Here is a 72,089-nt window from a genome sequence, read left to right as displayed (position 1 = left end):
ATTTTAAAATCTATGTTAATTAATTTTTTAAGTTATAATCATGGCATAAAATACACAACCCGTTTAATTTATGACATAAAATATATTGTAAAAAATATAATATAGTATAAATGTGTTAAACGGGTCAACCTGCCAACCCGACCAGGTTGACCCGAACCCGACCCGTTAACCTAAACGGGTTCGCGGGTTCAACCTGAAACTGACCCGAACCCGTTTAGACTAAACCTAAACCCGCGAATTTCCTGTTAGGTTCGTGTCGGGTTTTCGGGTCGTGTCAGAAATTCACACCCCTAATTTATATACTATTAATTTTTAACATTATAGTGCAATAGAAGTGGTACTCTAAGCATATATTCATATTCCTGGACAATGGTTTTTTTTTACAAAACATACTATAATTTTTAACATTATGGTGCATTAGAAGTGGTACTCTAAGCATATATTCTTGGACAATGTTTTTTTTTACAAAATAAATAGCTTGTGTGGGTTATTGTTTTGGGCCAACTCTCTTTAATTGTACCGGTATCGGAACGGTACCAGTAACGATACCGGTATTTACAGGTAAAACACCGGTAAATACCGGTACTGATACCGAACTCGTATATTCGGTACAGGTACCCACTTTTCCCGTTTTCCGTACTTGTACTTTGGGTACCGTTACCGGTATGATACCGAACGGGTACCGTGCTCATCCCTAATCAACATCCAGTATTTGTATTTCCTTCCACAAGACATTTGGAAACACAATGTGATCGTTTGGATATCTAACTTGATACAAAGATGTAGTAGTTAATTCTTAGGTTTGTGGTTTTAAAACGCAACGAGCGGGTCGATAGAGAAGTATAAAATAGATTCAATGCGCCATAATTTTAAGGCCCTAGCAGTATAAAATAGATTCATTGTGTCGTAATTTGTAATGGACTAATGTCCTAGCCGCAACGCGATGGATCTTACATCTAGTTCAAATTTATTTTACACTTTATATATATTTAGAGTAAAATGCACGGATAATCCCTGTGGTTTAGTGAAATTTCACCTTTAGTCCCCAACTTTTTAAAATTACACTCTTAGTCCCTGTGGTTTGACAAGTTGTTACTCGGATAGTCCCCAAAGCGGATGGAGGTTAGTTTTTCTGGTTAAGTGAGTGTGAAATGACAAGGACTATCCGAGTAACAACTTGTCAAACCACAGGAACTATCCAAGTAACCATATTGGTGTAACGTATCAGGAGTCATATTTATTTATCGTTCAAAAATGTCTATTCATAATGTAACATGGTACCTTATTTAAAATCAATTTTTCGTAGGTTATTTAAAACCAGTTAATATTCTAATTATCTATGTATCTGGAAAAAAAAGGTTGCATCCTTTTTATTTTCTAGAAGACAACAACATATAAACAAAAAGAAAGTACAACTAACTGACTTAGAGGTTGTTTGACAACTTCTGAATGGTTAAGTGTTGAATTAGTAAAAGGTTTGAATTATTAAGTGTTGAACCAGTAAGAGGTCTGAACCATTAAGAGCCAATATAATGCTTAACCGTTTAGAGGCAAATGTCTGATCAATTCAGATTAGAGGTCTTAATCATTCAGACTTTGTATAATTCTTAACCATTCAGAGGCAAATGTCTGAACCATTTAGCCATTTGCTCGCGAAACAAACAGTCTAAACCATTAAGTGCTGAACCAGTAAGCAAGGGCGGACCTAAGCCCAGCTCAAGGTGGGCGGGCGCACCCCCGGGAAAAAAAAATTAGTGCTAAGTTCCGTCGAAAATCCCGTCCGCACCCCTTGGAATTTTTCGTCCGCACCCCATGGAATTTTCCGTTCGCACCTCTTGGAATTTTTCGTCAGCACCCCTTAGATAAAAAGTGTTATCAATTTATATTTTAAAAATATTCTTTAGTAAACTCTTATTTTATAAAAAATACTACCTAAATTATATTACTTTTAATACCTAAATAACTAAACCCAAATACTCAATACATTTAACTAGCCCACTACTAAGTCTTAGCCCAATAAACAAACCCAACAAATCAACAATATTTCAAACTAAAATAAAATAAACAAGCCCAAAACCCTTACATATTCTATCCTGCTCTCTTTATCGTCCTTGCACACCAGCGATCAGAACACCAACAGCGACAACAGTGAACAGTCAACAACCACATACCACCGTAATCAGCCACCATACCACCGCCGATCAAACATGGGTAAGTTTCTTTGTTATTTTTGATGATTTTTTGTTGATATTATCCACCTCCAGCAGCCTATTATAGCCGCATACTAACCATAGTAGACATGTGCTTCATTTTGTTTTCATTATGTTATGGTGATGATATTTTGCCCGTTTGGTTTTTTTTAGTGAAGAACGTTTGGCTTTTTTTTATGGTGTATATGTTGTTTAGATGATTTTTAGGGTGATTTACATTATGATATTTAGGGCTTGAATAGTTGATACATTATGTAATATGTTATGGAGCCATGAACTTATAAATCAATTTGTTTGTGATAGCCGATAGGAACAATGAGCAGGGACGTTATGGCGTGATTTCTCAAGAGGAAAGCTGATGCATCTTCCGGATTCATTGATGTGGATACTTGCGTAATCGGATTGGCGATGAGAATTTAAGTGAAGGTTGTATATGTTATATAGAGAAAGAGTTGCTTAAGAAAGTAGGTTTAGATGATGTTTTGGACAGATTTCAAAAAATGAAAACCCGTAGAACGACGTTTTAATTATGTTGGTAACAAGGTTTGACGTGTTTTTAATGATTATATAAATTAAGTTCTTTTGTTTTACATGACCCGACTCGACCCGAACTGACCTGATACGAACCGATTTTTTATTTATATACCTTGGGGCCTAAAATTTTTAAAAATGTTCCGCACCCCATGGAAAAATTCATGGGTCTGCCACTGCCAGTAAGAGGTCTGAACCATTTAGAGTCTCATTAAAAGGTAAACAAATAGCCCTTAGAGTATTTATAATTCTCATAATTTTAATTTTACAATGATTAGAGGCCGACTTTTCGTATGAATCTTTTCCTTTCGCTCTTGAACGAAAACATTTCTCTTTGAAGTTTATAACTCTAAGGGGATGGGGGTGGTCACTAGTGATAGAATTCTATCACTCACAAGCACCAATCAAGTTCTGCCATGTCATCAACCATTTTTTCATCACTCACAACCTTTTTTAGTGGGGGTGGTCATCACTCACCACCACACCCAACAATTTCCTCCAAACAACAACTACCCTCACAAACCAAAAGAATAACGCCGTAATAAAAATAACGAAAATCCGATTCCGTGCTACTATAACGCGTTATAGCAAGAGGCGGGGTGGAAACTTTGGTTTTTCCACGTGTTATAAATGCCATCACGGGAACCGCGCCGTGTGGCCTAATAATAATAACTTTATTATTTTCTCTTTGAATGTTTATAACTCTCTAATAATAATAACTTTATTATTATTTAACACAATATTTCAAGAATCTTATACTAGAGAGTTGGATTCATTTTCGGGTTAGAATATATTCTTTGAATGCTTATGCAGGGGGTCTGGTAAAAGTTCATAGCAAGCATACATTTTGACTCTATACCGTCAAAGACTCAAAGGATATGTCACCTTCTTTCATTTTTGCACAAAATAAGAAGTTTGATGTGCCCTTTTCTTTTCTTTTCTTCGTCTTTTTATTGGCTTTTTGACTCACTTTTAATTTTGAGATGCTTTGGGAATCGAGAAGGATTTGTTTACCCCAAGCTTCACGACATGACAATCCATCGATAACATACGTCTAAGGGTGAACGGGGTGCTCACCGATTTCCCATCGGTGACCCCTCTTGCCGATGAGTGAATGCACCGCCAACATTTCGGTGACCAAGAGAGAGGCAACAAACCGGTGGCGGCTCACCGAAGAGAGGGGGAGGAGAGAGGGAGAGGGGACCAATCAATGCTTTTCTTTTTTTTTTATTTAATAAAAACCAAGTCACCTAAGAGGGGAGTGCCGCCATCAATTTAGGGTGTTAGGGGAGTTTAAGAGGGGAGTTGACGTGGCACACGAGGATTGGTTGGGCGTAAGAGAGGGGACTCACCTCTTAGGTGAGCACCCCTTACACCCTAATACTCCTTGCTAAAGCCGGACTGCTTTTCATCGATGATTCCCATTTCCAACGAGAGATTCCAACGAGAGAGAGAGAGTGAAGCTTTTATTGTTTTTATGTTTTTCGTCATAAAAAGTGTATGTCTGGAATCCATGGTGTCCGGACTCCGGATTTCCAAATATACTCGAATGAGGGTGTGTGTGTGTGTTTTTTTTTTTTTTTTTTTTTTTTTTGAAAGGAGAACTTTATTAACACCACACCCTAGCTCGAAAACCGAGCCAGGAACAACAAACAAAACAGATGGAGAGCTACATCAAATCAAAATTACACCAATCCAGCCACGAGATGTGGTTGTTTCTAGATCTATACTTGAACCATAAAAAACCAAGGGACTTTAACTCACAAAAAATGTTCTCCACTTTGACCTCAACACCCGAGAAAATCCCCTTATTCCGAGCCGCCCACAAGCACCATAAAGCCGAGTACACAACACCTTGAACAATCATCTTCTCAGCGATCTTAACATGGTTCGACTTGTGCACTTCCAACAAATCTTTAAAAGAGAACGCAAAAATAGGAGGGATTCGACACCATCGGCTAACCTTATGCCAAAGGATGACCGCCACATAACACGATGTGAAGAGGTGATCCACCGACTCGGCTTCCGACTTGCAAAGAGGACACAGCCCATCTCCCACCACAATCCCCCTTTTACTCAAAGCATCCGCCGTAGGGATCCTGTTCATTTCTGCTCTCCAAACAAACAAGTTACACTTGCTTGACACCCACTTGTTCCAGCTAAGGACATAGTTCACCCTATCCACTGAGGCTTCCGCCAAGACGTTCTTGACCGGTTTAATTTGCAGTTTTAGAATATTTTTTTAATTTACAATATACTTTTTAAATATATTCTATTACTTTAAATAATTGATTTAAAAATAGTTTATTATATAAATAATTTGATGATAAATAAAATGTGAAAAATAGGTGATGGTTTGGAAATGAAAGAATGTTTGAAAAAGAATGAAGCATTTGAGAGAAAATTGATGTTTTTGGATGATGAGTGGGATTCTGATTTGAAAGTTGACATTGCATGCATGTGTGTTTTGAAACCTCTAGTATTGTGTATCCTCCAATGTAAATTAATACATGGGTCGTTGTCATTACATAAACTACTTTCTTTGAAATTTTGTTTGCTAACTTTTTAATGTTTATCAATGTTTTCGAGTATTTTTTGTGATGCTACTAAAATATGCACACTTGGATCAGCTGTTTGGATCATTGGTGTGAATTTATCATATTGGTATAATGGTATTTGTATATGTTTAGTTACAAAGAAAGTACCGAAGTGTGCAAGTAAGAGGTCATTGGATAGAGTAAGCTTGCATTCATGCAACCCAACCAAGACTTGTAGAAATTTAAGAAAGAGGGCCCTTTTTAATCTATAAGGCTGAAACAAAATTGTAGTCTAATTAGATAGTATTACTTTACCATGGATCGACTATATGTCCTCTGTACAAATCTTTCAAAAAAAAAAAAAAACTAATTCAAAAGAAAAAAGAAACGGAAATGCTCTTCAATAACAACTAATCAACAAAAAACAAGCGTAGAAATGTTGAAGAAAAAAGAAGAGTAAATTGCCAAAATCTTCCCTCGGGTTTGGGAATTTATGTCATTTTCATTTAAAACAATTTTTGTGTATCATATAGCCATTCACTTTTGAGATTTTTTTGTCATTTTCATTCAAATGTTTGATAGAAAATTAGATATTTAGATGAAAATGACAAAAAATCCCAAAAGTGAAGAACTATATGGTACAAAAAAGTTGTTATGATGAAAATGACAAACATACCCAAAACTCAGGGACGATTTTGGCAATTTACTTAAAAAAGAAGATACAATCATCAATAAAGAATGCAATTTATCAAAAGAAAATGATTTAACTTTGGCTTATTTTTTTTTTTTATAAATGGGCTTTTATAAAACAAAACTTTGTATTAAAATAGACTTAAAAAGGGTGTGTGTGTGTTTTTTTTTTTTAAGGAATCTTCTCTAAGGAAAACTTTCCCATGTAAGACCAAGTCAAACAAATGGGTTAAACAATTTGGGAAGTGATTAACCTATTTGGGAAGAAACAAAGATCCTTTCTTTGTTGCAAGGAAATGTACTTAACAAAATGAGTTTTGGTCTCTCGTTATTTTCAAGTCAAATTACATCCATTAGTAACCGCTTGTGTTTAGGCATGAGAATGGAGGGTATGATTCAAACACTTTAGGGTGTTTAAGTTTTCTCTATCTAATAATCTCATGTCATGTCAACTCTCCTCCTTCACTCCCCAATTTTTACTCAAACACTAAGGGTGGAGGGTATGGTTAATCATTCTAGGGTGATTGAGTGAAATCCTACCCAATAATATTATGTCATGTCAACTCCTCATTCCACTCCCCATTTTGCACTCAATCAGAGGGTATGGTTAATCACTCTAGGGTGATTGAGTTATAAATTTTTTGATTGGTTAATCTCTCCTCTCTCCTCTCCTCTCTCTCTCTCCTCCATCACTCCTTCTCCACTTCGGTGAATACTCCACGATTTCTCACCTTCTCTGCTACTCAAACACCCTAACTCAATCAAGGGGGTATGGTCACCGATCGGTGACACCCGCTCAATCACCCACTCACCGAACATTATACCCCCCACCCTAAGAATGATTTAAACACCCACTCAATTAAAAAAAATGATTGGTTCTCTATCTTCTCTCTCCTCTCTCTTTCTCCTCCATTTCTTCTTCTTCACCTTCGATGAATACTCACCGCCCACACCCCTTCTCTCCTACTCCCCACTCACCGATTATCCACCCGGAATCATCCCCCATGCAGCAACCACACTCACCGATTCACCTTAGGTGAATCATACCGTCCCCCCTGAGAAAAAAAAATAGAATCGGAGAAAAAATGTCCTTGATTTGTTGCAAAGGAGTGGAGGCGGTGGCGGATCCAGAAATTTTTTCTAATGGATTTCTTTTGATAGATTATTACTATTTTTTTCCAAATCACTATTTTTTTTTCCAAATTGACTGGGTTCCTTCTAAATCTGCAAGAGTGGAGGACAGATTTCTATAGAGAAAAAGGGTACAAAACCTCCGCAAATAGTGTGTGGTTCAACAGTGGATCATCCGTAAAGGGACCAACGAACTTTTATAAACTCTCCTATCTATTTAAAGGACTATCCTTTAAGCACTTTGACTCGCCTCTTGCAAACCTTACTACAAAACTTACAATCACATAATACGTTCTTACAATTTTGAGCAAATATACAATCAATTTCATATCTTAAGATCATTAAGAAAGAAGATTGCTAGAGATCATTTAATGCTTTAAAAGCAGAAACAAATTCATATAGTTGACCTCGCAACACGTTTGGAAACTCTTTTGGACCATAAAATTGACAAAAGAAAAAAGTGAAAAGCCCAATGAGAAGAAGAAAGATTAATGGGTTGACTTATTGAAAAGTGTGAAGCCCAATATCATGTCATCAACATGTAAACTACTTATTTTCTGTATCATGTCATGTATTTGTATTACCCAACAAATCAACAATCCAACATAAAAGCGTTTGATAACAAAGAAACCCATCAATGTATGATTTTTTCTGGAATCAGAAGAAATTATCAGTTGGCTCATGTACGCCCTTTTATGACTCTATTGGGCTTCAACAAGTTAAATATTAAAATGTAAGAAAATAGAGAAAATAATTCAATATAACTTTAGCAACTTTGGGGCTGTTTGTTAGCTCTTAATAGAGCTCTTAATAGTTCAGACCTTTTACTGATTCAGCACTTAATGGTTCAGACTGTTTGTTTCGCGAGTAGATGTCTGATTGGTTTAGACATTTGCTTCTGAATGATTAAGCATTATACAGAGTCTGAATGGTTAAGACTTTTAATCTGAATTTGTCATACATTTGCTTCTGAATGGTTACGTATTATACTGGCTCTTAATGATTCAGACCTTTTACTGGTTCAACACTTGATTCAGACCTCTTACTGGTTCAATACTTAATGATTCAGACACGTTACTAGTTCAACACTTAACCATTCAAAAGTTGACAAACAGCACCTTTGTGTTGAGTCATTAAGAGGTAATCGCTGAATTGATCGGCATGTTTCTAAAAAATTACCTATTAAGAGGTTGCATGTATGAATCATTTACATGTGACCTTTAGGTGAACCACACTACTCTAGTCGATTGAGAAGACTTAAACTCCATCAAATTTTCATTTAAAATAAATACTTGATACATTTATTATTTTTTCTAAGATCATGAAATGTTCTATGATTTTCATAGTTAAAAATATATATGTTGAACTTCTTTATATATATAAACTTGTAACATGTGTAAAGAAACAATGATAATTTCACAAATGCAACATCATCTTTCCTCATGGATGGTGTGTATGTAGAGTAGAGGAAGGCACCCCCTTCCTCTCTCATTCACATTTGTTGTAATGTGGCACCACATCGGCCACGAATAGCCAAAAACAACCTGTTGTGGATGCTCTCTAATAACCAAACGACAAACGCCCCTTTACCCGAGCTTAAATCCGTCACACTAGACACAAAAAAAGAAAGTGCATAGCATTCATATGACATTATCGACTGACCATGCCGATCTAGAACAAGTTAAACACTAAGATAAGTCAGTTTTATCCGGTGGCCGCTAACATAGAAGTGGTTTTCCGGCCAGTTCTCAAAAGATTACAATAAATTAATCATCAAAACAGCCACAATTCCAATAACTTACTTAATAAACTAATCTACCAACATATCAGTTCTTAACCAATGCTCAATACCATTTTACCCCACTTCCTTCACATCTTCAAAACTTATGCAAGTGTGAAATGGCACTGAAGAAAACCTACAACAATGTCAAGAATCCAATTTAAACAACAAATTCAATGAAGTTTACCTCAATTTTGGATCAGAAAAAAACAGTGTTTGAACTAGAGGTGAACAAAAAAACAGGTTGGGAACCGTAAGCAGTTTTTAACCCGAGCAGAAACCGATATAATACCAATTTGGATGAACCGACCCGAACGATGGGTTGTAACTGGTTTAAACTCAAACCGACATTCCCCCCCTCAAAAACTGACAAGTTTCAAACGGAACCGGTTTTGACCATCTTTGACCCAACCCAAACCGGTTTGGGCCCAAAGCCCGATCTGTGCACCTCTAGTTAGAACCAGTCCATCTTACTTGGATCGGAGCTGATGAGCATGGCGGTTCCGCCAAATCCACAAGTCCCACCGTTCTTCTTGTTCTTCTGCCAGTAACTATTGAAAGCGTAGGAAGCATGAGCCACAACGGAGTCCGGAAAGTAACAACTTCCGTTTGGACTAATCGGACCACAATCCGCACCACCTTCTCCACACGCGTAATCCATTGCCTCCTGCAACTTTTCCAGCGGTACACTCGGTTTCGCCACGCACCACATTTGTTCACGCGCAAGCGGCGGGCCCGCCATTGCCCCGTCACCTCCCACTAAAGGTGGAGCCGCCATCGCTCCACCACCTAAAAAAATACAATAAGAATAATTACAAACGAAACCTAATGAAATCATATCTCATAATTTAAGAGCATATAATAAACTCAAAACCTATATATATTACAGTAAATTACTTTTTGAGTTTCTGTGTTTTAATAATTTTAATCACTTGAGTACAAAATCAAAATGCCTTGAGTCCCTAACCGCGCATTTTATAAAGTTTTGAATCCAAGTTTGTTCTTTTTTTTAACGTTTTGAGTCCAATTTTGTTTAATAAAATGGGACTCAAAAGATTATAAAAAAGCGTCTAGGAAATTAAGGCGTTAAACATTTTGATTTTGGACTCAAATAATTAAAACCAATGAACTCAAAAATATTTTACTCTATATATTATGACTACCAACTAATATTCTATAATAAACTCTAACTAATATATTCGAATATTCTATAATAATAATAACTAATATATTATTTCTGTATATTTAACAACCTCCGGGACTAGGATACGGGTTGCACGGAGGCAGATGAAGCCCATACGGCGGATGTGCACCGTTCACCGGACTCCTAACCGGCGGCTGCGTCCCGGGAGCAAACGGTAGAGAAAACATCGGCGGCGGCGTAACTCCGATGAGCGGCGGGAGCGGGGCGGCAGCCGCATCGGACGGAACTGAGTAATCACCCTCAGGTAACATTCTTCTTGCTGTTTTTGACCCGAAAACACCCAAATCCACACTAGATTGCCTGTAGGAGCTCAAAACCCGACCAAACTGATCAACAACACCCTCAGTTTTCACAATGTAGGTCGAATCAATAGCCAGCAAGAATTCAAGCACACGTTTAACATGCGATTGTTGTAACTGTAACTGTAAACATTTTGGGGTAAAACTAACAGAAACCCTGATTTTTTTCTCCAAACCCCACCTAACAAGAGAATGATGAACATTCTGCATAGCGAACAACACTAGTTCAACAATATGTTGTTGGTTTTCATCACAGAGGTTGTCATTAGAGACAACAATGGAGGTTATGTTAACAAATGATGGGTAGTAAGACAAAACATGAGTTCTGAGCCAGTTTTCCGCTGCTAAAACGGTGGATGCGACGTCGTTTAGGTTCTCCTGGTTCACAAACACTCCTAGTGTGTGTGAATCTTGGTTGGGTGTTGAGATTTGAAGTAGTTCTTGACCTGAAACTGGAAAAAAAAACAGGGGTTTTAATAAGAGTTTTATATGTAAAAGAAACAGGGGATTATAATAATAATAATTATTATTATTATTATCATTGTTATACTGTTGAGCTTACCACAAAGGAAGAGGAAGAAGAGGGGAGTTAAGAGGATGGGCATTTTGAACATGGTGAATGAATGAATGAAAGAGAGTGAATGAATATTGAGATTCAAGAATAAAGGTTTTGTGTGTGTTTTGTGTGTTGTGTGTGTGTGTGTCAGAGTGGTGGTACTGTCCAGAAAAGTTTTGGGGAAGTGGGAATTTCATGGGGTTATTTCACTATTTCTCTCCTGAAATGTGAAAAAAATTCAAACGGTAACTTGTGGTTTATGTATACTTGTGACATTTGTGTTTTATAACAAGTTAAGTTTGTGGGGATACTTGTGACATTTGTGTTTTATAAGACGACCCTGTAGTTGTTATGTATTTGGGCGTTTTTAGGTAAAACAACGGCCAATCACGCGGGAGCCACCGCCCCCTGCAGCGTTTTTGAACCAGAAAATCGAAAAGCGCGTTGTATAAACAACGCCGAAGCCTCATTTTGAAGATATTGTTGGCCCAATTACAAGTAACCATCTTTTTTCATTGCCCAATCACTTTTTTCATGGTTTTTTATTTATATAATTCTTTATACCCCTTTTAACATTATGACCACATTTTCATTACACCCATTTGTAAAAAACGCCCCTTTGCTGACTAGGATAATACGTGATGAAAAACACCCGTAGATAAACATTATTTACCCTTATCACTACGCATGATCAAACAAGTTAAGTTTGTGGGGAAGATGGTAAAATTTAATCATAGGTAAAAGGTGGTTCAAGCTTTTCTTTGTGACTTTGTTGTGTCTTTGGGAAAAAAGGAAAAATAACAAGTTGTTCAACAATGAACCGGTTCGAAACCCCCCCCCCCCCCTCATTTTTTGTTAATAACACTTCAGCCCACTTGCCTTAAGTTTCAAATTCTTACCAAACAAGCCCTTGCTTATTATAAATAATTAACTTAGTTATATAATAATTAACTTGGTTTGATAACATAATAGACTTAATTTAATGCTTCCTTTACACATAACATCTTTCAAAAATGACAATTAGGCCATTCCACTTTCATAAAATAATTAACTCAATTGTATATCATAACTAATTTAGTTAATTGTTCTCTTTTGTAAATTTTAACGGAACTAACGGAAAACTAACCTATATTAATTTTAAAATATTTTTTTATTTAACCTTGCAACTAGTTATTTTAATTTTATACATAATCAAAAATTAAAACAAACAAGAATAACAAAACTCCGCATTTCATTTAAATTACTTCGGGTCCGGCTTATATTACAAGTTGGGTTTCGGGGATCCATTTTGACGGATGTTAAAGAGTGTTGGTACCCTGACAAACCGAACAGATAACGATCAAATTTCCGCCACAAAGTGCGGGGCAATCTCACTAGTTAATATCAATTGTTCTCTTTTGTAAATTTTAACGGAACTAACGGAAAACTAACCTATATTAATTTTAAAATATTTTTTTATTTAACCTTGCAACTAGTTATTTTAATTTTATACATAATCAAAAATTAAAACAAACAAGAATAACAAAACTCCGCATTTCATTTAAATTACTTCGGGTCCGGCTTATATTACAAGTTGGGTTTCGGGGATCCATTTTGACGGATGTTAAAGAGTGTTGGTACCCTGACAAACCGAACAGATAACGATCAAATTTCCGCCACAAAGTGCGGGGCAATCTCACTAGTTAATATCGTTTGTGTGCGTTATGTACAAGATGTTAACAAAAAAAGAGAGATTTATGTACTAAAATAGTATTTATACCAAGTTTTGGGCTGGTTCATAAAAAGTAGAAACCTGAAAGGTTATTAACTACTTTTAAAGTTTAAATTTCTTTATTTAAAGTAAGTTGCGGGTCAAAAAAACAACACCCTGTCCGGAACCGGATCTGCCCCACCTCACTCCAGTAACTTTGTGAATCAGCAACCACAACCGCCTGTTGCCTGTGTCGTTTTTATTTGACTAAAATTCGACTCGAATTTAATTGGAAAAAAGATCCAAATTTGGTTTTCGAAGCTGCAAATCGGGTTAGCATCCGAACATAAATTTTTTTCTAGTGTAAAATATTGGATTTTTATTATCCCCTCCTCCGATTTGATTTTTCGTTCAAGCTCCGCCACTGCATACAACGTCCTGTAGCTTGGAAGGTAAAAATGTAAATATGTCTGTTGATGGCGATTTTGTAAAGATATTTGTGATCTGATCTATTGTGGATATAAATTGTAAATGCAACCTTCTCTGAGCAACTGATATGAGCAAACATGCACATGTTTTTATGTCAAATTATCACTCATTTGTAATATGTTTTGTTAATGAAATGTTCAAAATAACCTTAGAATGGTTTATATTATATTAAATTTTCAGGACAAAATAACCCAAGAATAACAAGGAAACAAAACTGAGCGAAAAACAGAGAAAAACATAAGAAATTATCCAGACACACCTCATGCCTCGGTAGACACGCCCCGTGCCTCAGATCCTGACACTACCAAACACCTCCAGAAGCCCACTACGCGAAGATCAGGCTAAGGAAGCCAGGCACGCCCTGCGTGCCTCGGCTGTAGAAGACAAAGAGAAAGCTTCTGAGAGATTTGGAAGATCCCGTGGGGCTTAGAAAGTTGACCACGACCCGTGCCTCAAATACTTGCTATAGCAAGTCACGAAACCGGGCAAAGAGCGTACCTTGCCCCTAGCCAACCTATAAATAGATGCCTTCTTTACCTTTTTCACTTGCTTAGTCGCTCTCATCTTCTCCATTACACACTTTTCTTCTACACACAATCTTTAATCATTATAATCATTAGGAGAAACTCAAGAAACATTAGTGTAATCAAATTTTTAATGATTTTAATAATCTTTTTAAGTTTGATCTTATCTTCTTCCATTTTCATTCATCAACAAATCTTACATAACCATACAATCGCATACATCAGAATGTATCAATCCTAGCATATCCTTATCCCTTTCACCGACATCAAAATGTACCAATTGATAACGTGTGAGACCGAGGCTTCACCTCTCACCAAAACTATAGATCCAATGCAGAATAATCACTAAAAAGGGGGAGTTTAGATAGATCGATTTGAATGTCACTAATTTAGAGTGACTTAATAATGTTGATATTAAATATGAGATTTACTTTGATATTTATTTTTGAAATATATTCAAAGTAAACTTAAGATTATTAATATTATTATGGGTGGAGATACAATAGGAAGTTTATTTCGCTAGGAAGGATAGGAAGCAATCATAACCGTCCAATTCCACAATCTACGGTCTAGATCAAAATCAAATTAAAAACTGTCATTTAAACACGCTCCCCTGGGTTTCAGGGATATTGTCGTCATATTCCAAAATAACCGCCGTTGAATATACACAGAAACGCTTCGAAAAAAAGTGCATTATGTTTTACACTTCCATTGAACGATCAAACACATACAGAAATTTGAGAAAATCATACTCCATTGAAGTTTATGGTGTCGTCGAGAGATAATTTGAAGGTTTACATTCGAGTTACTCAAAAGAAATCCGTCTCTAAAAACCCTAAATCATCAAAGAAGCCAAAAACATCATCAGCTGAAGAGAACATAGATGAACAAGAAAATATTAGCCGAAAATCAACAATGAAACAACAAAGAACTAGAAAACGCAAAGATATTTCAGACAATGGTATATTTATCTATTTTTGCTCTTTAGCTGAATTCAAGTTACGTTTTATGAAGTACAATAGACCTAATATATCATATCCGTTCCGAAAAATAGTTAATGAGTTATATCTTCCCCTATCTTAACATTTTTGTTACTAGAGACTACATTGCGTTTTATGTTAAAACTATGATCTAAGATGCTAATGCTTCTTATGGGATTTATATATTGTGAATTAATGCGTTTTACCTTAATAAATTTGCAGAAACAAAGAGATTATTATTATGATAATTGTAATCGAATTTTAGAACATTGCGTTTTATCTTTGAATTTGCTGAGATACATGTGTTGTTAACTATTGCGTTTTATATTAATATATCATAAAAAAATGAGATTATGTAATGTTAATTTGGTGTGTTAAATCATATGATGTAAAGTATTGCGTTTTATCTTAAATCTGTGAATTACTGCTTTTTATCTTTATAGTGTTAACTAATGCGTTTTTGTGACACTTCGGGTTTTCCCGAGCAACCTTCTTGTATTAGCACAGTGTGTGCAGATATTATTAAATGGAAATTTGTGAATTATATTGGTGTGCTATGTGATCCTTTGTATTAAACTATGTGCAGGTAATACATATATATATATATATATACGATTATAATAGTGAACCGAGACCAACGAACCCGACTCGAGACCACCCGGTCTCGAGTAAACAGTAAACAGTCGGGCCGGTTGGGCCATACACCCGAGAAGCCCATTCGGAAACCCTTTAGGGTGCGCCAACTCGGGATAGGTATAAAACCCATGAGGATGACCAACCTTGCCACTTTTCACCATTTGCAACATCCCCTCACAACTCTCCCACACACACACACACACTCTCTCTCTCCCTCTCTCACTTAGAACCATAAACCCTAGCAACACCACTCTCTCCTCTTTGTCTCGGATCAAGTGTAGCAGAAATTAAACTCTTGTCTTAGCTCGAAGATCCTCTTCTCGGCTCATTCCTTACTACTCTCACACCAAACACCATTCGGTTAGTGTATTACTTTTGGTAATTGATATTGTGTGTTAAATGATGCCTATTTGCAAGTAGTATTGGATACTTAACAATGTGATCTTGAAATGATAAAATATAGACCAACTGATATGCATGATTATAGGCCGATTAAGACATCTTAATGATTTGTGCACATATATGTTCTTGAAAGAAAAGAATGAGATATTACATGCTATGGCTTATAAAATGCATAATTTATGTGTTGTAGAGTTTTAGGCTTATTGTTATGATTTTTAAGATCATATTGGTGATGAATTGAATGAGTATGAAGATGAATGAGAAAACCTAAAAGATGAACTGTTTGAAGGTGTGTTGAATATTTAAAATTTGTGATGGTTGATCTGTTGTGATTAGGAATTAGAAAAAGAGACATGTTTATGAAATCCTATTGGTTAGTACACAATTTCATGAAATTGCAATGCTATTGGATAGTACAATTTGGACAGGTTCTAGAAGAACTTCATGTGCACGTATCCGTGGTTGCGAGTCGAGACCTTCAGTTGCGACTCGAGACTAAAACGTGACAACTCGAGACAGGCTTCAAGGACTCGAGACCGGCAAGGTCTCGACTTGAGACTTCATGATCTCGACTTGAGACTGGACTCGAGACCCCTGAGGTTGCGACTTATGCCAGCATCACTCGAGACCAAAACGTGATAACTCGAGATCTCCTGGTTGCGACTCGAGACCGCGTGTTCTCGAGTCGAGACCACCTTGTCTCGACTGGGCTGCCTACCTTGGTTATTGGGCCACAATGTGCTTTGTTTGGGTTGCCTGTTGACTAGACTATGTGTTAACTGTTACTGTTTGACTGTGCAATTATTAGAATCGGTCCAATAACTCAATAGATAACTGTGTGCATTTCTCTGTGTTAGATACATGTAGGATCTACGTGATTACTTGTACCCCAAACCTGACCTATACTGGTAACCATGTTAGGACGTGGTGACCAGCAAGCTTGACCAAGTGAGCTAATCTGCCGAGCAACCCAAGGTGAGTTCACAACTTAAAGCATGCATTCCCGGTGGATTGGGAAACGGAACTAAAAACAACATTGTCCCCCTGTGAGGGATACAAACTTACTTTCCTTCCCTTGTTACTGGGAACCTTTGGTTAATTACGGTTTATACGGAATGCAACAAGCAACACTAAACGAAACTCTATCACTTAAGTCCCTACTACATTATACCGATTAGTCGCCGGGGTCTGGTGAACGGGTTATTAGTTGATAGCGCTATTTAGGTCTAACCAGCCTCACACCGACCCTTGTTACTGGGAACGGGCGTGAACTAATAGACTCTGACAACCGTCAATGATGATAGAACGTTGACAAACGGGGCACTGCGGAAACGTGGGGTTAATTTAGTATTCGGTATTGGAAAAACAGTTTAGTTGCTTACTTTGGGGTAGCTCCCCATGGCACGTATAAACGGATAAATTAACTGGTGAAACAAGTTTTTGGTAATTAAAAACTGGACTACTCGTGAACTCGCCAACATTTTTGTTGACACTCTACTGCATGCTTTGCAGGTAACCAGTGACTCAGGAGCTTGCTACATGGGGATGTGTAGTGGTCGTCTAACCCATGTGTTGGGTTCTAAATAACTTGAACCACGAACTTCGTTTTTAACTGTTTTGTCTATGCTTCCGCTACTTATGTTATTATTTAAACTTAAAACCTTTGAACTTAATTTTGATACTTACTAACCCTGTGGTTGGTGAATATCACTCTTGCTATTAATTAAATTGCTCAGTATAATTGGTGGCTGGATCCTGGTCAGTCATGCCCTCAAGCGGGTGGTACTCCGCATGTGGATTTTCGGGGTGTGACAGTTTTATTATAAATTTGTTAATTGACATTGTTGACTAATGCGTTTTATATTAATATATCATAAAAAACAAAATGAGATTATGTAATGTTAATTTGGTGTGTTAAATAATATGATGTAAAGTATTGCGTTTTATCTTAAACCTGTGAAAAACTGCTTTTTATCTTTATAGTGTTAGCTAATGCGTTTTATCATAAATTTGTTAATTGACATTGTTTCATTATTCTATTTAAAGTTAAAAAACAAGAGGAAAAACAAAAAAGGAAAAGAAAGAAAGTGGTGATAGAATCATCAGAAGATACAATTTCTGATTCAAAGTATGAAAAATCTAGTCGAGCTATTGTTCTGCATACTTCTGAACAACAACAAGTAAATTCAGGTAACATAAAACGCACTTAACAAATTTCATGAAAAAAATATATGTTTTTTAACACAACTCAATGTATCAGATGATGATTTTGTTGATCCACAACCAAGAGTTAACCCGATAAAAAATCAAAAGAAGGAAAAGGCAGAATCAAAACCAAAGAGATCACTGAGGAAAGATAAAACAAAAGAACTACCAGAACAATAACCATATTATGATTACGACGGAAAAAAAATCAACATAAGATGTGCAGTCAATAATCTAAAAGATTATATTGAAGGTTTGTCAAAAGAGCAAAGGAATGTTGTTAGAGAAATAGGGTTTGAGAGCATACTAAAATTCAAGCTGCATTCAGTTCCACGCAAATTCGGATATTGGCTAGTAAAAAACTTTGTTGCTGAAAATGATGAGATAAATACTGGAGATGAAAAGATTAAGATCACAGCTGAATTTATCCAAAAGGTATTTCAAATACCAAATAGAAAAACAGAGATTGAGGAAAAACTGAGACCAAAAGACACTGATCTTGTAATTAAATTCTGGCGCGGTCAATTCAGCAAAGATATTTTGAAGAGAATGTATGCGCACAACTTGATTAGTTATTTAAAATCAAGAAATGAGCTTGGAAGATTGTTCAAACTAAATTTCTTGGTTATATTTTTTACGATCATGGCGAAGGCAATGCAAAGTAGTAATGTTAATCAAAGATTCTTGTCATCAATGAAAAGTGACAAAAAAAAACCCAGGATTTTAATTGGTGTGAATATATTCTGACCTTTTTAAGGCGTACAAGAAGACAATGGCCTGGAAATGAGAAGCTCTTCAATGGACCTATTGCATTGTTAGCGGTATGAAATCTGATCTTTCATTATTGCTACATATTTGCTGAATACTTGTATAGGCTGCTTGTTTATATTCTTTGTTTGTTTAAAACTATACTTTATAAAACGCAATGTATATTTTAAAACGCAATGATCTTTCATTTTTGTTTGTTTATATTCTTTGTTTGTTTAAAACTATTCTTTGCTTGTGTAAGACGCAATGTTTTTGTAAAACGCAACATATTTAAAGTAACAAAACATTAGTTTTGTAAGTTGTTTACAATGATTTTATTTTAAAATGCAACAAAATTTGAATTGATTATTTTTCTAAAACGCAATGATTCATACAGATATGCTTACAAAAAACAAGGATTTGACGATGCTGAAAACACTGAAGAGTTCTCTCTTGATAAAATTGACTTTACAACATTACAAGAATTTGAAGATGAATTGGAAATTGCTGCGCAAAATGAGGGGAGATGTCTTGTAAATTGTAATGGATAAAGAGAAAAAAGTCAGAAAGAATAAACAAAAAAAGAAAGATGAAAAGGATGAATTTTATGTTTATCCAACTGAATCCGAGAATGAAAACGAAGAAATTTTTGAAAATGAATCTGAAGAAAAAGATGAAGACGATGCTGAAGAACAACCAATCACCATACTTAAAGCTGCAACAGACTGGATTGATCAAGAGAATCAAGAGAATGTTCAAAACAGCCCAATTAAATCCAATGAAACTGAGAAAACACATACAGAAAGTGGAGGATCATGGGGGCAATTCTTCATTAAACCATCAATAGGAAATAAAGATAAAATGTGGGTAGACAGTCAAAGCCGACTGCGTAATTTCATGCCATCACAAAATCAAAGTGAAGGTCTTTCTGACATTCATTCAACAAAAAGTGGCGATGAAAATATGAAGAACATTGAAGATAAAAAATCACATGAAGAATATCTTGTGACTGCTTTGGATGATCATTTTAAAGGATTTGAAGAAATTTTCAAAAACATCCAATCACGCATAGATGAGATTATCGAGGAATATCCAAACAATGAAGCTCTTCATAACAAAGTAAACGAATAGGTGTCATTGATTGAAAAATAAATGCACAAGAAAGTTAATATTGATTCAACTATGATGGAAACACCATCAAGATTTCTAAATTTGAGCCAAAATGAAGACACCGAAAATCAAATCATTTCAACACCATAGATTGTAAAACGCAATGATGATGATACAAAACGCAATGAGGATAGCACACCTGTAGTTCAGTCCTCCAATCCAGAAAAAATCAGTGAGAATGAACCTGCATCTGTTCTGCAAACACACATTGAAAAACCTTCAATGGTACAATCATCATTTAGCGAAGAAACTCCATCATTAATGTTGGAGATAATCAAAAAGACAGATGAAGAAGAAAAAAAATCAAATCAAAAGAAAATTCATGATGATGAGGTACCATCCTTTGATTTGAAAATTTCTCAGTTGTCTTCAAATGTTGATGAAAATGAAGTTGAAGTTGATGCTACTCGCCACGCTGCACAAACCGAAATTCAAGCGGAATCTGAAAATATAACAATCAAAAAAGATGTTCAAATTACTGGAATACAAACAATGTTTGATAGAATTGAAGAACAGGATACTGAAAAGGAAATCAGTGATCTAATTCAAAACACATCATTCCTCAACCCACAAGAAGATCCGTATAAAACACATGCAAAATCAGTTCATCAAGAACAACCAACAAGTGATATAAGCAAAACAGAAGAAATAATCACAAGGATGGTACGAAACAATCACAAGGATGGTACGACCAGATCGAGAGAAAAATGTACCAGAAGTATTTTGTTCACCATACTGATGTGTGTAAAATGCAACATATAAATTACATCAAATGAGGCATAAAACTAACCTTTTTTAAGTACTAATGTTGGAAAAAGAGTGTTTTTGTCTTCCTTTTGTATTTTCAGGATGAAATGAGCTCAAATTCACAAAAGAAGCAAAAAGACAGCTAATTCTAACACAAATACAAGAAAAGGAACAAAAGTAGATTGCCCGAACCCTCAACGGCATCCTCCCAAGCAAAGAAGAGAAAACAGAAGACTGAACACGCCCCGTGCTCAGCCAGCACGGAGCCGTGCCCAAGAAGCAGCAGAAAAGACAAACCTATAGAAGCTTCTATTGCCCACCACGGGGCCGTGTCCAGTGAGCACGGGGGCGTGGCGAAAGTACAGCAGGCGCATTAATTGTAATTGCGAATTACAATTAATGAAGAGAGAGAGTGTCAGACGGGCACGGGGCGTGCCCAACCTTCTGTTCAGCCTATAAATAGGAGTGCTTGGTTTCATTCCAACTCATCCCTTGGCACACCACCTCTCTCACACTTCATCCACCATCCACCACCACCATAACACCATCATCCACCACCATCATCCATTGTCCATCGTAGAGTGTGTGAGTCGTCTCGGGATCCAAGATTGATAGTAAGAGTTCTTGACAATCAAGGCCATGTTTGCCTAAGTCTCTTACATCACTTGGTGAAGACAAGTGTTTAGTATAATACTTTTTATTTTAAATCTTTTGCACTTTTTATTTGGTTTTGTATTAATGACTTTAATAACTAGTTGCTTATGTTGAAGGTGATCTTTCCTTATCGTTTGTCCGTGGTGTCTTGGCATTATTTTACTGTCTATATAAAATAAAAGATTTTCACCATTCATATCTCCACGGTCTATATGGAGGTATGTTGGCTACCTAGTCGGGGGTTAAGGGAACGGTTTGGTAAGGGTCTTGCCCTTGTTCAGCGTTTAGAGGTCCTGCAAGAGACCTGGGTCAAATTTAGTAGGATCTCCTTCAATGCCCATAGGTATTGGATGGCGGGGATCCAAACTCTTTGACCCCCTCATAAGTTAACTACTATTAATACTATAACCCGGCTATTTAGGACTGTATCCCTGCTGACTCAGACTACTTAGCCGAGGGTAACGTCACCGCCAAAAGCGGGGCCTACCATAATTTGCATTAATAACTTAATTCATTATCTTCCAATAATCCAACCCTTTAGGATTGTATCCTTGCTGACTCAAACTACTGGGTTGAGGGTAATGTCGCCTTCAAAAAAGGGGCCTACTACAATAACTAAGATAATCTCTTAAACAAGTGCAAAAGTACAAAAATAATCAAAGGTTATACTAATACACGAGTCGGATCCTAGTTATTCATCTTGTCTATCTGTTTTTATTTTATTTTTATTTTTCAGCATTTAGTTAGTTTTTTTATTTTCTAGTTTAAAAACCTTTTTCTAAACTTTTTGATTTGATTAGACGTTGAGGATAAACCGGTACTAAAAGCTCTTGTGTCCTTGAACGACCTCGGTATCTTACCAACACTATACTACGTCCACGATGGGTGCACTTGCCCATATGTGTGTTTAGTGTTAGTAAATATCGTGTTTTATAAATTTAAAACTTGGCTAAAAGTGTAAAAGGGCTTAAAATATACATCAAAAATATAACACACTTCACGCACATCAAGTTTTTGGCGCCGTTGTCGGGGACACAAGGATTTTAAGAAAGTTAGGAATCAACGGCCTAATCATATTTTTATTTTTCTTTTTATTTTTTTAGGATTTTCTTAGTTTTTCAGCTTCTGCAGAGCTTAGCACGGGCCATGCCCGCTGAACACGCCCCCGTGCTCAATCATTGGAACTGGCAATCCTGTTTTAAGTCAGACAGTAAGCTGAACACGGGGCCGTGCTCACTCAACACGCCCCCGTGCCCAAGATTCTCTTACTGAAAACAGAACCGTTAGATCCCGGCGGTTGGTAATTTCTGACATAAACATGAGTGATAGTAATTCTTTTTACTTTCGGCACTCTTATGGTATGTGGTGTCAATTATGTGGAGGCGATTAAAATGTTACTTTCTAAATTATAGGCCCCACTACATAGACCCACCAATTCCTTATAACCTTAAGAGGGGCGGAAGTAAAAATAAGCACTATCTCTCCCTCGAATGCGCCCAGCCAGATATTCTAGGGGAAATGCTCCTTGACGAGTTATTTCAACTAGAAGAGCTAATTCTAAATTGGTCAAAAGAACTTAGGAAGGATTTTATTGATCCGCCCCAAGACGATGACCATGAAGAAATGTTGGAACCGCATTCCGACAACCTCGTTGCTCCCGAAAATACCTTCATACCTAGAAAAGACTTGGACGATAGTCGTCCCTGTGCCGATTGTGCCGTGAAGGACTCTCCATCGACTTCGTTCGGTGCATACATAGACCTGAGCGATTCGGCATACACCTTCTTTAACGAGAGCCCGGGAAAGGGTTGGACTTGTCCACCTAGAATGAAAATAGGAATTACCCTCACCGACAACCTCTTGCGTTCTCGCCTTAGTATAGGACAATTAAGGTATCTTAGGCACTTTGGGGTTGTTCCAACCAATCAAGAGCCACCCGATACAGGTAAGCCCCTTAAAAACTAGACAACTTCATAAAATGGTCCCTCGACACGGGGCCGTGTCCAGCCAACATGCCCCCGTGTTCACCAAAAGATTCCTTTCTGATCAGTACGTCAGAATACGGACAAACTGTGTCAGAACTCCACCTGCACACGGGGCCGTGTCCAACGAACACGGGGCCGTGTCCAGGATGCTGTCGTTTTCTATAAATGCAGCCAAGAATTCTGCACATTTTGACCAACTTGGGACATAGATTTGAAGGAATCTTCTCTCAAGCTATCCTAGGTAAGTCTAAAAGAAGGTTCCAACAACCCATCTTGTCCTTTCCTCTTCTAGCCATTTCCTTCTTTTTCATCTTTCTCCAAGAACTACCATTAAAAGTTTGAATTCTTCAAACTTTGTGGTAGGAAGCAATGAGTTTTGTTCAAGGAATCTTGGTAAAAACATGTTATGTAACATTGTTTTAAGTTATTAATGTTTAAAAAGCCCCCACAAGTTCAGAAAATAACTTAAAACTTCAAGTTTCCTTGCTTCAAAATTCTGCAGAAAGATGAACACGGGGCCGTGCTCAATGAGCACGAGGCCGTGTCCAGATACTGTTTCATCAATAAACTATTTTTCGTAGAATGTCGAGTGAAAACAGCGAAACATCATCCGTACATTCATCAAACAGCCGAAGAGGAAGGAGGCCCTCCGTTGAAGCTACGCTTGTGCACTATGTGATAGCATTAAGGGAGGCTCTCGACGAAATGACATCAGTAGAGGAGGTCCTAATTGACCGTATTAACGATCTTACGGTGGGGCTCGAAAGCAGCTTCCAAGAAATTAACCTCTTGCACCAGAGGTTAAATATTCTTGTAGCACCCCCGATGGAACCAGTCCTTCCACAACAGGATTGGAACTTGGCGCTCGGGATTAACAACCCTACCGGGTGGGAAGACTTTCCGGCGGAGCCTCCTATGGAACACCAGCAAGAGATCCCAGCGGAAATCGAAACTCCTCAAACTAATGCCAATGAGCCCTCCTTTCTCCTTCCAAGGGAGGTGGAGGAGTGGCTCACCGACATGTGAGGAGAGCCACACCCGGAAGAAGGAGTTTTAAAAGCCTTATCTAACCAAGATTAGTAGCTTCTTGGAAATTTTGCTAATTAAAATAAAACATAGGGCTAGAACTCCATGGTTTAATATTTATGTATTTTCATATTTAGTTTTATGTAATGTCTCTCTATGGTTGCAATGAAATGATGGTTTCTAAAAGTTCGATGGTTTATAAAAATAAAACACACTCGTGGTGGTAAAGGATGAAAAAGGGAACGAGAAAAATGGCCCCATGCACAAGAATGAGGCAACCCGACACAAATCTCCATTACAGAAGGCTCAACACGGGCCGTGCTCAACCAACACAGCCCCGTGCTGAACCACCTGCAGAAAAATGCCCAGTTCAGGTAACTGGACACGGGCCGTGTTCACCAGACACGCCCCCGTGTCCAGGCTTCTGTCCCATTTCTTTAATTTCTGTTACTGGCACCTGAACACGGGGCCGTGTCCAGACTGCCAGTAACATAAATCTTTGCTTTTTAACACCACGTTACACATCCAATCAACCTAAAAATTTATTTTTGGGACACACTGAGGACAATGTGTAATTTAAGTGTGGGGGGGAAGCTAAAACCTTGAAATTTTGCCAGTCCTAACAACAAGCCTTACACAAAACTCTATTGGAACCGCTAAACACCCCAAATTTTTTCAAAAAATTTTCATTTTTTTTTACTTGTCTAAAGTTTAAGTTAGGAATCCTAAGATTAATAAGGTTATATTTTTACAAATTTTACAACCGAGAGCGTCGTGATAACAAGAACCAACATAAGAAAATTATGAAATGGCATAACAAGTCTAGTTAAAATTTGATTATATATACTTGATCACATTAAAAACCCATTCCCACAAAAGTGAGTTTTGAGCCTTTATTGAGCATACAAATTTACATCCTTAGACTAAATGCTCATTTTTCGTTTCTTGTGTGAATAGCCGTTTGGTTCTTACAACTCTAGAACTTGCCACGACGATTCATTCCCGGTCCTTACCAACTTAAACCCAAGTAAGTAAATGATGGAGGCATTAGGACTAACCATTTTTCTTTCCACACCATTATTTTCATTTTTTTTACCACCTACCCAAAATCCCCCTAGTTAACCCCTTTTGAGGCTAAACCTTTCATTTCTTTACCCTTTTCACCCACCAAAAACCCTTTTTATTTTCACCCTTTATTTTAGTAACAAGCTCGGTTTTTCGTAAGCTCGTTTTTTTTCGTGTGACCAAAAAAAAAAAACAAAACAAAACAAACAAACAAAGCTATGCAAACAAAAGCTTGTTTGGAGAAATACTTCAAAGAAAAAAGTCACTAAAAACAAAGTGTTTTACGAAAACCGACGCTTTTTACGCTTTTCGCCCTTTTACTAACCACTAACCCAACCACCCACCTTTAGCCCAAGCCTAACCCTTCGCCCAAAAAGTCCTCTTGATATTTACAAAGGTATAAAGTTAAAAAGGAGGAGGATTGATTGCTTGGCAAGCTTATGGTAGGCGTAAGTTCTATGCCGCTCTCGAGTGATTCACAAAAAAAAATATATATATATATATATATACACCTTCGGCCGAGTGTTGAGTGATTTCTCCCGTGAGGTATGTGAACTTGTATATAAATGAAATTTTAAAAAGGCATGTTATGCCCAAATAAGTAATTTATCTTATGAAACGTTCTAAATAAATCATAACGAATAGGATTGTAAATAAATAAAAATAAAACCCAAAAAGATCTTGGATTCCCGACACTCTATGACAAGCCAAAAACCTTCTCTTCTACCCATTCCATTTGGGAGTGTAAGCCACATTTAAAGAGTTTTGCTTGAGGACAAGCAAAAGTTCAAGTGTGGGGGTATTTGATGTGTGTAAAATGCAACATATAAATTACATCAAATGAGGCATAAACTAACCCTTTTTAAGTACTAATGTTGGAAAAAGAGTGTTTTTGTCTTCCTTTTGTATTTTCAGGATGAAATGAGCTCAAATTCTCAAAAGAAGCAAAAAGACAACTAATTCTAACATAAATACAAGAAAAGGAACAAAAGTAGATTGCCCGAACCCTCAACGGCATCCTCCCAAGCAAAGAAGAGAAAACAGAAGACTGAACACGCCCCGTGCTCAGCCAGCACGGGGCCGTGCCCAAGAAGCAGCAGAAAAGACAAACCTATAGAAGCTTCTATTGCCCACCACGGGGCCGTGTCCAGTGAGCACGGGGGCGTGGCGAAAGTACAGCAGGCGCATTAATTGTAATTGCGAATTACAATTAATGAAGAGAGAGAGTGTCAGACGGGCACGGGGCCGTGTCCAGCGGACACGGGGCCGTGCCCAGCCTTCTGTTCAGCCTATAAATAGGAGTGCTTGGTTTCATTCCAACTCATCCCTTGGCACACCACCTCTCTCACACTTCATCCACCATCCACCACCACCATAACACCATCATCCATTGTCCATCGTAGAGTGTGTGAGTCGTCTCGGGATCCAAGATTGATAGTAAGAGTTCTTGACAATCAAGGCCATGTTTGCCTAAGTCTCTTACATCACTTGGTGAAGACAAGTGTTTAGTATAATACTTTTTATTTTAAATCTTTTGCACTTTTTATTTGGTTTTGTATTAATGACTTTAATAACTAGTTGCTTATGTTGAAGGTGATCTTTCCTTATCGTTTGTCCGTGGTGTCTTGGCATTATTTTACTGTCTATATAAAATAAAAGATTTTCACCATTCATATCTCCACGGTCTATATGGAGGTATGTTGGCTACCTGGTCGGGGGTTAAGGGAACGGTTTGGTAAGGGTCTTGCCCTTGTTCAGCGTTTAGAGGTCCTGCAAGGGACCTGGGTCAAATTTAGTAGGATCTCCTTCAATGCCCATAGGTATTTGATGACGGGGATCCAAACTCTTTGACCCCCTCATAAGTTAACTACTATTAATACTATAACCCGGCTATTTAGGACTGTATCCCTGCTGACTCAGACTACTTAGCCGAGGGTAACGTCACCGCCAAAAGCGGGGCCTACCATAATTTGCATTAGTAACTTAATTCATTATCTTCCAATAATCCAACCCTTTAGGATTGTATCCTTGCTGACTCAAACTACTGGGTTGAGGGTAATGTCGCCTTCAAAAGAGGGGCCTACTACAATAACTAAGATAATCTCTTAAACAAGTGCAAAAGTGCAAAAATAATCAAAGGTTATACTAATACACGAGTCGGATCCAAGTGATTCATCTTGTCTATCTGTTTTTATTTTATTTTATTTTTCAGCATCTAGTTAGTTTTTTTATTTTCTAGTTTAAAAGCCTTTTTCTAAACTTTTTGATTTGATTAGACGTTGAGGATAAACCGGTACTAAAAGCTCTTGTGTCCTTGGACGACCTCGGTATCTTACCAACACTATACTACGTCCACGATGGGTGCACTTGCCCATATGTGTGTTTAGTGTTAGTAAATATCGTGTTTTATAAATTTAAAACTTGGCTAAAAGTGTAAAAGGGCTTAAAATATACATCAAAAATATAACACACTTCACGCACATCACATACTATCTAAGACAAGTAGCAATGAAGGAAGCAAGAACGGCACACGAAAACAACATATCGGGATATGCTTTCCATGCAAAAGGAGAAATGATGTAAAAATTCATTTATATACACTAAAACAAAAAAACAAAAATCAAAATATTATAATTTAATTATTGTTATTATTTTTTGCAGGGATACTCTCTTTGAAATTAAACATCATGTATTTCTATATAGATATGCTGCTGAAACAATGAGGCCAGGATTGGAAATCACCGGAGAAGTAATCAATTGTTGGTCATATATTTTGAATGAAGAAGAAAAAAGAAGATCAAAAGACAACAAAACTCCAAGATTTTTCTGTACTATTCGAATGCTGGTATGATATATAAAACGCAATTTTTCTGTATTCGTATAATGAAGTATTTTGAAGTTTGATTGAATGAAGTTTTATAAAACGCAATTGCAGTTTTATTTCTTTAATAAAACGCAATGCTTACTTTGTTTGAATGAAGTTTTATAAAACGCAGCTGTATGTTTTATTACCTTCATAAAACGCAGCTGTATGTTTTATTACCTTCATAAAACGCAATAATATGTTAATTTGTTTAATTTTATGCAGGCTTTACCATCGAGTGATAAGGAAGAAACTGAAAATAAAGAAAAGATGATAGAAGCATTCACAATGAACATAGAAAAAATTCTTCAAGGTGCAAAGCTAAAAAGCATAAAGGATTTTAAAATTATCCTTGTCCCGATTCTCTATTCACAACATTTCTTTGTGATCTCCTTCAATCTTGAAAAGAAACAAATATTCATCATTGACAACAGTGCGAAAGAAAAAACAAATGAAGCTAAATATGGGAATGTGCCTGAAAATACAGTAAGTATTCTTACTTATGCTTTTAAAACACAAATATAAACCACCTAATCGTTTTGTTTTGTTTTTTTTTTTCTGTAGAGGAATGCTTTGGCAGCTTACCTAAAATCTGTTGGACATGAAAAAGCAGATGATATAAAAGGAATAACCCCTGTTAGAATGCAGATGAAATGGAGGACACAATATAATGGCATTGACTGTGGTATATTCACTATGCGTCATATGGAATGTTATCATGGAGAACCGATCGAAAAATGGGATTGTGGGTTTAACGTGGAATACGAAGAACCTGCAATTATCAAGAAGGGTAAAAACAAAAAACCAGTCAACAAGCAGACCGCACAACTTGAAGATTTAAGAAGAAAGTTCATCGCGAAGATATTATTGCACGAAATCAACGAACAAAGAGATTATGTTATTGAGGACTCAAAGAAGTTTCGAGACCTCAGTGCGAAACTTAAAAAACAATCTTATGACACTAGTTTAGATAGGATTAAAGACAGGCTTGCTCTTGCTGGTTTACTTTGATTTTGAAATGCTACTTATTATAAAACGCAATGTTTTTTCATTTAGCGTGGTTTTAATATAACTCATTATTTTCTTGATCTTGCTAGTTACTTTGATTTAGAAATGCTACTTATTATAAAACGCAATGTTTTTTCTTTTGGGATATTTTCATATAAAGCAATGTTTTGATGATATATTTAAAATGCACTTATTTGTTTGTTATTTTAAAACGCAATATGTATCCTTTAAAATTATTTAAACATTATTTTGAAAAAAATTTATAAAATATATATAAAATTTATAAAACGCAACATTTTAATAGTATGCTATAACTCAACATTGTCTATTTAAATTATTACAATGTTTTGAAATGCTACTTATTATAAAACGCAATGTTTTTTCTAATTATTCATTTCCAAACATATAACGCAATATAATTTATAACACAATGAATTTTTTTTACAATTTTTATAACACAAAAACCAAATTAAAAACATAATTACAATAAGGACAATCATAAAAATGATATATTATAATCTTCTAAAACGAAATGTTATAAAAAAATAATAATATACAATATATGAATAGTAGATAAAGCAAAAAAATAAACTGATAGCTTAATGACAAGAAATTGATTAGACAAAAAGCCTTAAAAAGCCTTAAAAAACATTTTGGATTCCTAATATAAAATACTGTATGATTGAACAATCAATTCAAAGAAAAAATAAAAAATAATCATTTTTATTATTAACACATTTGATTCAAATTCCTCTACCAATCGATTATATAAGAACAGAAACCCTAAACTATTTTCACATTGCTCTCATCATACACCAAAATACACCAAAAACCCAACACACACAAACCCTAAAATGGCTAATCAACAACTATCAGTTTGGTGGGTTAAAAGAGGCAATTTCGTTCTTCAATTCCTTGATGGAAAAAAAAATAGAATACCATTCCGTTGCTTCTGTTCTTCAAAACAGCAATGAAAATGTTTTGAAAAGGATGAACGAAATAGGTATACCACCTTCTTGTTACACAGATCAAACAGCCGCACTGTTCAGAATTCTACACAAAAGATTTGGTAATCCGAATCAAACTGCAACTGAAGATGCCAGGTTACATCTTGGGAGTTCATTGAGGAAACTTTCAAAGTTTCAGTGACTTGGGACGATGGTGATGTGGAGATGTATGACCCAAAGGACATATCTACCAGTGAGGATCTAAATTTTTTGAAGCAGTTATCTGAAATACCAATCATCAACAACTCTGATAGCAAATTTGCAGAGAAGCTTCAAAACGCAGTAGTCTCACAGGTTGAACTTTGGGTTGAATCTGAAAGTGATGAGGAAATCCCTGATGGAAGCTTAGGGTTCTCATCCGATGAAGAAACAAACTTGGATCCATGAAGCTGATCATGCTAGTAATTTTTATTTAATTTTGTGGTTTGAAAACATCATCTTTGTTTAAAACTATCTTCATCTATATAGCGCAATGTTTATTATATCCACTTGCATTTTCTTGTTTAATTTTATGTATGATCTGTGTGATAATAAAACGCAATAATCAAAAAATACCATTTAAAGTATATTGTTCTATGTATAAAACAGAATAACAATATACTGTTATCATAAAACGCAATTAACCAAAAAAAGCTGATAAGTGATTAGGAAATCCCTGATGGAAGCTTAGGGTTGTCATCATTTCTTGTTTAATTTGATCTATGATCTGTGTTACAATAAAACGCAATAATCAAAAAATACAATTTAAAGTTTATTGTTCTATGTATAAAATGCAATGTTTATGATATCCACTTGCATTTCTTGTTTAATTTGATCTATGATCTGTGTTACAATAAAACGCAATAATCAAAAAAATACCATTTAAAGTATATTGTTCTATGTATAAAACGCAATAACAATATATTGTTGTTATCATAAAACGCAATTAACCAAAACAAACTGATATTTATGAAGGATATCACAAAACGCAGTAATAAAAAGAGATGAAACCTATACATCATAAAACGCAATGACAAAATTTTTTTTTTACTTATTGATATCTGATTTTGGCAGAATTTGTATACATAATTACATTGCATTGCTAGAACCTATAGCATTAGAAGAAACCTTATCTTTACATGTGCGACTGTTATGTCCTTTTCCACCACATACACGACACGATTTCTGGATCTTTGATGATTTCTGAATTGCAATCTCACGATTAGACTTGATCCTTTTTTGTACACCGCATCCTTTGGTCCTTATTTTGATCGGGACACGAATCATAGAATCTGATTTTTCTAAGTTCCCTCCAATATCAGCAAATCTTTCTTTGCGACTAGGAGGCGGCGAAGCAACCATAACCTCATCCGCTTTATCAATATAACTTTTAATATGATCCCTGTAACGACACAGCTCATCTAAATCGCCAACCAGCCTATTAACCACATACTCATTTGCAACAACGATTTCTCTATAAACTTTATCAATTTCACTATTCCTACCAATTTCATCAAACCGAATATTGGAATGATTTGATCCAACTGAAACAACATCTCTCATCCATCTTCTATGAACATATCTTCTAGGAAACTCAGTTTTATCATCATACCGTAATACGTAAAATATATGGCGGCACAATATACCAAATTGTTCAAACCGTTTGCAAGAACAATTTATACTTAAACCATCTTCTTGTTTGCTGTATTGCACCTGTAAATAAGATTAAAAAGCTATATAAAATTAGTGAAATGTAATATAAAACGCAATGAATAATAAATATAATACAGATATAACTATATGATCATATAATGATAAAACGCAAAAAAAGATGGAAAAATAAAACGCAATAGATATTTAAAACAATATAAATTTAAAAAATACCTTGAAAAAAGATGTGCATGGCTGTCTGAAATCCTTTATTTCAAAATATTGAACATCACCCACAGTGTCAAGAGACTTTGACATACACTTTGTAATGGCAGCATCAATTTCAATCTGAATATCCTTAAAAATTGTTTTGGTATATATTTCTGATGCTTGTTTCTCCAATACAAAGTCACTCCAGGGCTTACACTCAATATACCTTGTATCATGATCATTCCTTCATGCCTTTGAATATCCATTGCAGTCTCAAAATGAGTGAAAAATTCAACAAGTGTACATCTTGGATTGCAAATCTGACCAAAGAAGTAATTCTCACTTTCACATCTTGACGTAGTACGCATAAGACCAGCCAAATCCTCTCCATGGTAATAAGCAGGAATCCAATCAAATCGAAGATCGTACATATCTTTTAACCACTCATGATTTTCCAATCCAAAAGTAGACATTATTGAATGCCACTCAGTTTCAAAATCTTCTGGAATAATAGTATCATTCCAAACAACATGAGTCATTCTTGTATTAAAATCAGTGTTTGCTGACAAAACAGGACCAACCTGAATAAAAAGTAATAAAATTATTAAACATAAAACGCAATAATTTAAAACCCAATATATTGAAAATGATAAACATAATGCATTGATGGTAAAATGCAATTGTTTTGTAATTCTATTGATAAAAATGTTTGGGGATCTTATTGTATAATACATAAAACGCAATAATAAAACAATATAAAATTGCAGTTTGTTATATCATAAAACGCAGTTAATACCTTTGTCTTCAATTTCTCCCATATATGCCACATACATAACCTATGCCTACTTCTTGAAAGTACATCCTTAATAGCTCTATTCATTGCAGCATCTTGATCAGTAACAACAACTTTAGGCTCACTTCCAAAAGCATTAACAAAGCACCTTAAAAGCCATCTATAAGAATCTGCAGTCTCCGAACCAAGTAACGCTCCACCAAATGTGACATTCCTAAAATGATTATCAATACCAGTAAATCGTACAAAAACCAAATCATACCTGCATAAAAAACAAATTAAAAAAGCATTAGAAAAATTAGAACATGATATATAACGCAATAGAATATATAACGCAATAAATGAAAAAAACTTACTTGTTTGATTTATAAGTAGCATCAAAACCAAATATGTCACCAAACACTATATAATTTGTTTTTGATTGCTCATCAGCCTAGAAAAGCCCTTTCAATCTTCTATCTTCACCAATAACATAATCACATGTGAAACCAGGACAACATTCTTTCTTCCTAATAAGACGCCTAACTACCATTTCTGCATCATACTCTCCGATGTAAAGATTCAAATCCCTTCTATAATTCTTACAATCAACTTTACTAGCACCAACTTCACCAAAACCACCATACATTGTTTTCATAATATTGAATGCTTTAACAGGTCCAATATTGATTGCAGACAATCCAGATATAAAACTTTCTTTCACATAATCGATACTTCTGGCAGCCGGCAAGAAATGAATATCTTCATCTTCAACAAAGATATGATTATGTTTGTCACACCCCAACCAATGGCGGAAACATCGGGATGAGACGAAGTGTGAAGATTGCTCGAGACATCATAACGCTAATGATTATGACAAGTATTTAAATAATCCGATTTCATTTCATAAGATAAATTGTCAACATTACAAGAAATTCAAATACAACAAGTCTAACAAAATAACATGACAACATAACAAAAATGATACAACATATTAAACCCTAACGTCTATATGTGTATCTAGGCATCAACGCTACTTCTTTTCTTAGCATCATCCTCATCAACCTGTAACATGTTTAAAATACAATTCAATGCAAAAGCAAAGGCGAGTATACAAGTTTGGTACATACATAGCATAAGATAAAAGTGTGAACAATCCCTCATAGCAAGCATGCGATTCAAGATAAATATTAAATAAGGCATGTGTATAACATATCAAACCAAGAAAACGCAACTTGCTCATGACATAACCAAAGTTTCAGTAGAGGCGGGTCGTTAATCCTATAGCGCTACATATGTCAAGGTTTGGCTCGTACGAAGTTAATGATAAGTTCAACACATAAGAATCACCCAAATTTAAAGTATCAAGTCATCACATATACAAGCATGTTATAGGAATGTTCATGTGTTTAGACAAAAGTTCATGTGTAAGTTTCAATAGGTAAACATGTTACACCCCAAAAGTAGTAAAAGTAAAAAGGGGAAAAGTACGAGTATACTCACAAAGTTTGCATATGTTTTCCGATTATCCAATTGTTGACGAGTAGAGATTTAGAGTCCGAATGTATAAGGGTTAAAGTTCAAGTATGTTTAGAGTCGAGATTCGGTGTTTAAAACAACATAAAAATAAGATATGAGAATAACATGGAAAATAATCATCTAGTACATATGATGCTTGTTCTTGACACTAGGAAACTCGAAGGAGTTTAGATGTTTTCATGGAACAAGGTTCCATTAGAATCGTGACAAGTTATCATAGTCTAGGATGATGTAATCTAGTACCCCGACATATGAACACTAGTTCATCATCAAAGATTCGATTATTCGAATAATATTTTTAGGTTATATAATATATGTCCAATAGTTCAAGCATGAGGTAGAAGATTAAAATCTTCATTTTGGTACCTCTAAATGTCATAGAAGTCATGTAGGAGGTAGGAAGATCAAGTCTTCCATTTAGGCACCTCTATGTGTTCACCACTACACTTGATGTAAAAAAAAACAACCAAGGAGGGTCATGAACATACAATAAAGAATAAGAAATATACACACTAACTAAGAGAAATCATCAAATCATGTGAGGATTGTATGTTTGGACAACCCAAGTTGTTCCATAATCACTCATGTATCAAAGACAAAGTTTGACATGACTTGTGGGTTAAAAACCCTAAACAAAACACCAAGTTTATGAGGTTTAATCCTCTGATTTTAAATGTCTCAACCTTGTTTTTAAGCTTAACCAACCATGGGATAAGTTGTAAGCATTAGGACATAGGTATGAGATGTGTTGGACACTAGTTGCATAGGTTTAAACAAGTTTTTGATGAACATAAAAACAAACAGAAAGTTTATGGACTATTTCGGGGCATTTCCAGGTCTGATTTCTCCAAGGAGAAGTCTAGGAATCGAACCCCATGATTATACAAGCAAGTAGGAAAAAGAATCGAGTGAATCGGATAAGAATTGAGTGAGTTATGCTCATTTTCGTGAAGGGGTGTCAATCTACTCGAACCCTTGCTTTCAGCTACGGTTTGGTGGATGTTTTGTGAGTTTTTAGGGTTGCAAAAGTGGTAGGGAGGCTGGTTATAAGTGGTATTTATAGGGGGAAGGATTAGGGTTTCAATGGGTTGGGCTTTGGAAGTGTTTAGAAGGGGTTACACCTTGAAACTAGCCCACAAAACCCAACTATATGGGCTGAATTTTGCTGAATTGGGGCTGCCATATTTCTTTATTTTTTTATTTTTTTAAAACATTATAATGAGTAATTTTGTTAGTTAAGTTGTGTAATAATGTGCAACAATGTTTCCCCTAACTTGTAACAAGGTGAAATATGAAATAAAACATGATTTAACTAGGTAAAAAGTGTAATGTACAAGTTTTATTTACGAAGCAAGTTCCGTATTTTACAACGATTACAATGAAAGAATGGTTATAAGAACACAAGATTTCCAAAGTTAGAATTTCACGTAAGGTTTCTAAATGTAGGAAGTTTGAAAACGCAGGGCGTTACAGTCTCCCATCCTTTAGGAAATTTCGTCCCGAAATTTATTCAAGAGGAAGGCTTGAAAGAGTTTTTTGGCATAAATGTGATCATTAAGAATTGAAACTTGGGAAGTTTGAAAGTTTTGAAAAGTACCAAATTTTGGAGAACATCAAGGTAGATTTGCAAGGGGAAGTTTTTAAGGATAGTATAAAAAAATCATACTTTCGTAAAACCTGTTTATTGAGAGGAACGGAAAGGTTTGTTACTTTAAATAAAGCAATAGAGAGATACTAAGTATAGTTACACAAGAATCAATAATAGGGAGGCTATTTTATAGGTAATGAGGTAAGTTAGGACTCAAATGTTTAAACAAGCTGGATTGCGAACGAGTTTTGTATAAAATAATACGAGTATAGAATGAACGAATGGCTCTTAAAGAGTACAAGTATGTGAATAGCATAAGTGTTGGATAGATGAACGTAGTGTGTTAAGGATGAAGTCTCGTCATGAATAATCGGATATAATGCGTTTGTGAGTTGCGTGAAGTTGTATTAGGTCCAAAAGGTCTGCAACACACTGAATTTCTCATGGCACGTTTTACGAAAGTTTGGTAACATGGTGAAAACACTTATATATAGGAAGTACCAGCGGCGTATCCACCATGTTTTAACCACATTACGTCCGTTTCGTTACTCGGGGTCATGTTACGTTCCGTGTCTTACCATACACAGTAGTACACTCTATGGTTCTCATACGCCTATCACTATAATCCCGTGTGCACCCGCGATTATACTGATCGTCGCATGATCCACATAGCTTGTACTAGTTATGTATGAATCAAGGTATACATGAATTTGAAAATAAGAATGTGTACGTAGAAGAATGTCGTATGTAAGCATGTTTATGTTTAAGCATGTATGGGACCCACGTAAGCGAATCCCTCGGATTACGCTCGCGTATAGGTACAAATGTACGAATCATGAGTAAGGATGAAAGTATGAGCATAAGTTCAAGTATGAATACGCATGTATGTATGAGCATAAACATAAAACGTGTAAGTTGTATGTGTACAAGTAGAAGCGTAAAACGTATAAGTAGTATGTGTATGAGTACAAGCATAAAACGTATGAACATAGGTGTAGGTATGAAAAATAAATATTGCGTATATGGTGTACGTTGAGACATTGCGGAGAAAAAAAAAAGTTAAGTATGTAGATACGAGCGATATAAATGATGTTATCGCGAGATATCGTCTAAAATGTGTATGATGATGTGCATGTATAGTTGTTTAAACAAAACGTTGAGTTTGTCGAATCAAAATTAGATTGAGCTTGGTTTGAAAGGTAGAATATAGTTTGTATATGTAAAGGAACATAAAGTACTCATTGGTCATGCTTAACGTATTTTGTAATGATTGAAATGCTACTTTTGTTTAAAAAAAAAAAAGAAGTTCACGTATGTTGAAAATTGTCGGTCCCCATGAAGTCTTCTAGCCCACGTGTTTTGAAATTTGGATGACGAGTTAAGCGTTGTAGAGAAGTTTTTTTTTTTTTTTTTTTTTTTTTTTTTAAATAACGGGTTTGTTTCATTTGCATCAAAACATGAAATTTTGAACTTTGAAAGTTCTTGTGAAAACGTCGACCCTTAGAAAAGAAATTTAGTAAAAGAACTTAGTGATTGTTTAAAAATAATTTTAACAAAGGATTTATTGATGTTGGAAAGAGTATTTGGTAAAACGATCATATAACATCTATGAGGTCTTATAAGTAATTGAGAAAGGTTAGTTTGATTTCGATTAAGAGTGGAAGTCTCTAGTATGATGATATAATGTGAACGTGTTTCAGTTAATAAATCAGATGTGAAGTTCATGGGCAAGAGATTCATTAGACCGATTAAATTGATAGGTAGCATTTCGTAAGGTTTGGAAATTCGTGTAGTAAAACGGTAAAGACATGATTAAGAATCTCGTGTATATGATTTGAGTGAAAATGGATGGTAGAATAAGAAGTACGTTTGATAAACAATGTATTTTGAAATCGGTATAAGTAGGTATTTTGAATAATGATAAATGATTTAGGTATAAAACATGATTGGGTTTGCATAATAAAATATTTTGAAAGAGAAGTTTTGGGTAACGGTCACCTAAGTAAGGGAATCACCCCTAACTCGTCGGTGAGGTCGTTTTAAGGGAAGAGGGGTGGAGTCAATCGTCAAGGTAAGGAAGTCACTCCAATCTCGATGATACATCTCCACTAGTTGTTACAAGGAATATGAATTTAAATTATATGAAAATCATGCATATATAAATGTATCGAAAAGGTTCGATATGTTGTGCGTGTGAAAAGAGAAATCAAAGGTAAACTCGAGGTTGAAAGATTGCATCGTATAAAATGAACAATAGAAACACATGTTTGACCAAAGTTTGGAGTGTTCCAAATGGAACTTTGACTAACCAAAGTGGTCGAAAAGTCTTTTGAATTTGAGGAGCATGCTTTGGCCTAATAGGTAAAATACTCTCGTCGACAAGTCGGTTAACGGTATTTACCCTTCCGGTTACTACATGTCCCCAAATCAATCGAAATTTCGAGACTTGGCGGGATTTATGAAAAATCAAGGAGTGGAACTAGTCGACAAGGTGCGGGTTTCACCCCTATCTTGACGATTTCGTATCCTAAGTGTGGTTGGTACTCGTCGGGTCAAAATTTAAATTTCGACATGTTGACGAGGGTCCACTAGAATTTGAAATTTGAGATTTGCCATTTAGATGTGGATTTCACTCCTAGCTCAATGGCGATATCTCGTGTAAAAAGAAGAATAGATAGATTGAGAGTCGTTCACTAAATTGTGGGTTTCACGCCTATTTTGGTGAATTCGTCTCATTTGTACAATATGAGTGTTGTCGGATTTAGAATAATCGAGTAAAATGCATGAGGGAAGTGTGTGTTGAACGAAATACACAAGCAAGTATAAACACATATGAAAGCATATCAAGAATGGTACTTAAATAATGAAATGATAAAACAAGTGTTAACACATAATAGAACATGCTTTAATGCGTACGAATAACATGTCAAATATTACACATGAGTAACATACATGTTTAAAAGAGCCTAAATAAGTAACAAATAAGGTATCATGTAGTAGTCCAAGCAAAGCATACGAATAAGGCTCTAAAACTATAGACTAGGTGAAAGCATTCCTACTTTTCCTAATTCCCTATAGTTATGGCTCTGATACCAATCTGTCACACCCCAACCAATGGCGGAAACATCGGGATGAGACGAAGTGTGAAGATTGCTCGAGACATCATAACGCTAATGATTATGACAAGTATTTAAATAATCCGATTTCATTTCATAAGATAAATTGTCAACATTACAAGAAATTCAAATACAACAAGTCTAACAAAATAACATGACAACATAACAAAAATGATACAACATATTAAACCCTAACGTCTATATGTGTATCTAGGCATCAACGCTACTTCTTTTCTTAGCATCATCCTCATCAACCTGTAACATGTTTAAAATACAATTCAATGCAAAAGCAAAGGCGAGTATACAAGTTTGGTACATACATAGCATAAGATAAAAGTGTGAACAATCCCTCATAGCAAGCATGCGATTCAAGATAAATATTAAATAAGGCATGTGTATAACATATCAAACCAAGAAAACGCAACTTGCTCATGACATAACCAAAGTTTCAGTAGAGGCGGGTCGTTAATCCTATAGCGCTACATATGTCAAGGTTTGGCTCGTACGAAGTTAATGATAAGTTCAACACATAAGAATCACCCAAATTTAAAGTATCAAGTCATCACATATACAAGCATGTTATAGGAATGTTCATGTGTTTAGACAAAAGTTCATGTGTAAGTTTCAATAGGTAAACATGTTACACCCCAAAAGTAGTAAAAGTAAAAAGGGGAAAAGTACGAGTATACTCACAAAGTTTGCATATGTTTTCCGATTATCCAATTGTTGACGAGTAGAGATTTAGAGTCCGAATGTATAAGGGTTAAAGTTCAAGTATGTTTAGAGTCGAGATTCGGTGTTTAAAACAACATAAAAATAAGATATGAGAATAACATGGAAAATAATCATCTAGTACATATGATGCTTGTTCTTGACACTAGGAAACTCGAAGGAGTTTAGATGTTTTCATGGAACAAGGTTCCATTAGAATCGTGACAAGTTATCATAGTCTAGGATGATGTAATCTAGTACCCCGACATATGAACACTAGTTCATCATCAAAGATTCGATTATTCGAATAATATTTTTAGGTTATATAATATATGTCCAATAGTTCAAGCATGAGGTAGAAGATTAAAATCTTCATTTTGGTACCTCTAAATGTCATAGAAGTCATGTAGGAGGTAGGAAGATCAAGTCTTCCATTTAGGCACCTCTATGTGTTCACCACTACACTTGATGTAAAAAAAAACAACCAAGGAGGGTCATGAACATACAATAAAGAATAAGAAATATACACACTAACTAAGAGAAATCATCAAATCATGTGAGGATTGTATGTTTGGACAACCCAAGTTGTTCCATAATCACTCATGTATCAAAGACAAAGTTTGACATGACTTGTGGGTTAAAAACCCTAAACAAAACACCAAGTTTATGAGGTTTAATCCTCTGATTTTAAATGTCTCAACCTTGTTTTTAAGCTTAACCAACCATGGGATAAGTTGTAAGCATTAGGACATAGGTATGAGATGTGTTGGACACTAGTTGCATAGGTTTAAACAAGTTTTTGATGAACATAAAAACAAACAGAAAGTTTATGGACTATTTCGGGGCATTTCCAGGTCTGATTTCTCCAAGGAGAAGTCTAGGAATCGAACCCCATGATTATACAAGCAAGTAGGAAAAAGAATCGAGTGAATCGGATAAGAATTGAGTGAGTTATGCTCATTTTCGTGAAGGGGTGTCAATCTACTCGAACCCTTGCTTTCAGCTACGGTTTGGTGGATGTTTTGTGAGTTTTTAGGGTTGCAAAAGTGGTAGGGAGGCTGGTTATAAGTGGTATTTATAGGGGGAAGGATTAGGGTTTCAATGGGTTGGGCTTTGGAAGTGTTTAGAAGGGGTTACACCTTGAAACTAGCCCACAAAACCCAACTATATGGGCTGAATTTTGCTGAATTGGGGCTGCCATATTTCTTTATTTTTTATTTTTTTAAAACATTATAATGAGTAATTTTGTTAGTTAAGTTGTGTAATAATGTGCAACAATGTTTCCCCTAACTTGTAACAAGGTGAAATATGAAATAAAACATGATTTAACTAGGTAAAAAGTGTAATGTACAAGTTTTATTTACGAAGCAAGTTCCGTATTTTACAACGATTACAATGAAAGAATGGTTATAAGAACACAAGATTTCCAAAGTTAGAATTTCACGTAAGGTTTCTAAATGTAGGAAGTTTGAAAACGCAGGGCGTTACAATGTTCTTCTTCAAAGTAGTAGATTTTAAACATATTATTGTTCTCTAATATTAATTTCACATGAGCATTGCATCCAACTCTTTTTGAACCTCTATTACGTCTAACAATCTTTTTACTATTCTCAACTGAACCAGAATCTATTTCTTTGCTAACATGAAATCCTTCTTTTGAACAGACAATATATCTTATTTTCACTAAACCACCACCATTTTTCCAAGAGGTATTTTTTCTTGCAGAAAAACCTGCAACAAGTGCATATCTCTGATAAAACGCAAAAGCCTCATCAAATGACTTAAAAAACATTCCAACAGCAGGTGTAATGGATCCACTGACTTTAGGTTTGAAAAACTTTCTTCCACTGTTTATGTATACACGTTCCTCCCACTTGGAAATGTTATCTGAAACAATTAAAAAAAACTATAAAACGCAATACCTCTTACATAATTATGTTTTTAGTGATAAACCTAAAAATATGTTAATAAAATTTAAAAATACAAACCTTTAAAGTTTATATATGAACTAATATGGATAAAAGCATAAAAAACAATACGTTCAGTAAAACGCATCATGTGATCTGAAACACTTAACAAATAATCATAAAACGCAATACAACCTATATAATAATGTGTTTAGTGTTAAATCTCAAAATATGTTAATAATAATTTAGAAATACAGAACTTTAAGGTTTGTATATGAACTATTATGGATAAAAGCATAAAACGCAATACATTCAGTAAAACGCATCAAATAATGAACAAACAACAATTGTACAACAATAACAGTTATAGCTTTATATTACATAAATCTTAAACTAAAAGTTTGTATGCATATAATTTAATTAATATCATAAAACGCAACTCTTCACTAAAACGCAATAAATGATGAAGAAACAAAACAAACAAATTATGTTAAATTATGGAACAATAACAATTAAACTTATGAAAAATCAAATATTAATTACAGAAACACGAATTATAAAACGTAAAACAATGAAATTCGGAAAAAAATAACAAAAAATTACTCAAAATTGAAGCTAAACATACCAGCAGAGTCTGAAGAAGACATTGAAGTTATCGAATTGACGAACGAAACAAGATTAATGTTTGAAAAGAGGTGAATTTGCGATCGATGGCGATTTAGGGTTATAGAATCTTCAATTATGTTATGAGAGTGATGAACTAAGAAAAGAGGTAACGGAATCTATAATCGAATTAGAACGAAGATATGATAATGCAAAAAGACGAAAAAGCCCACGCGTCCAAAAATTTAAAAAAAGATGATGAACAGCTAAGATTGCTTCCTATACTTCCTAGCCAAAATAAACTTCCTATTTGATCTTTTCCCTATTATTATATGGTTTAAATTCAGACGTAAAGATTAAACTCTTATCTGCTATATTAAATAATGTTTTTTAATCGCTGTTACTGAATATATGATTTACATATCTCCATTTACTTAACTTCTATATTTTCTTAGTCTCACGTGAGTAAAGAATATCCCAAAACACCTTATCCAGGGACAATACACCATCACCCTCACAAGGGCTGCAATGGAAATGACCATTCTACAAAGGCGATACGCCAATATGCGTAGCGATTTATGAGAGGGGTTGGCATGTCCAATCCATAGAAAGTAGGGTGAGAAAATGAAATATGGTTTGAGCAACGTGGTCTGAAAGCAGGGAAGTGTAAGACTACGGGGATTGGGGGGGCTTGGGTTGGGGGATTGAGCGACAAGTGGCAGCTGGTAGGGTTACATGGATGGTGCGGTGTGGTGGGACTGCTGGCTGGGTGTGGATTGACGTGGCCAGCCATGTGTCAATTTTATATTTTTTTAACTATTTAAAATTTCTATTAACTAAAACATAATACTAAATATATATTTTTTAAAAACTACAATAAAATACTACTTTTACAAAAAAAATCAACCATCTTCATCTTCCATTGAGTCGAATCTAGGAAGTGTCGAAACATGTTGTACCAAATCAGCTCGAAGGTTTGAATTTATTTGTCTTGACTCGATTAGATTTTGGTTTTGCGATCTCTTTTCGTTACTAATGTCTTCTTATTTGATGCGGTCTCCTCATCATAATATTCAACTATTGTGAGCCCTTCATCCTCTAAAATCATGTTGTGTAGAATCATGCACACGTACATCACGTTTCTTATTTGATCTTTTTTCATACAATCTACAAGGCATCCTCAAAATGCACCACCTTTTATGCAAAACACCAAATGCCCCTCTGAACTTTGTTAAACTTTATTCTTTTAGGATCTAGGGTTCCCTCTCTGAACTTTGTTAAACTTTATTCTTTTAGGATCTAGGGTTCCCTCTCTTGAAAATGATTTCACAAAAACAGCCCACTCAGGGTAAATTCCATCAACAAGATAGTACCCATACTTGTATTCAACGTCATTTACAATAAATGTTCCTTTTGGTCCAACACCATTTATTAGATCATTTAAAAGGGGCGAGTGATGTACAATGTTTATATCGTTATGTGAACCTGGCATACCAAAGAATGCATACCAGATCCAAAGATCTTGTGATGCACCAGCTTCAAGCATCATAGCTGGCATTCTATGATATCCGCTTGTGTGAGAGCCTTGCCATGCAGTCGGACAAAGTTCCCACTCCCATTTCATACAATTTAAACTAGCTTTCATCCCGGGGAGGCCATGATATTCAGCGTGATGTTCCAAAAGTTGTTGCATATCACTAAACGTTAGTTTTCTCAAATATTTTTTCATATATAGTTCAATAATATACGTACAAAAACTGTGAAGACTTTCCCTAGCTACTCGTGCCGACATTTTTAAATAGTCGTCCATTATGTCGGAACTATCGTCGTAAGCCAATTGTATTAGGGCGGCCATGACCTTTTGCCACGTTGTAAATCCGATCTTACCACCCGCATCGGGTTTTTGTTGGAAATAAGGATAGTTACCCTCTAAATCCTTTGATATTCTTAAAAATAAATTTTTACTCATACGAAAACGACGCCTAAACATGTTTTCATCATACGTTGGTTCGGGTGAGAAATAATCTCATACCAGCAAATCGTTTGCGGTTTCGCGTTCACGAACTATATACTTCCTCCATTTTTTTCGGGTTGGCAGGTCCCTACATCTGAATCTTCAACAATAGTTTTCACGACCGTCGCCACTGTTGATAATAATATTTCCGTTCCGTCGTCGGATGAGGATGACAAAAGAAATCTATCATACGAATCGCTTGAACTTGAAGAATCTATTGAAGGTTGGTAGTGGTTTTAAAATGGTAAGTATTGTTTGATATATATATAGATTATAAAATAAAGTTTTTTTTTTAAATAGTCGTTGGCCAACGACTAGCCCAACGGTCATATGCCATAGCCAATGGTAGCCAGCCAAGTCAACTCCCCCCCCCCCCCCCGCGCCCTACGCCGGGCTTCATAGCGACGCTGGCTGGGTAACGCCAAACCAAGGCTGGCACGAAGTGGGCTAGCCAGCGTTGGCTGGCTTCCTCCACCCCACCCAACGCCACCACTCTCCGCAGTCTAAGTGCGGGGTTAGTGCTTGGTATAGGTTATAGTATATCCTCTAAAAAAATACCAGATTATAAAAACTAATAAATTATAATAAAAGTTAGATTTAATAGGTTATAGTATATCCTCTAAAAAATTACCAGATTATAAAAACTAATAAATTATAATAAAAGTTAGATTTAGTAGGTTATAGTATATCCTCTAAAAAATTACCAGATTATAAAAACTAATAAACTATAATAAAAGTTAGATTTTAAGTAATAATAATCTTCAAATAATAACGTGGAAGTAAAATTCAAATAGTAAATTACAAGTTTTGTCCTTTATGTTTACACTAAATTGCAGGCGTTGTCTTTTAGCGCAAAAGTTTACAAGTTTTGTCCTTAACGTTTCAAAATCCTGCACGTTATGTCCTTTAGGCCAAACCCAATTAGATTTTTTGATTAAATCTGGTCATGTGCCTTGCACATGAGGGTATTGTTGTCATTTCACCTTCTCAAGGGCTATTGTGTAAAGAACTTTTATTAAGGGACTATTTTGTAACAAACTAAAAAATAAAAGGGTTATATAATTCCTATCTCAACTTCTGCACACATCTCTATCTCTCAGGTGGTTGTAGGAGCTCCGGCCACCCACCCAATCACCGGCCACCCACAAGCAATCAACACTTCGAAACATTCAATTTCACAATCACTCTGCTCCAATTCTCCAGTATTTCTTCTCCAAATCAGTTCCAGTTCATCACGGTAAGTTCATTTCTCCATTAACACCTCACACATTTATCGCATATCAACCTTTAATCCTAACAAAAACTCGATCTACACCTCAAAACCTAGAGATCTGTAGATGAAAATGTCGTTATGTTCATAACAATTACATCATTCACAGTCAACAACAATTCAACAACAACAACAGCAGAAATAACCAGCATTAGACGATGTCGTTTGAGTTAGAAGAAGAAGATGCCTTCGACCACACGTTATTAGTGGTTCGAGAAGTTTTCGTGTTCAAAATACCGCCGCGATCCACCAGCAGCGGTTACAAGTGCGGGCAGCGTTTTGAATTTAAGTAAATTATAACTGAGTTCTTTGTTGCGTCGGTCAAAAGGATGCTGACTGGCGATGTCAGCAGCAGTCCGGGCAGCGTTTTGGAGTGGAATTCTTGGGTTCCGGGCAAAGTGAATATTTTTGCGTGGAGGCTTCTTCGTAACAGCTTACCTACAGCTGATAACCTTCACAGCAGAGGCATTATAAATCAATGGGACAATTGCAAGTTATGTGGCGATAGTATGGAAACGACTAATCATTTGTTTACAACTTGTATAATTGCGAGCGTGGTGTGGCAAAAGATCGGGGCATGGTGCAAAATCCCTCCGTTAAACATGTCGTCTGCCAAGGATGCTTTGGAGGTTCATAATCAGATTCGCGGCTCGGTTGTAAAAAGGAAGGTGGTCAGTGCTATCATAATGGTATCCCTTTGGAGCATGTGGAAGGCCAGAAACAAAGCGATTTTTGAAGAAGAGGAAGTGAGCCCGAACAAGATTATCGGGGAAATTGTGTCGCTTAGTTTTCTTTGGATTAAATATCGTTCTAGTTGTAGTAATTTGGACTGGAGACGTTGGTCGAATTTTGAGTTGTAATGTCTTGTTTTCGCCTGTTCCTAGCGGCTTGCTAGGGGGCGTTTTCTAATGAAAGTTGCCGTTCCAAAAAAAATATATAAAACAAGGTAAAATTACATCTTCGATGCTAAGCTAGCTTAGCACAAATAACGAGGTGAAAAGAAGGACCCAACAAGCTGTTGAAGTGCAGCTGGACTGAGAAAACCGTACAGTCACGGTGATCCAATTTCAGTTAATCATTGACTTCACACTACGGCGTCGTTCTAAAACGTCCACATATTGTTTTATTTGTAATTTCTTATTAAAAAATTAACAACTGATGTATCTAAAAATGTATATTTAATTATCGGTTGTTTCATGCTCAACCAAGAAGTAGACATATGAAACTCAAATGCTAAAGAAACTAGAAAGACTGCTTTCATTACATAGGAAAAACAATTCATTTACTTAAAACAATATAATGCCTGTTACGCATAGCCTAATGCATTTACTTAAAACAATAGAACGCCCCAAGGGGGTGGTGTTCGGGGCATTATCAAGCTCCTTCACACCCCTATAATGCCCATTACGCATAGCCTAAGAGTGGCGATTGTCATCGGCGGATAGATTCTTAACTATAAGGCGCATAGTATAAAATACCCTTTTAGGGGTTTTAGAGAGGTTTTAGGCTTGTTTAGGGCTACTTTAGGGTTGTTTAGGACTTTTTTATGGCTCATTTTAGATGTTTTACGCGTTTCAGACGACTTTTAGCCTGAATTTGGCCAGAAACTGCTTGAAATTGCGCCTCACCAATTGCAGCGAAAGCTTGTGAGAACAATCAGCATGCCTTTGTCCTCCTGGCGTTTGACACGTTCGGCTCCTTTGCGCCGAAGCATGGCCGGTTTTGGGTCTGTGCGGGATGTGCCACCGCACGGGGCCCATAACCCTTTGGGGCCCAAAATAATTTAAAAACTTTATATACTGTATAAATAAAAGTTAACGAAAATGCGTAGTTATAAAATGCCTATGTAATCTGGTGGATAAGGCGCTTGGAAATGAAAGTAGGGATTGTTGGTTCGACCCTTTCAAGAATCAGTAATATTTCCTGCTGTATTATTTTTTAATTGGGCTTTATAAACCTATCCTAGCTGACTTATATTCCTTCGCTTTTCTTTTGCTTTATTTTTCTCTATGCTTCCATGTTTCAGTTAGACTTTAAAAAAATCAAACATTTTTAACATATTCTATGATATTTCATGAAAGTGTTTATTTTTGTTTTAAATATGACAAATGTAACATATTCTATGATATTTCATGAAAGTGGTTTTTTTTTTCTAAACATGACATTTTAAATGAATTTTTTTTAAAAATGTTCGACCCTTTCAAGAATCAGTAATATATTTATTTCCTGCTGAATTATTTTTTAATTGGGCTTTATAAACCTATCCTAGCTGACTTATATACCTTCACTTTTCTTTTGCTTTACTTTTCTCTATGCTTCCATGTTTCAGTTAGGCTTTAAAAAAAATCAAACATTTTAACCATATTCTATGATATTTCATGAAAGTGTTTATTTTTTTTTAAATATGACAAATGTAACATATTCTATGATATTTCATGAAAGTGGTTTTTTTTTAAACATGACATTTTAAATGTTCGAAGCATTCACATACAAGCCTCAAAACTGTTTTTTAAGGTTTCAGTTTTGATAATCAATAATTAAAATTTAAAACTAAATTAAAAATAGTAAAACAATAACTGTTTACTTTCGGCTCACTATCTTCCTATAACAACTTTTTTTTATATACAAGTTTATATTTAGGGCTTTAGGGGCCCCATTTTTCTACTCACACAAGGCCTAAGAGAATCCCAACTTCCCAGAGACGGCCCTGCGCCGGAGGCAGTTCGGTTCTTGGCTAGAGTTCAGCGTGTGGTCCACAGCAACTTTTCGACCCCTCGGGGCGAGGCTTTGTTTTTAGTAGATTAGTGATTTCTATTCAGAAGGGGACGACGGCGCAGTTTGTTGCTCGTCTACCTGCTATCCTTATGTTGTTGATTAAATCTATAAACATGGGTCAAAATATATAACCTAATCATGTTTATTCAATCATAACGTAAATATAAATACCAAGTTAGAGACACTTACTTGTGGGAGTGGTCATCTTTGAAGACGAAGATAAGGCCATGATTCCCGTTATGGTACCTTGGGTTGATGGATCACCTTTAGAGAGAATTTTTTGGTGTTTGGGTTCTTAAGGAGTTTTTCATATAACTATTTATAAACCATGACTACTATCACTAATGATCTATAATTATGATCATAAATCATTGTTGGTTACAAACTCTTGGTATTCTCTCTATTAAAGGTACCTAAAGGGAAATCATAATTGCCCCTTAATACTAATCAATAATTACAATTACTACCATCAAGTAATTGTCGGGGACTAGTTATGTCATATTGGTAATGTTACCAAATGATCCTTAAGGCCACATCAACGGGTTATTTCTAACATTCTCCCACTTGGCCGAGTGATCATTTGTGATAAGTATAAGTAAGTTTGGCCAAGTTAAAACATTAATCAATGTTTCAAATTGAAATTGCAACAGAAAAATACAGTCATTGAGTTACTGTCAACTCAAGACCCCCATTAATCATGTTACAACCCCAAATCAAAACATACGTAAATTTAAGACCAAAATGACTGAGGTAAGCCCTTTGAAATTAATTTGTATAATTCTTGTCTATACGTCATCAGGTGCACATACGTATTTATAGACAAACAAATTGTGTAATTGAGGAAAAAATAATAATTAATCATTCATATGTACGATATGCTATTATGTAAGGCCTTTAGTAAAACCCGTCTTTATTATGAGCTCTTAAAAAGACTTTGGGTGTAAACCTTAGTTATCGGATCCGCAAGCATATCATGAATGTAATGTATTCGATACAAATAATTAGTTTCCTCTTTTTGTTCATAAACGAACAATAACTTTGTATCGAAGTTTAATGCAGCACCTCTCGAACTGTTACTGTTCGAGGAAATAAGGTAGCTGACTTTTCACAGTAATTCTTCAATATAGTATTTATATGGAGTTAATAAGTTTATGAGTCTACTGATAAAATTTCAACAACATTTAGTGACAATTGCGTTGTTAATTAACAACATATTATGTCATTATAATTTAGGTTGTTGTTAATAGTTTCTTATGACTCCTTCATAAGATAAATTTGTCTACAAACATAAGGATTACCCTAAATTGACTTTTAGGTTCTTTTGAATATTACAAAATCAAGGTAAGAATAATCAACCTCTTCTTTATAGTCTTTCTCATTTCTTAAAGATATCGTAAGACGCTTCACAATAATCTAGAGTGGTCTAATTTTCATCAATGTGAGCAATATCTAAACGAGTATAGACTTGAACCTTCGTAAGGCTTCTAATTAACGAAGCATAAGGAAATAATATCATTTATCATTTTATCTTCTAAATGAGAGCTATATTATTTGTTACACATGTAAGAGCCCGCTTTAGAGTAAAGCTTATGGGACGAAACTAATGTCCTGTTGAGTCTATCTCGGTATATTTTGATATCTCTCGCGTAAGTGATATCTCCGAGATTCATTATATCAAAATATGTGTGAGAAATTATTTGACTTGTGTAACATATACTTATCCAAAAAGTGCTATATATATAAGGACAAGTTTACATTAGTTGCTCCCACTCATCTTGAGGTAGGTACATAAATCCACTTAATTCTTGATGAAAAAATGCATTAAGATTTCATCACATTTTGATGTTTGCCTTAACCCCATACATGGAATTAATCGACTTACAAAGTGAGTGTTCTTGACCTTCAGTTTAGAACTTTCAGGTTGTTTTTATAAACATGTAAGACTTTGTTTACGGAAAGTTGTTTTAATGTTTATATAATGTAGCTCTAAATGATTATAAGCCACTAGAACAACAATGATCCTCAAAGAAACATTTTGTAAGAAAGGTAAGATGATTCTTTGATAAATAATTCTCTTCTAAGCATAACCTTTAACAATCAATCATACTTTTAGCGTCTTAACGTTTGCATTCAGATTTTGTTTAGTGATGAACACCCTTAGGTAATTCAACCAAATCCCAAACGTTAAAATCAAATTTGCTAATAACAATTCTAATTCCATTTAGAAAATTGATTGATGCTAATGGCTTAATTAGAGGAAGTAGGACCAGTAAACTTTCCAATATCCATTTCAACTTAAGTCAAGGAGGATACATAATCATCAAAGTTAAACCTAGATGACCTCCGTAGTTGCTATCACTTTCAAGATTCTAAGTGTGTAAGAGTTGGTGCAGTATGGTGTGCAAGAGGTGTAATCGGAGTAAAATTTAATAGGTCTCTTCCCCCCGCCTCTTGCACTTCTGGCAACTTTTACTGCTCCCACTGACTTAGAAATCTTTAACAATTTAGCATGCTTATGGTCAACATTAAAAACCAATAAATTCTAATAAAGAAACAATTATGGTCAACATTAAAAGACCAATAAATTCTAATAAAGAAATAAATTAATGAATTTACTTCTTGTAGTTTCTCTGTTTGAGGATTACAAGTTTGGCAAGAAATCTGAGTGTGCCCACGTCTAAGCAACAATGAAACTTTTGTTAAAGTAGCAGTATATTCTTAAAGAGAAAAGTTGTGAAGGAGCAGTGTCTTGTACAGGAGGTACAAATTGAGGTAACGACAAGTTTTCACTCCCCTACCTCTTGCAACTCTCGCAAATTAAGATTAAGACATTTAATGCTCCCACTAACCTTTTAGATAGGAATGCTACAAGATAAGTTTCAGTGATGTACGTGTTGTGGGAACATGTCATATATGTTAGACTTGATTTCCTTAATGTCCAGATGTTATAAAATTTTGAGGGACATATTTAGAAGGAATCATAGTATATATGAATTAATTTCTTTAATAAATTGATCCATATGAGACATATTAGATACAAGTAAATATTATTTGAAATGATAAATGACTTATGTCAGAATATTCCATTTTGGGATAAGTTCCAATGAAATATAATTTCTGATGGAACTTGATTTATTCTCTTAGCCATTTAAATATTAAGGCTTTCAACACATGCTCGTAAGTCACTAAAATTGAGATTTGATAATATTTCATCCTTCATTAACCTGGTCCAAATTTCGCATGCAATTTGGTCTTAATGGATGAAGTTTGTAGATCTCATTTTTTTTCTTTTGTTAAATTTCCATTTTCATGATAACAAAAGGTTGTGAAAAAATGTAGCATCATCTAGTTCTATCTTATAAGGTTTCTATCCAGATTGAGATGACAAATAATATAAGAGTTTAAGGTAAGAGTGACTTTGTTTTAACCATGCAAACCTCACAACTGTCATAATGTAGCTTTTATATTGATACTAAATTCTGAATAATCTACAGAATATATAAGGTATCATAAAGCCCAATTATAAAACAGTTTATTATGGTTCTTATAGTATTAACATAAAATTTTGTCACTAACTCTCATATTAATTATTTGTTGATTTCTGGTAAGGAAACACATAGAACTAGAATCAACCGGTCATGTGTTGGTTAGAATTTTACCATTAGCGGATTAAATATCATAAATATCTTACTACTTATCTTAGCCAGCTGTTTCATTGAATTATGGATAGTCTCGATGCTCATGCCTAGTTAATGGCAAAAATTTGCAGTGAGACTTTCCTTTGAGAAAACTTATAGCTGGAAGTAGTACTTGTACACTATCTCTGAATCTTAAAAGTATCATCCTTTCAGGTTTATGGCGATGAGATAAACAACATCTAATTTTCTAGTTTCATGCATTCCTTTTCCTGTACATATGCTGCTAATCAACACACTCGTTTTCCTTTGGTACTCTTGAGTGTAATAGTTGATTCTTAAGGCAACTTATGATATTAGTGGAAAAGTTATGTGTAATGCACCAGAAAAGTGTATTGATTTTCATGTGTAAACCTTTAAATTATGGGTCATGGTATTGTACATCATGATGTATTTACATACGCCACTAACTTTATAGTAAGAATCTAGAGTAATGCATGCGTCTTAGGAGTTATTTTGATTCTTCCAAAGAAAATAAATTAGTCTTAGGAAATTTAGAATCTAGAATAGCTCACATGATAGCAATAATTAAGTGGGTTCTTGATTATCATAAGAGATATAATGTTTGACTTATCCCACTAGTCATGCTCTAGTTTTCTTCTGTATAACTTTTATCAGAAAAGAGCAGTATAATTATCATATCTTAAGAAATAATCAAGAATCCAACAAGAGAAAATTTTTTAGAAACTCTTTAGTAAGCAAAACATTTTAGGTTTTGAAATTAGAGTGGATAAAACAGATGAGATACAAACTTAGGAAGAAACTTGGAGTGATTTGCATTATGGGGTAATCAAGTAAGGCAGACACAAATTATTATATTGAAGATATAGTCTACTATAACACCAAAATAACAGACTAATATAAGGTTCTACCTGAATTTTGGCTTCGCTTTGGCTTTGACCAAAATTCAGACATTATGAACGTACATAAATAACAGATTGTCTTGATGTTCTAAATAAATTTGGCTTCGCTTTGGCTTTGACCAAAATTACATGTATTATGAACATAAATAAATAAAACCAACTTATTGTTCTGCTTGAATTTTGGCTTCGCTTTGGCTTTGACCAAAATTCACGCATTATGAACCATATAAAATAATAAACCTCGGCTTAATGTTCTACCAAATTTTGGCTTCGCTTTGGCTTTGACCAAAATTCAGCATTATGAACGATATAAATAATAGACCGTCTTTAGTGTTCTACATGAACTCTGGCTTCGCTTTGGCTTTGACCATAATTCACATATTATGAACACACATAAATATAGACTGTCTCAATGTTCTACATGAACTCTAGCTTCGCTTTGGCTTTGACCAAAATTCATGTATTATGAACACACATAAATAATAAAGTAAAGCACATAAATATAACATAACACCTTTGGGCCAGAAATGAAATATTTATGTATATTAGGCTGATAATTTATTATGTGCATCATCAAACAATTCGTTGTTGGTTTCATTATCCAACAATACACATAATCACATAAAGTGGCATAAATTAAAGTTGAGTCATTCGCAAGTTATAGTCATATGAAACCAAATAAAATATGGCTTCCAAAAGTTAACATAAGGCATGTGAATTCGTATAAACGTTATGCAAAAATTTATACAGAAATAATTAATACAAAATATCTCATGCGAAAGCTTAACATATAATTGAGTTACTCTATATATTTCATATAACCTATACAAAAAAAATAAATTAATTCCGTATAGTATGTGACATAAATTGACATAACATATATGCGATTAGTGATATCTTTTTTAATCACTAAATTATTTCCCCATTAACTACAAATAATAATGATAAGAATACAAAACAAAATATGCCAACGTATGCAATAAAGGCCTAAAAAAAGCTTAATAAATTATCTTCATGGCAATTTATATTATGAAATAAAAATAATGACCACTTCTAATTAATATAAAGCATTACTTTATTACTGATTTATTTCATGGTGAATGATTATATGGTTTCGGTTTGCAAATAATAACCACTTATTCCAAATAAATTTGTTAAACAATAAAACCCATTGAAAATTTGTAATTTTATTTGTTTTTAGGAATTGTTGCATAAGAAAAGCTGGATTAAACTCAACACCATGTAATGTCCGCCGCTTCAACTTCGATAGTTGGTATCTTTTAATTTATCTAACATGCTTTCTTCAACAAAATCACAAAATTTTGTTTTGTTTCTTTGAAGATTATAAAATCGCAAATTAGATAAAAACCATTATATAAATCAAGGGAATATCGATTCAATAATTGAAATGATATAATCAACATCGCTCTGATACCACATGTTGATTAAATCTATAAACATGGGTCAAAATATATAACCTAATCATGTTTATTCAATCATAACGTAAATATAAATACCAAGTTAGAGACACTTACTTGTGGGAGTGGTCATCTTTGAAGACGAAGATAAGGCCATGATTCCCGTTATGGTACCTTGGGTTGATGGATCACCTTTAGAGAGAATTTTTTGGTGTTTGGGTTCTTAAGGAGTTTTTCATATAACTATTTATAAACCATGACTACTATCACTAATGATCTATAATTATGATCATAAATCATTGTTGGTTACAAACTCTTGGTATTCTCTCTATTAAAGGTACCTAAAGGGAAATCATAATTGCCCCTTAATACTAATCAATAATTACAATTACTACCATCAAGTAATTGTCGGGGACTAGTTATGTCATATTGGTAATGTTACCAAATGATCCTTAAGGCCACATCAACGGGTTATTTCTAACATATGTAATTTGCTATGATGATTGGAATGGGATAATACCAAAAGTAGGTGAAAACCTTGATTTTTAAAACGTTTGATTGTGTTAAAAAAATTAAAAAGCAAACCAATATATAAACTCATCTATAGCTATTAAAGTTGTATTACGAGACTAACTAATAGTAGGTATACTTCTCCAATCTAAAACATCAAGCATACATATTTCTAGAGTTCTAGTTGGGCCGTTGAGGGATCCCAAAGAACAACTCTCTTTATTATAGAATCACATTTAAGGTGTGTTTTGTATGAGGTAACAAAATGAACGAGAAAATGGGATGGACAAAAAATGTTAAGGATAAGGGAATGAAATGGATCATTATTATTTCATTGTTCTGTTTGGTTACCTATATGAGAATAGAATGAATCATTACTTTGTACTGTATAGTAGTCAGAGCCGGCTTTGGGCCTGTTCAGGAGGTTCCACTGCAACTCCCATGCAAAGAAACGCACAGCCAAATCCAATTGATGCCTACGTGGCGTTCGAATCCGGACATCCCATTGGAGGTGGACTATGTTGGTGGCGCACTCATGTGTTTGCAAAAACACAGTGTGTTTGTATAGTTTTATGTCGGTTTTGGTGTTTAAATGCGTTAAATCAAATTGGTATGTCGTGCTTATCATGTGTTAGGTTTTTCAGGCTTAACGGGGTCTAAATGAGGTGAAAAGAACACCCAAGCAGGAAAACAGACTCGACGGTACCTGGAAAGGTGCTAAAAACAAGCTGCTGGAAACTGATTTCTGTCGCGCAACGCGACGTGGGAGATGCATGTTGGTCGCATGGCGCGACTAGGCCAAATCAACAAAAGTCAAACCTTGTTTCCTCGCGCCATGCGACGAGGAGAAAGGGTATGGTCGCGTGGCGCGACGGCGTAAGGCGGTGAATATTGTATTTAAACGTCCCAAATCGCATGGAAACCCTATCTTTTGCTGTTTTGCCATTTTGGACGATTGGAGAGTTGCGTTTTGGACGATTGGAGAGCTGCGTTTAGGCGATTTTATCAGTATTCTTTCATCTTTCATCCCGTTTCTTCATGTTTGATCGTATCAAATAAATTCCCGAAGTTGTGATGACAGGTATGCGCGACTAAACACTTTGTTACTTCATAGGTATTTAAGTTAAATACAAATACTTTGGATTAGCCCACGACAACTACATCACACGCACTTTCACGTCTGGAATTCCAATTACAAGCAAACGGTGATGGTGGGACCTCTATCTCTCTCACGTAATAATAACATATTTATAATTTTTTAAATTATAATTTTTTAAAATGGTGTTTGAAAATGGATGTAGCACCAGAGAGGAAATAATTATTTCCAAATATAAGTTAAAATCTTATGTGACGCGTTTGGATGCATTGAAAGTGAAAAGAGTGTTGGTTATTCGGGTATCATACCTTCAACAATTCCTTTAAATTCCTTTGCACCACATAGTTACAAGCATGGTTGTAAAAGTCCCGCCTAGGCTCCGAGTACTCCCCGACAGTGGCGGAGCCACACTTTGAACAACGGTGTCGTCCGACACCATTGAATTTTGTGTAGCAAATACAACGTATAATAGGAAAATTCGAGCGACACCATTGTTTTTTTACGAGCGACACCATTGTCTTTTTACAAACGACACCCTTGTTTTGTTTTCTTTTAAAAGAATTACATAATAAACAAATTTATATTTCAAAAAATTAAAAAATTAAGCCCAGTTACTTGAATTTAATTAGCATACTTTAGATCATTAAAGGTTCATGCTTAATTTTTGTTTTTTTCTAATCCAGTATGCATTATAGCCTCATGTCTAATTGGTTTTGTTTAATTGTTTAACATAACAGGATGTTTGATGATCATTTGATTGATGCGTGCACTTGTTTGTTATAATGAAAAAGAGAGTTTTTTTGCAAGTTGTCATTAAAAACATTATGAATTGAATTTCAATATCATTCCACACGAAAAAGTGCAATTACAAAGCAATGGCAGGTAGTCGGGCAACAAGTTGCGCCGCCACCCCCTTTTGAATAGAAAAACCAAAATAAGAAAATGCGTACAAAGCAACTATTAAATGCATATTTTTTATATATTTCAAATGACTTTGTAATTTTATTATATGTTTTTATTCAATGACATTGTAGTTTTACTGTAATATTTATTTTTATTATGTGATTTGACCCGACTAGATCCGAACCGATCCAATAAGTTCGACTCCGGATTACTATAAACAGGGTATCTATAAAAAATGACACCATTAGAAAAAATTTCTGGCTCCGCCACTGCTCCCCGAGTACTTGCTACAAGGTAGGCTATCGAGGCACGAGTACTGGTCTCTCAGGCCAATTACTCCCCGAGTAATCTCCGCCTAAGCCGAGTACTTCCCGAGTACTCCCGAATCCGACTAGGGGGCGCCTAGCGACTTTTGCAACCATGGTTACAAGACAATCCAATAAATAATTAGAATAATCAAAATTGATTTAAGTCGTTTACCTTGTTAATTCTAATTGATTTAACAAAACACTTGTGTCAATAGACTTGCAAAAGCCGTTCAAAGTGGTAACGGAAAGCAAATGAGCCAAGCCTATGTCTAAACCTTAAGCTTGACTAGTTTTCAGCTTCATGTATTAAGCTCAAGCTCTACATAGTACACTCATGTGAGGTAAAAAAATATGATAACCAATTTGTACAATTCAATGCTTTTTAATCTTAAAAAAAGTAAAATAACAGAGTATAATATTAAGACCTGACGTTAGTTGCTCTTTATGTACAATTTCTTACAAGTAAAATTCTTTCAACGAAAATTTTAATCTTACATAAAGTTCACTTCTTTTCAGTGTTGAGTTAATTTTCTAGTAAAAGTCATGTTTTATTAGGTTTTTAAGACCCACTTGAAAAACCAGATATTAGATGGTCGAGTACAGTGACAGATTTAGAAAATCCTTACAGGGGTAACGTTTAAGAAAAGAGGTAACGAAATTGAAAAAAATATCATTTTTTTTTCCAAAATTTACACTACCGCCGAAGCGTTAAAGGGTAACGGGAGCTACCCCTATTTACAAGCTATATCCGGCCATGGTCGAGTAGGCACCTCCAAGAGAAACCCCAATTGTTTTTCGCGTTATATTCGCTAATATAATCGGATTTTGTCATCCCGCTTATAGTAGTTAAATCATACTAATCAAACACAGGTCTTTGGATACCAACTAGTGGTAATCAGTTTGGCATGTCTAATTAGCTATTAAAACATAATACTAAAACCACTTTGGCTATAGCCTAGTGGTCAAGAGGAATTATCTCTTGTGGAGAGACTAAGGTTCAATCCTTAGTGGGGATGGGGCACCCCGTTATGGGCCTAGTGGTCAGGAGTGTAAGTATTTAAGGGGAAAAAATTATTCTTTCAAAAAAAAAAAAAAAAAAAAAAAACCTATTTCATCATTCATGCTTAGTTCCAAATGAAAAATTCTAACCGGACATTTCTTTAAGATTCTTTGGAAGTTTGAATATATTGTAACCTATACTATATAAACTTCATATTTCCATGTTTTCATTAAATCCGACGGTGTATAAATCAGTTTTAATATATGTAAAACAAAAGATTTTTATGTGTTGACTGTTTGTAAAAAGAAAAAGAAACAAGCTAAATGGATGGATGTTTTTTTTTTAATTTTAAAATAGTTACTCATCATTAATCATTAAGTAATAACAAAGCACTTAAAAGTAAAAAAGTTTATTAATGATGGTTATGCTATTATTAAATCATTTGTCATTTTGTCTCAAACTAGTAAATTTCCCCGCGCGTTGTGGCGAGGTTTAAATGTAAAGTAACTTGAATTTATATTGTCTAATGAAAACGTATTATATTTGACCAGACTTGTTTCCGGACAAAGTTTACGTTAAAATGTAAACAAGCTGAAAACGTATATAAAAATAAGCATAAAAACGTATATATTTAACCCGACTTATATTTTGGAAGAAACTGACATTGAAACGTAAACCAACTTGCATTTATACTGGCCCGTACATAAAAATAAGCACGTAAGAATACAATGTTTTATTAAGTTAAAGAATGGTACGGCGCGTTACGGAGGCGTTGGAACGTAAAGTAACTTGAATTTGTATGGAATTTGACTTGACTCCTTTTAATTTATAATGTTTTATTAAGTTAAATAATGGTACAACACGAAAACGTATTATATTTCACCCAACCGATTTCTTTAAAAAAAACTTACGTCGAAACGTAAATCAACTTAATTTATACCGACACACACCTAAAAATATGTACGTAAAACTCGATTACAAGGTATTTAAAAAGTTGAGGGGTTCTAAACATCAATGCTGAAAGTTAAAAAGGTAAATGTTAAAAAAAAAAGATTAATAAACAAACGTGTAGCTGCCTAGCTGGTTGCTAGGGTAGATGAAGCTTGGTATTGATATATTGATATATTGATATAATAAAATGATATAAATAGTGTTAGAGTTATAACTTAGTAGAAATAATGGTCATATGACTCATATTCCATTATTCCTTGATTCCAGAAGCTTGAGCCTATAGTTGGAATCGTAGCCCATATGCTGAACAACCATAGCATAACGATCACATGAAATATTACTAGCACAGGCTAGGAGTTATGTGTAAGACCCTTACTTGATTTATACCATTTTCCTATAGATTTCGATTAATATAATGTACTTACGACTAAACATACACTTAATATACGAATTTGTTAAAACTTTTTAAGAAATAAAACCAGTGGCGGAGCTAGAAATTTTTTCTAATGGTGTCATTTTTTATAGATACCCTGTTTATAGTAATCCGGAGTCGAACTTATTGGATCGGTTCGGATCTAGTCGGGTCAAATCACATAATAAAAATAAATATTACAGTAAAACTACAATGTCATTGAATAAAAACATATAATAAAATTACAAAGTCATTTGAAATATATAAAAAATATGCATTTAATAGTTGCTTTGTACGCATTTTCTTATTTTGGTTTTTCTATTCAAAAGGGGGTGGCGGCGCAACTTGTTGCCCGACTACCTGCCATTGCTTTGTAATTGCACTTTTTCGTGTGGAATGATATTGAAATTCAATTCATAATGTTTTTAATGACAACTTGCAAAAAAACTCTCTTTTTCATTATAACAAACAAGTGCACGCATCAATCAAATGATCATCAAACATCCTGTTATGTTAAACAATTAAACAAAACCAATTAGACATGAGGCTATAATGCATACTGGATTAGAAAAAAACAAAAATTAAGCATGAACCTTTAATGATCTAAAGTATGCTAATTAAATTCAAGTAACTGGGCTTAATTTTTTAATTTTTTGAAATATAAATTTGTTTATTATGTAATTCTTTTAAAAGAAAACAAAACAAGGGTGTCGTTTGTAAAAAGACAATGGTGTCGCTCGTAAAAAAACAATGGTGTCGCTCGAATTTTCCTATTATACGTTGTATTTGCTACACAAAATTCAATGGTGTCGGACGACACCGTTGTTCAAAGTGTGGCTCCGCCACTGAATAAAACATTTCAACATTTTGTATGTAAATTCGCCGTTTAAAACGTGCCGACGAATCATTATGCGGAAGCTTGAATTATTGATCGTGTTCGGTTCTTTATCGAGCTTGATCGTCCTCCAATACTGTACATTTCACCTACAATTCATAAAACATGAATTGAATTAGTCATACGCAGTTTAAAACGTGTTTAAACGAGTTCGCAAGACAAAATAATTAAAAAAAAACAAATTTCCGAAACTGGGCGCTGTCGATTTATCATGAACATATTGTTATAATTATTTCCTACTATACAAGGTTCAAATCACGGGTTTATATACATTTTTAACTCTTTTTTGCTAATATGTTTATTTTGACCCGTTAAGGGCATTTAAGCATTTTTAAGCATAAATCACGCTCAATCATTTCTAGCATTATATCTCCGCATCATTTATCAATTGGTCTTCCACCACAACTATTATTGTGGTGGATTTAATGTGGTATTCTATTTGTTTCGAATTGCCCTTCTCGTTAACAGAAAAATGGATGAAGTTAACCCAATAGACTAAAATGACAAAAGTGAAACTTTTTAGACCCACAAAACAAAATATAAAACCTTTAGATTAAACTGTCAAAATAGCCTAAACCACAAGAACTAAAATAACATTTAACTCTTTTATACGAAAAGTTAAACCATCCTCCAATCAAAAACCATTTGCAAGTAAGATTCCCATATTCACTTTTCTATTTACCATCTATAATGCCGTGATTTGCCCTCAGGGCAGTGCCCCACGCCTCCACCTGTGCTAGTGTGTGGTAGTGTACAAAGTTTTGTTTGTTGATGTGTTTTGGGTGGGCGTAAGGATAACACATACTTTAAATTTATTAAATTACAAAATATTTTCTCTGTTTTTGTTGTACATAAAAAAACATTTTAAAAACTATCTTATAATTTCAAAACTAGGGAGAGGATAAAATAGAAAGTTTATTTTGGCTAGAAATAATAGGAAGCAATAAAATTATGACATGTGACAAAATTTAAAATAAAGAGGAAGGATATTTTAGTCAATTGTATCAAATCTTCTCCCTTCTTCTCTCTGTAATTTGAAACCCACCATTTTCAAAACCCACCATCTTCAACCTTTTCTTGACTTTCTATCTCAATAATCACTACAATATAGTGCGATTTTCGTTACCAATCAATGATTCAAACACCCAATCAACGTGTTCTTCATCTTTTTTTTTTGAAGAAACCCAGTTTAATTTGATACAATATCTCATTTTTTCCCGTGATTTTGAAGGAATCACTTGATTCGTTCCATTCGATCGCTGATATGTGTTTTAGCATTCAAATTTCGTCAATCGTTGAAGAAATCTGAAGAAGTCGGTTTCGATCTATGTAAAAAAAATTTGAATTGCATTTTTATGATTTGGGTTTTTGAATTGAGTCATTGTGTTTTACAAAGGAATGAAAAAACAGTTTCTTTGGTATTTTCAGTCCATTGTGTTTTAGAAATAACACATTTTATTGTGTTTTAGTCCATTGCGTTCTAGGTAAAACACATTTTATGTGTTTTTAGTCCATTGCATTTTAGAAAAAAACACTTTCTTTTGTGTTTTTGTCTATTGCGTTTTAGGAAAACACATTTTTATGTGTTTTTTGGTCCAATGCATTTTAGAAAAACACATTTTGAAGTGTTTTTAGTCCATTGCGTTTTTAGGTAAAAACACATTTTTATGTGTTTTTAGTTCATTGCGTTTTAGAAAGAACACTTTCTTTTGTGTGTTTAGGCCATTGCGTTTTAGAAAAAAGACATTTTTATGTGTTTTTTGGTCCATTGCGTTTTACAAAAACACATTAAAAAATATTTTTGGTCCATTGCGTTTTAGGTAAAACACATTTTTATGTGTTTTCAGTCTATTACGTTTTAGAAAGAACACTTTCTTTTGTGTTTTTAGGCCATTGCGTTTTTAAAAAAAGACATTTCTTTGTGTTTTCTGGTCATTGCGTTTTAGAAATAAGACATTTCTTTGTATTTCTGGCCATTGAGTTTTAGAAATAAGACATTTCTTTGTGTTTTTTGTCCATTGCGTTTTAGAAAAAAAAAAATAATTTTTTTACGCTTTTTGTCCATTGCGTTTTACACAACTAGGTTTTCGAAAATATAGCAATAGTATACTCGTTTTAAAGATAAAAAACTCTCATTTTTTTGGTGCATTTTTTATCAAAAAATAATGTCGTATGAAAGGGTTATTAGCGTTTAAAAAATGGTGAGAATTGGAGGATATAGAAACTATTGCCTTTGATTGACTAGAATGCTCCTAGGCAAACGCACGCGTTTTCTTTTTTTTTCTTCAATTTCACTCATTTAATATTAGCCCTTGATTAATAAATAGATGGTTAAGATTACTTCCTAGCCTTCACACCCAAATAAACTTCCTATTATATCCTTACCTTCAAAACTAACTGTTAAATCATTTTAATTTTGTATTTTATTTATAGAAAAAGGCATTAATATTTCAAAAGATTACGATGGATTAATGGTGTATGCTTAAATATGGGTCATGATATACTAAGAAGTTTATTTGGGTAAGAAGGTTAGGAAGTAATCTTCACCATCCATTAAGTAATTAAGGACTTAGATTAAATGGGTTAATTGAACAAAATGAGAGGCACGTGAGTTTTCCTTAAGGGTATTCTAGTCATGCTTATTCGATAGTTTCTCTCTCCTCAAATTTTTCTCGTTTTTAAAATGTTAATAACTTTTTCATACGGCATTATTTTTTTTTATAAAAATTGCACCATAAAAATGAGCGTTTTTTATCTTTAAAACGAGTATACTATTGTTATACTTTTGAAAAAAAATCGAAAACCTAGATGCATAAAACGCAATAGATAGCACAACACACTATAACCCAAGTTCTAAATCAGAATCGGGTTTCACATGGCCGTGTTTATGTTTTAACATGGTCATGCCTCTATTCTAACATGATCATGTTTATGTTTTAGCATGATCATGTTCTTTGCACTCAAGTTCTAAAAACGTATACTCTAGGTCTAAAAAGCAATGGGTTTCACGTGGTCATGTTTCTGTTTTAATATGGTCATGCATCTGTTCCAACATGATCATGCTTTTGTTTTAGCATGATCTGTTATTTCCAATGTTTTCATAACCAAAACGAATGTCGAACCGGCGGCATTACTGGTTCACTGGTCAGACCGTCGGCCCGGTTGAACCGGATTAAAAAACCGAAAAACATTAAATTGTTATAAGTATTAAAATGTAAATACATGAGTTTATTATAAATATTAAAATGCAAATACGTAAGTTCATTTTACTTGTTACGCCTTTTAAATCTAACCATTATCAACATATACAAACTCAAGTGTGCATACGTCAGATTTCAATAATTCTGCCCCTTTATTGCTGTCACACCCCAACCGATGGCGGAATCATCGGGGCGCGGCACTGAGCGAAACAGATTGTTCAGAAGTTTCCACAACAACTATCATACAATTCAGTTATATAACACGTCCCATACCGTGTCCCAAACAATAACCAGTTATCATAGAAAGCAACTAAACAATATGGGAACTGTTCCGACCACTCGGATACTTAATTATTACAGACCAAATGTAAATATCGTTTTAAGACCTCTAGACGACTACTGTGGATCTTACTGACTACAAGTGCCAGTGCAAGATCTACAGATAATTATGGCCCTGGAACAGGTACGTGGACACCGTCCTACGGACACAGACTCCTAGAAGTTTATTATTGTCTCGCTTCCCTAGCACGCTAGTAGCTTAAACACCTGTCACATACGTTAAAATAAAAGTCAATACATATAATGTAAAGGTGAGTACACAAGTTTGATATAGCATATAAAGTTCGGATAGTTTACGCATAACCAAGCACGTACACAAGGGCAAACGATGCACGTAAATTATCAACATGGGACCATCGATACCAACGACTTCGGGTTGACTGTCCGAGACAGTTCGCAATGCATGATTACCACCGTAATCCATGCAAGTAATTGTCCTTAGCAACCCCCGTGTGAACGGGTGCTGAGTCCAAACTATAGTACTATGTTGCTAAAGCAGGTAGATAGCACTCCACGTGTAAACATAATAAACAGCAATCATTTAGACAAGTAATACATGCAAATAGGTTAGCGTTCAAATAGTTGTGTTGATTGTGATTTTGATAGTTTACGTATGTAACACCCAAAAGTGCTAAAAGCAAAAAGGGATCGAGTATACTCACAGTGATTGATTGTGGATTGAAGGGAGCACTGAGAATAGGTTAGCCTGAATAGTTCGATAACACAACGATGAGTAACGCGGAAAAAGTAAACAAAGGGAAACTGGATCGGATAGGCCAATCGATCGGACAGCAGTTCGATCGAGTGGGCTGTTCGATTGGTTTGAAAGTCCGTTCGAATACCCATTCGATCGGCTGGCTGGCTCGATCGGCTGGTTCCTTCAAGTGGATTGTTTCTTCCTTTGATGTGAAGGATGTGTTTGTGTATGATGGTTTGTACTACCTTTCAAGTTGGTCGATCGAACTGCTGTTCGACCGGTTACCCCAACCGATCGGTTAGCACTTTGCTGCTTTCAAGTATGTCACTCGATCGGTTGGTATGTTCGATCGGGTGACATTCCAATGCTTTGAAAAGTCTAAGTGTTTTTAAAGTATAGTATCTCATGATCCGAGCAGTAATGATTACAATCGAATGGCGTAGCCGATCGAACAGTACCTCGTCAATACTACACTTTGTGAGTTGGTGAGTCTAAGTGCTGGTCGATCGGTTAGCCTAGTCGATCGGCTGGCATAGTCGTTCGGTTGGGCTGTTCGATCGAACAGCCTAGCCGTTCGGCCAGCTTCTCGATTTGGTTAACTTATCACCTAACACCTGGTTATTCCCGTTGTTTGTTGGTGTTTTAGAGATATTTTGACTACGAGTTGAATCACAAAACTGAAGTCCCTATTTAGCCTACTGACTTGAGCAGGAATCACCCAGACTCGGTCAGAGACGGTTTGGAACCCAAGTTTAAGTTTAACCCGGAATCGGTATATCTCTTGGTAGAACTCGAATCTTGAACCATGTGTTTGTTTAGGTTGATTTGTAAATCGGTTCAAGCCTCGTTTTCACCTTATTGAGTGTAAAAGAGTTGAAAGATAGATGAAAACCCATCTTCCAATCCTTTTCCACCGTGAAATGTTAAGATCTATGGAAGATTTTAGGTTATTGATGTAGAAATCGGTCAGATCTAGCTTATTCATGGTTGAATGAAGTCAAGAACATGAAGTTCTTGATGAACACCAAGAACACCATGATGACATCACTCAAGAACACCTAGATCTTGGTGATTTCGTGGATGAAAATCGGATTTTGAAAGATAGAAAGATGGAGAATCGATTAATGAACAAAAACGTACAGAGATTGGAGTGAAATACTTACCGGTTTGAGAGAAATCTTGGATTCAGTGAGAAAAAGTGGCTGGTCGGTCAGAGCTTTTCCAAAAGTGGAAAGCTTGACAAGGACAGCCCTATTTATAGGCTTCCAAAAGAGGAAAGGTCAGCTGATCGAGCAGCATTCCTGATCGAGCAGCTGTCCGATCGAACAGTCCTGTTCGATCGGCTAGCCTGTTCGATCAGGTTGCCCTGTTCGATCGGCTAGCCTGTTCGATCAGGTTGCCCTGTTCGAACGGCTTGCCTGATTTTGAGTGTTTCGCGACGATTTTCGATATTTCGAGTTCGATGAACGATAATTTGAGAATGATAGAATTCCTAATCAAATTACTTTTAGTCCTAACTACTATATCTAACATACAAGCATCCTTACAACTTGTTTCCAAAGTCGGTCTCGATTGAGTTTGATTCACCTTCGAGTCTTGATTGATTTGATTGATTCACCACACACTTTAACATAAAAGTAAACATGCACAAATAACACATAAGGCACACACACACACACGTATAAAAAGTACTAAAATCCCCACACTTGAGTTTGATGATTGATTTGATTAGCTTGATTATTGATTGACTAGCTTTATTGCGTTGTTACTTCCTATCACACACAATCGGTCGTTGATTCACAGTTCGATTATCGGTCGATTTGGTTTAATTATACAACACTTACTCCAAATAATACGAAAATCAAAATGAAACTAAAATGAAATTAATCTTTATTAATCTTTAATTCCAATAACAGTCAACACTTGATCTTAACTTTGACTTTGGAAAACACGGGGTGTTACAGTCTCCCCTCCTTTAGGGAATTTCGTCCCGAAATTAGGCCGAGAACCGTACATCGCCGTGTGATTTTACCTATTTGATGCTTCAGATCTACCTGAATAACTGCGGGTACTTGGCCTTCATGTCACTTTCGAGTTCCCAAGTGAACTCCGCGCCTCGTTTGCCTTCCCATCGTACTTTTACAATAGGAATGCGAGAGCGTCTGAGTTGCTTGGTCTGTCGGTCCATGATTTCGACAGGCTTTTCCACGAAGTGTAGAGTCTCATTGACCTGAAGATCGTCGAGTGGTATTATAGAGTCGCGGTCGGCTACGCATTTTCGAAGGTTTGAAATATGGAAAGTCGGGTGGACATTGCTGAGTTCCTCCGGTAATTCGAGTTTGTAGGCAACTTTACCGATCCTTTCCAGAATCTTAAAAGGTCCAACAAATCGTGGCGCAAGTTTCCCTCTCTTGCCGAATCGAACTACTCCCTTCCAAGGCGATACCTTTAGGAGCACGTAGTCGCCAACTGCAAATTTGCGGGGCCTGCGTCGTTTATCGGCGTACATCTTTTGTCTATCCCGGGCCTTTACCAAATTTTCCCTTATTTGGTGGATCTTGTCAGTCGTTTCTTGTAGAATCTCGGGCCCAGTCAATTGTGAATGACCGACCTCGTGCCATACAATAGGCGAGCGACATCTCCTACCATACAGGGCTTCGAAAGGTGCCATTTCGATGCTGGAGTGATAGCTATTATTGTACGAAAATTCGACCAACGGTAGGTGTTTGCTCCAACTACCACCAAAATCAATAACACACGCACGGAGCATGTCTTCAATAGTACGAATCGTTCTTTCAGTCTGCCCGTCGGTTTGCGGGTGGAATGCGGTACTCAAATTCAGCGTCGTACCTAGAGCTGCTTGAAAAGTTTCCCACAATCTCGATGTAAACCGAGCATCGCGATCCGAAATGATGTCTCGAGGCGTACCATGATTCTTAATGATCTCGTCGGTGTAGATTTGGGCTAGTTTGGCCACCTTATAGTCTTCTCGTATTGGCAGAAAGTGGGCTGATTTGGTTAGACGGTCGACTATAACCCAAATACTGTCGTGACCTGATGGCGTGGTCGGAAGCTTAGTTATGAAATCCATAGCTATACTTTCCCACTTCCATACGGGTATCGGCGGTTGTTCGAGTAAGCCTGAGGGTCTTTGGTGTTCAGCCTTGACTCTTGCACAAGTTAAGCAGCTACCAACATATAGAGCAATATCCCTTTTCATCCCAGGCCACCAGTACTTGTAGCGAAGGTCTTGGTACATTTTGTCCGCACCGGGATGAATGGAATATCGGGATTTGTGGGCTTCGTTCATGATAATCCTTCGCAAATCTGTCCTCCTCGGAACCCAGATTCGGTCCAGATAATAGAATATTCCGTTGGCTTTGCTCACAAGCTGAGTTCCATCGTGATAGATTCGCTCTTTCTTTAACGTACGCTCGTTAAAGCAAGCGTGTTGTGCTTCGCGGATGAGAGCTTCGAGGTTATACTGAGCCTGGATGTTTCGAACACCTATCACGTAATTCTTTCTGCTGAGGGCGTCTGCAACTACATTCGCCTTGCCTGGGTGATAACGGATCTCACAGTCGTAGTCGTTGAGAAGTTCTACCCATCGGCGTTGACGCATATTGAGTTCCCTCTGGTTAAAGATATGTTGTAGGCTCTTGTGATCGGTGAAGATCGTACACTTTGTACCATACAGGTAGTGTCGCCAAATCTTTAAGGCAAAGACAACTGCGCCTAGCTCGAGGTCATGGGTTGTATAGTTCTTCTCGTGGATTTTGAGCTGTCGGGATGCGTAAGCTATAACCTTGTCTCGTTGCATGAGAACACAGCCTAGTCCAAGGTTTGAAGCATCACAATAGACCACGAAGTCATCGCTTCCGTCCGGCAGTGTAAGAACTGGTGCATGGCACAGCATGTGTTTGAGGGTTTGGAAAGCAGTCTCCTGTGCGGTTCCCCACACAAAAGGCTTGTCTTTGTGAGTAAGGGCGGTAAGCGGTACAGCAATCCTTGAGAATCCTTCGATGAATCTCCGATAGTAACCAGCTAATCCGAGAAAAGAGCGAACTTCTGACGGATTCCTTGGCGTAACCCATCCCTTGACTGCCTCAATCTTTGCAGGATCAACGTGTATACCCCGACTATTCACAATGTGACCCAGAAACTGAACCTCCTCCAACCAGAACTCACACTTGGAGAATTTGGCGTAGAGTTGGTTTCCCTGAAGCAACTCGAGAACCAACCGCAAATGCTGCGCATGTTCGGCCCTCGATCTGGAATAAATCAGGACATCGTCGATAAATACAATGACAAAACGGTCTAAGAATGGTTTACACACGCGATTCATCAGATCCATAAAGACCGCGGGTGCGTTGGTCAAACCAAAAGGCATGACAACAAATTCGTAGTGGCCGTATCGGGTTCGAAAAGCGGTTTTGGGGATGTCTTCCTCTTGAATCCGCAACTGATGGTAGCCTGAACGTAGATCAATCTTGGAGAAACACTGAGCACCTTGTAATTGGTCAAACAGGTCATCGATTCTTGGTAAGGGGTATCGGTTCTTGATGGTCAGCTTGTTCAATTCCCGGTAATCGATGCACATCCGGAACGACCCGTCCTTCTTCTTGACAAAAAGGACTGGCGCGCCCCATGGAGAAGTGCTCGGGCGAATGAAGCCTTTTTCAAGTAACTCTTGGAGTTGGTTCGAGAGTTCTCGCATCTCAGATGGAGCGAGTCGATACGGAGCTTTGGCTACCGGGTTGGCTCCTGGAATAAGGTCGATTCGAAAGTCGATATCACGACTTGGAGGTAATCCAGGAAGATCATCAGGGAACACCTGAGGAAATTCTCGGACAACAGGAACATCATTGACTTCAATTTTCTTTTTCTTGTCCGTCTCTGCTACAACAATGTTGGCCAAGAAGGCTCGATATTCCTTGCGGAGATATTTGCGAGCTTGAAGACAGGACATGAGCTTGAGATCTTTCGCAGTAGTTTCACCATAAACACATAGAACATCACCACTAGCTAGCACAAAACGAATCATCTTATCAGCACACACAACTTCAGCATGGTTTTCACGAAGAAAGTCCATGCCTACTATGACATCGAAACTCCCGAGTTGCATTGGAATGAGATTAATCGGGAATATATGATTGTTGAGCTTGAGAGTACAATCACGGAGCACAGAATTGACAGCAATGGTTCTTCCGGTAGCGACTTCTACTTCGAAGGGTGTCGAAAGATAAGAGCGCTTACGTCTAAGAAGCTTCTCAAATTCAAATGACACAAAGCAGTTATCGGCTCCAGTATCAAACAAACATGATGCATATATACCATTCACAAGGAACGTACCATTGACCACGTTGTTGTCAGCTTGAGCCTGGCGTGCGTTGATGTTGAAAGTTCTGGCGTGAGCGGCTTGTTGCTGAGGCTGTTGTTGTTGTTGCTGGGGTTGTTGAGCTTCTTGTTTCACCACCCTGTTCGGGCACCGGTTTGCGAAGTGGTTAGGGTCACCACATGCAAAGCAGGTCCGAACATTGTTTGTTGGGGCCTGTGCAGCTTGAGGAGCTTGAGGAGCTTGAGGAGCAGGGAGTAGAGCCTGGTTAACAGCAGCTTGAGCTTGAGCTTGACGGGGACCATAGCGACAACTCGCAGTGAAATGCCCGTAGACGTTACAGTGAGCGCAGAATCGGCAGGCCACACCCACCGGGTGATGGTAAGAACATGTAGCACAGAGTGGGTGGGGGCCGGTGTACGCACGCTTTGCTGGCGGCGCATTGATCACTGGCGCAGTGCGCTGTGGTTGTTGTTGTTGTGGCGGTACTGACTGAAGTGGGGTAGCATTGGTTGCAGCAGCGCAACTCTTCTTCTTTCTTCTCCTTGAGGACTTGGAGGCTTGAGCAGTAGGGTTGTCGGTTGATGCTGTGGTGACTTGATGCAGAGACTTGTTTGGCTTATCCCAGACACCAGCCTTAACTCGCTTGTCGTTAATCTCAGCGGCGAGTAGGTAGGTTTCCTCGATCGTTGCGGGTTTGGCGGCGTGAACAAAATCTGCGACACAATCCGGAAGAGCACGGATGTATTTCTTGATGGTCATGTCAGAAGTCTTGACCTGGTCTGGACAGATAATGCTCAGCTGCTTGAAACGGGCAGTGAGACCAGCGTTGTCGCCCTCCTTCTGCTTGATACTCCAGAACTCATCCTCCAACTTTTGGCGTTCGTGGGGAGGACAGAATTCGTCCATCATGATCGATTTCAACTCCTTCCATGTCAGCTCGTATGCAGCGTCGTTCCCGCGCTTGTTCCTTTCTGCGGTCCACCAGTCCAAAGCCCGCGACTGGAAGACACCGGTAGCATTGAGAGTACGGAGATGATCTGGGCATCCGCTTTGGCGAAGGGTAACTTCCACAGAGTCAAACCAATGAAACAGAGCCGTAGGGCCATCTTCACCGGTAAACTCTTTTGGCCCACATGCCTTGAATTGTTTGAAGCTAAAAGTAGCTTTGTTGGAGTCTTTGGGCGTGAGGGTTCGGGATTCCTCAGATGACTTGCTTGCGTTCTCGAATACTTCACTCACAGCCTTTGCTACTGTTTTAGAGAGGATAGCAGCAAAACGACGATCTCTCTTCTCCCGACGAGTAAGACGTTGACGAGGCCTTGATGATGACGACATGGTCTGCAATAGACATCGCCATAGGGCTCAACACAACGAATTCGAATCTCGCACGTCTTAGTTTACTAAAGCTCAGAATCACGTCGCATCTCACGTCACGTAACACATGTAAACACATAAACACATAATCACAAAGACACATAAGCACAGAAGCAACTCAAGCACAGAAGCAATTAAGCAAGTAGAGCACTTAATTTCCTAAACACGTACGAAATTTTATCACAGAAGCAGTCAGAAAACAGAAACCTATATCCACCTGTCGAGTATCGTTTGTTTTGCATATCGGATAGCATCACATTGTATCGTCTAACTTAGTCGTATAGCGTAGCCTAGCACACTGGTTTCGTTTAGATCACATCTCCAGAGATTTGAATCAAGATAGGATAGCAACAAAAGTCACGCCGATTGATAGCAAATGGAGTAACCCGCAAATTTTAAAACACGTAAACAGGTAAATCATATAAAATCAACAAAGCAACACTCAAATCGGAGTTGGGATTGTCTGCGGCTACTAGACTTTGACTAACCATGGCAATTTAACTATTCACAGTTGACTTGTCGTCACTTTCGACTCTAGGGGACATGTTTCTGCCTCGATTCTTGGGCATTACGCATGCGCATTCTAGGTCATACTCGTGAGTTCAAGTCGTTGGAGTCCGTCAATTGCCTTGGCGAGATAAAGTAAAGTCGGAATAACTGCCAAGGTTAGGGTTTCACCCCTAGCTTATCAATTTCTTCCTTGTTTTAAGAAAATTTAGAGGAAGTTTTCATCAATCCATGGGTTTCAGCCCTGAATTTGGTATAACTTTCCCCCCGTTTGATAGAAAAATCACACAAAATAATTAGCAAAATTTTGTAT

At 35.9% G+C, this 72,089-nt stretch overlaps 5 protein-coding genes across 5 annotated transcripts; 1 reads left to right on the top strand and 4 right to left on the bottom strand.

Annotated features, from left to right (window-relative positions):
• Positions 1 to 4,410: 4,410 nt before the first annotated feature.
• LOC110913435 lies at positions 4,411 to 4,848 on the bottom strand. Its single transcript, XM_022158267.1, has one exon. The coding sequence runs from the start codon at positions 4,846 to 4,848 to the stop codon at positions 4,411 to 4,413; it is 438 nt and encodes a 145-aa protein (XP_022013959.1).
• A 3,862-nt stretch (positions 4,849 to 8,710) lies between these two features.
• Positions 8,711 to 11,100, bottom strand: LOC110911029 (glucan endo-1,3-beta-glucosidase 12). Its single transcript, XM_022155592.2, has 4 exons — positions 10,945 to 11,100; positions 10,133 to 10,834; positions 9,354 to 9,668; positions 8,711 to 9,015 (listed from the first exon to the last, which is right to left on the bottom strand). Exons 1-4 carry the CDS (start codon positions 10,994 to 10,996, stop codon positions 8,984 to 8,986), a joined length of 1,101 nt encoding a protein of 366 aa, XP_022011284.1. The 5' UTR covers positions 10,997 to 11,100; the 3' UTR covers positions 8,711 to 8,983.
• Positions 11,101 to 19,154: 8,054 nt separating this feature from the next.
• On the top strand, positions 19,155 to 19,742 carry LOC118487429. Its single transcript, XM_035984268.1, has one exon. The coding sequence runs from the start codon at positions 19,155 to 19,157 to the stop codon at positions 19,740 to 19,742; it is 588 nt and encodes a 195-aa protein (XP_035840161.1).
• An 11,462-nt stretch (positions 19,743 to 31,204) lies between these two features.
• On the bottom strand, positions 31,205 to 42,255 carry LOC110913434 (protein FAR1-RELATED SEQUENCE 5-like). Its single transcript, XM_022158266.1, has 7 exons — positions 42,234 to 42,255; positions 41,433 to 41,588; positions 33,298 to 33,515; positions 33,125 to 33,201; positions 32,772 to 33,030; positions 32,191 to 32,556; positions 31,205 to 31,828 (listed from the first exon to the last, which is right to left on the bottom strand). Exons 1-7 carry the CDS (start codon positions 42,253 to 42,255, stop codon positions 31,205 to 31,207), a joined length of 1,722 nt encoding a protein of 573 aa, XP_022013958.1.
• Positions 42,256 to 43,457: 1,202 nt separating this feature from the next.
• On the bottom strand, positions 43,458 to 44,066 carry LOC110913433. The gene has a single exon (XM_022158265.1). The coding sequence runs from the start codon at positions 44,064 to 44,066 to the stop codon at positions 43,458 to 43,460; it is 609 nt and encodes a 202-aa protein (XP_022013957.1).
• Between the last annotated feature and the right edge of the window lie 28,023 nt (positions 44,067 to 72,089).

This window comes from Helianthus annuus, chromosome 15 (genome assembly GCF_002127325.2).
Source record: "Helianthus annuus cultivar XRQ/B chromosome 15, HanXRQr2.0-SUNRISE, whole genome shotgun sequence".
NCBI classification, from domain to species: Eukaryota; Viridiplantae; Streptophyta; class Magnoliopsida; order Asterales; family Asteraceae; genus Helianthus; species Helianthus annuus.
This window is presented reverse-complemented; position numbering and strand designations above follow the sequence as displayed.

Bases quoted from the DNA above. Each gene is read 5' to 3' on its own strand.
- LOC110913435 (XM_022158267.1), bottom strand. From the start codon at position 4,848: ATGAACAGGATCCCTACGGCGGATGCTTTGAGTAAAAGGGGGATTGTG.
- LOC110911029 (XM_022155592.2), bottom strand. From the start codon at position 10,996: ATGTTCAAAATGCCCATCCTCTTAACTCCCCTCTTCTTCCTCTTCCTT. The intron at 10,835-10,944 runs GTAAGCTCAACA...TTTTTTTTCCAG, and splicing joins CTTCTTCCTCTTCCTTTGTG to TTTCAGGTCAAGAACTACTT. The intron at 9,669-10,132 runs GTTGTTAAATAT...GTATTTTTTTAG, and splicing joins CCCGTATCCTAGTCCCGGAG to GTGGTGGAGCGATGGCGGCT.
- LOC118487429 (XM_035984268.1), top strand. From the start codon at position 19,155: ATGGATAAAGAGAAAAAAGTCAGAAAGAATAAACAAAAAAAGAAAGAT.
- LOC110913434 (XM_022158266.1), bottom strand. From the start codon at position 42,255: ATGTCTTCTTCAGACTCTGCTG. The intron at 33,516-41,432 runs GTTTTTCTGCAA...TCTTTGTTGAAG, and splicing joins GAGATATGCACTTGTTGCAG to ATGAAGATATTCATTTCTTG. The intron at 32,557-32,771 runs GTATTAACTGCG...CTTTTTATTCAG, and splicing joins GGGAGAAATTGAAGACAAAG to GTTGGTCCTGTTTTGTCAGC.
- LOC110913433 (XM_022158265.1), bottom strand. From the start codon at position 44,066: ATGGCCGCCCTAATACAATTGGCTTACGACGATAGTTCCGACATAATG.